Source organism: Microcebus murinus, chromosome 15 (assembly GCF_040939455.1).
Source record: "Microcebus murinus isolate Inina chromosome 15, M.murinus_Inina_mat1.0, whole genome shotgun sequence".
Lineage (NCBI taxonomy): Eukaryota > Metazoa > Chordata > Mammalia > Primates > Cheirogaleidae > Microcebus > Microcebus murinus.
In genome coordinates this window covers 26,141,786-26,202,733 of record NC_134118.1, presented here as the reverse complement: position 1 = coordinate 26,202,733, position 60,948 = coordinate 26,141,786, and the positions used below count along the sequence as shown (strand labels likewise).

Genomic DNA, 60,948 nt, shown 5'->3' with positions numbered 1-60,948 from the left:
CATTTATTAATAGAATTTTAAAACTACTAAAGTGCCTTCTAATTGGCTGTGCTAATTTACATTCCCACCAGCACAGTATGGTTATTATCTTATTTCCTTGCCCATTATCAAACTTAAAAATATTTGCCAAGCCATTGGGTTTATAATGGTATCTTTGGGCTTTTAACTTCTCCTTATCAGTGGGTAGAAATTTTTTGTATTTTGGATACTAATCCCTTCTGTGTGTGTTTATATATACATATATATATTTATTATATATTTCATTTTTTAATAAATGAGGACTACCCCTGAAGACTAGATGCTGAATAGGAGTCTTTCTGAATCCCAGACTTTAGGCAGAATAGACCTGCTACTAAATTTTCTAGGCTCGGACTATCTGGAGAACCAAGAGAAGTCCTAGTTGTAGCCATGTCAGTTCCTTGAGGTATAGACAAGGGCTTGAAAAATCAAGGTGGATAAAGACAGCTTGGCTACAGCATGGAATCAGGAATCCAGACTTCGAGGAAAGAGTCCTTCATACTAGGAAATCTATAGAGAGCACTTCGGGTACCTCTGCTACCATGATTGCCCTGGGCCTTGAGTAACTCTGAGCAATCTCTGCAAGATCTGCCATCAGAGGTTGTAGCCTGACGACACCTGGAGCTGCTGGCGCTGGAGCAGTTGCTGACCATCCTGCCTGAGGAACTCCAGACCTCAGTGAGAGAAAGTCACCCAGAAAGTGAAGAGGATGTGACCTTGTTGGGCAAGTAGAAGAGAAAGATTGATGGATCAAGACGGCAGATAGATAGGTAGAAGGCTTGGAGGTATAGAGCCAGAACAAGAGGCATGGAGCAAACAAGTTGGTGGGGAGTGGGAAGGGCAGAATATGTCTGAGAAACTTCAGTCTCTACTGAGCCAAGGTAAAGTTACCAGTTATTGGTGCTTTTCTTTTCAACTTTTGAATATCACCCCTGTAGCCCTCAAATGGTCTAATGAAACATTGATTCCTCTCCTCCTGCCCTATGTCCCACAAGTCTCTTCTCTGAGGATTTAGTCCTAATTCTCATAATAATTTCTAAGGAAACCTACTGATTCAGGGTCCAGCCCATTTCCATAAAAAGGACATAATCATGAAGGAATAATTACTTCTGAGGGCAATGCAGGTATTGTTAGTCAATCAGCTGCAGCCTGGAAAAAGACCCAGTTCAAATAAGAACCTCCAAAACCATGCCCCATTCCAAAGACTAGTCAGAAGCAAAATTTCCTCTAAGATGAAAGTACTGCCAGCTGGAGACATGTAAGTAATCTTTGGGCCCGTTTTTATTCATTTCCCCTCTCATCAAAATTCTCTCTATCCATCTTCTCACTCAGTTGATACATATGAAATATGTATTCATGGAATGAATGAAGATATGTAGTCAGAATTAACATCTATGATTCCTTCAGGAGACAAAGAATTTATTCTCATGTTTGGCTTCTTGTTTGTTCGATCATTCCATCATAGCCTGTGTTTATTTTTGTGTTTGTTTTGTATAGATTGAGTCACCTATGTTTAGTTTAACCAGCATAGACATGAGAGAATTAACTATGGCCCTCACCATGAACAAGTGTGGAAGTGACCTTTTGAGAATGACTGGGCAGTGCTTAAGACACCTTCACTTTAGAACATATGCGGCCGGGCGCGGTGGCTTACACCTGTAATCATAGCACTCTGGAAGGCTGAGGCGGGAGGATTGCCTGAGCTCAGGAGTTTGAGACCAGACTGAGCAAGAGCGAGACCCCATCTCTACTAAATATAGAATAATTAGCTGGGTGTTGTGGCACTTTCCTGTAGTCCCAGTTACTCGGGAGGCTGAGGCAGGAGGATCACCTGAACCCAGGAGTGCGAGGTTCCACTGAGCTATCATGATGCCACTGCACTCTATCCTAGACAACAAAGCAAGACCCTGTCTCAAAAAATAAAAAGCATTCTCCAGAGAATTTTTTTTAAAAGAGGCTGGATACTGGATTTCATTCTTTAAATGCATAAAATAGTCAATGAAACACAGAAATGCTTCCCCACATGTCTGACACAAAATTAGACATAGAGAAAGGGTACCACTGGAGTTCAACATTTTCACAGATAATTTTTAACATTATTTGTTACAGGTCTTTGAAACTCTATATAAATGTCTGATTTTTAAAATATTACTGAATTACTTAATTTCACTACATACATCAGATTTGCTTTGGAAGGGTACAATCTAATGTGTAGTTATCATTTTGCTATCTCTTGTTAATGTCTACATTGTGCCCATTTATCTGCCTTCATCTGACAGATTAGCATTGTGTTCCAAGTAGAAATGCGCAACACATCTCCGAAAATCCAAGACATCTAGAGAGGCACCTGGGTTACAGGCTCTGTGTAGTTGCCATGCATTGTTCATGGCTACATCAATCATGTAGCTCACCAAAATTGAGTACCATTTCTTGCTTCTTATTTTCACCCTATATTTGGAAATAATTTGATCCATTTTAGCTACACCTTCCTTGCCTTCACTGTACACTTTCACTATGGATGGTTGACTTATCTGAGGGATCTCTTCATCATCAGCAAAACAACTTATCTCACTAACTGGTTCTATGCCTATAGCATTGGAGCACAGACTGATAATGCCATCACCATACCAACGACACAAAATTATCTCATCATTTTCTTCCACTCGGAAATCAAAATACCCCCTCTTCATTTTTTTCATATGTTCTGCATTCATAAGGGGGCATTTTTCAGTCCTGTTCTCACGAATCATTCCTGTTGCCCTCACTCCCTTCTTCTTCAAGGCTGACACTAGTTTGACACTTGTAAAGAAGCTATCAAAACACAGGTGGTAGGGATATTGACCTCTTTCTAAAAGAACATCAGCAAAGTTCATCACTAGATTTCCACCTAACCCAAGGCCAAGATCTTCATACGCCTTCATACTTGATTCTTCTTGATAGGGTTCAAACCACACCAGATAACCCTGTGTGGTTGTACCACACCAAATTTTATAGCCAATTCTAATAGGCTTTCCATTCAGGAATTGGTCACTATCAAAGCATTCACACATTGACTTATCAAGGCAATAGTATTCTTCTAGGGGAGCATACAAGAGGAAATTTTTATTCATTTGCTTTATGAGAGGCCTCAGTTTTGTAAACTTATCTTTTTGATCTAGATGGCCATTATCTGCAAAGTGCAGGTATGAGAAAATCAACTCAAATCTGTCCCTTCTGATAGCATCTCTAACCAAGTTCTGATCAGCATCAGGGATTTCCCAGTACATTCCCCTTCTGGGACGCCTCACAAATCCACTCAAAAGCAGAACACCAAACACACACCTCATTTCCTGAACTGTGACTTCCAAGCTGACATTTTTCTGAGAAGCATAATTATTGGTTTCTCTGACAATTAAGTTGAATGTTTCATCATCAAAAAATAATTCAAAGAGCTCTACTGGGTTCAACTTTTCATTCTTGAGATTCAAAAGTCCAGAATCCAGCGCTGACCAGCTTGGAAAGTTGGGTTTAATGTCTCTTTTGGTCCAATTCTTTTCTGGGACACTTGACACCTTTAGCTTCTTTTGAGCAGGCTGAGTCTCAGGCTCATGATCTTCCTCCACATCTGAGTCACCAGAAAATGCAAGGCCTTGTAGTAGTTCACTCACTCGAGCTTTGTCTTTTTTTCTCCCTTTTCGGGTAATATCTCCTGCAGCATATTCTACGGATGAAATGTGCGTCCGGGCCCATAAGTCACCTGGGTGACGGTCCTTCAGAGTGTTCAAATGTGTAACTGTCCTTTCAGTAGGGACAGGAATATAAGGGATCTGGGGTACATGATCTCTGGGAAAGAAAAAAAGAACATATGTTATAAAAATCCTCAGTCTTTCCCAACTACTTGGGGGGCTCAGGCCAGAGGATTTTTGAGCCCAGGAGCTTGAATACAGCCTGGACAACATAGAAGGAAAAAAAAACATCCTCAGTGTTATTCTTTAATACATGAGAAATCCACTAAAGCCTAAATCTTTTGGCAGGAGAGGATTATTTACTTCTCACTCCTCATGTTTCCATGGGGAGGACTTTGGCTAGACTTAACATTTCTGGCCTCTACCTCTCACTAATTTCTCATGGTGTAAGAAATTGTTGAATCTGAGGAAAGGAACTGGGCATCCATGGTGCAGCCCCTCCCTCTGTCCTCTTTAGGAGAAGGTTCCCATGCTCCCTTTTGCCCCAAGTTGCATCGGCACAACTGTGCAGGGGGATATCTGCCACACTTGTCCTCTGCTAGTACGAGCCTATTTAGCTCTGCCTCTGAGCTGCTTTATCCACTCTAGTGTCTGTCAGTAATAGAGTTGAGGCTTCCAGAACCATCTGTTTTACTCCTGTGTCCCCGTCAATTGGTTTGGAACTTAGACAAGGAAGAAGGTTGTTATTTACTGGGGATCCTCACACCTCTCACAGAATTTCTGAACGTGGCAGGACTTAGCTTTTCCTAGTTCTACATTTATCTGGTGGACATACTGCTCTGGAAAGAAACAAAAAAGAAACTCAGCTCATTGCACTTGAACTGATTTTTATGAGATTTACAAGGAAGTAAAGCTAAAGTTACTAAGATGAAAAGCATTATTTTACACAAACTTCTTTCTTATTTCTAGATATTTGCATTTTGTTTACTAGTGTTCTATCAGTAAACTAGTCTAGTTTTAGAAGACAGAGGCAAAAAAGCAGTGAAAAGAGTATATTTTAGTATAATTTACACTACATATGTTTGCTTAAAGCATTTATTATCCTGGGTGTCTTCGATGTCTATGTATTTTCAACACAACCATCATAAACAGTTCCCTGAGCCCTCTCTCTTCCAACTTGGGTTTGACCTACAGCCACCCAAGAGAAGATGGCCGTCCCATCAGTGTCCGGGCTCTCCCGTCAGGTGCAATGCTTCAGTACCTCTGTGGTCAGGTCATTTGCCAAGCTTGTGAGGCCACCTATTCAGATATATGGTGTTGAAGGTTGCTACGCCACTGCTCTTTATTCTGCTGCATCAAAACAGAATAAGCTGGAACAAGTAGAAAAGGAGCTGTTGAGAGTACCACAACTCCTGAAGGAACCCCAAATGGTTGCTTCTATTTTTGGGGGGGGGGGAGGGATGGGTGCACAGAGTCTTACTCTGTTGCCTGGGCTAAAGTGCTGTGGAGTCAGCCTAGGTCACAGCAACCTCAAACTCCTGGGCTCAAGCGATCCTCCTGTGTTAGCCTCTTAAGTAGCTGGGTCTATGGGCCTGTGCCATCATGCCTGGCTAATTTTTTTTCTTCCTATTTTTAGTTTCCTTCTTTCCTTCCTTCCTTCCTTCCTTCCTTCCTTCCTTCCTTCCTTCCTTCCTTCCTTCCTTCCTTCCTTCCTTCCTTCCCTCCCTCCCTCCCTCCCTCCCTCCCTCCCTCCTTTCCTTCCTTCCTTCCTTCCTTCCTTCCTTCCTTCCTTCCTTCCTTCCTTCCTCCCTCCCTCCCTCCCTCCCTCCCTCCCTCCCTCCCTCTCCTCCCTCCCTCCCTCCCTCCCTCCCTTCCTTCCTCTCCTCCCTCCCTCCCTCCCTCCCTCCCTCCCTCCCTCCCTCCCTTCCTTCCTTCCTTCCTTCCTTCCTTCCTTCCTTCCTTCCTTCCTTCCTTCCTTCCCTTTTTTGAGACAGAGTCTCACTGTGTTGCCCAGGCTAGAGTGCCGTGGTGTCAGCCTACTTCACAGCAATCTCAAAGCCTCGAACTCCCAGAACTGCTATTTTGAATCCCTATGTGAAACATTCTGTTAAAGTGAAAAGCCTCAATGACATGACAGCAAAAGAAGTTTTCTCCCCTCATGTCCAACCTGATTAATTTGCTTGCTGAAAAAGGCCGCTTAAACAACACCCAAGGAGTCATTTTTGCCTTTTCTACTATGATGAGTGTCCACCGTGGAGAGGTACTCTGCACAGTGACCACTGCATCTCCTTTAGAAGAAGCCTCTCTGAATTAAAAACAGTCCTGAAAAGTTTCCTAAGTCAAGGCCAACTATTGAAATTGGAGGTTAAGACTGATTCGTCAATCATGGGTGGAATGATTGTTCGTATTCGGGAGAAATTTGTTGACATGTCTGCACAATTCAGAAGCTGAGCAGGGCTATGCAAGAGATTATCTGAAAGTGTTGATTTTCTGTCATTAGTGAAAATTCTTAAACTTGAAGCAACAATAAAATGCTTCCAGAACAGGAAAAAAAAGAGTTCCCTGACATCCATCCACCTCTTCAGTGAATCCTGTCATGACACTGAACCTTTCCACTGCTGAAATCAAAATCTCAAGAGATATAGTGTATTAATATTTCCTCAATATTGTGAGGAAGCAAATGGGAAAAAGAGTGAGTGAGGTAAGAAAGTAGGGTGGCAGTAGGGGACTAGAGGAGGGATGCAAGGGTGTAGGTGGGGCTCGATCTTTGACATAATGGTTGAGCTGCTGCACCAAACCTAGAACAGCCTACCTTCAGGCTTTTGTTAAGTGAAACAATAAGATATCTTTATTCTTATAGGCACTATGAGTCATGAGTCACGGTTTCAGTTAGCTGGTGCTGAATGCCCCCAACAGGCACGGTAACAGATTCCTATTCTCCAGTTATACCTCTGCACTATGTTACTGAACATTATTTCTCTTCCTTAGTGGAGCTTGGCTTAGTCCTCACTAGGTTAATGAAAGAGATGAAAAATTTCACTTCTCTTCTTGAGCTTCAAGATAGTTCTATTTAGCTGAGATTTAGTTCCCTGTTTTCCCAAGATGAGCAAATGTCAGTAAGGTCCTGTTCCCTGCTCTGCTCTTTAGCCTAATTATCCTGCCTTATTTCCTTTCTCCTCTTTTCTTAAGTCTCTGAAGAGTTAATGGCCTCACCAGAAGCCAACCCTCTGCTTGTGATTTGGTCCCTGCTTTAGCAGTATCTATGTTAATATTAACTCATTTCCACAACCAACATTTATGAAGTGCCCACTACTATCATTAAGTTTTCCTTTATCAGCTACATTCCTTTTGATCTATTCCTTATTTGAGTCCTCCTATGATGGCTGAAAATACCCTACTTGTCCTCACTAAGTCCTCTTCTGGTTCTGATGATGTTTCTTTCTTAACTGTCATAGCAGCTTCACCTGCAGTCTTCGTTCTCATCTACATCCTCTGCCTTCTCGCTTCTTCATCTGCAGTTCCATAAGTATGTAAGGGAGCCCAGGAAGAGTGATTAAGCAGGATACCCTGGGTCAGGATAGTATTCTTAGAGGAAACTGCCAAATGAAGGTTTTGTATAATTATTGTATGTTGACAATATTCAATAAGTCCTGTTCTTGGCATCAGGCCTCCTATGATCACAGAAGTGACAGTGGCACTCATTCTCTATTATTTCAGGGAAGCAGGCTCTTGACCAACTGGTTTCTCTAGTTTCATTCTGATTTCTTTTTATGTCTCCAGGATTTGGCCGACTCAGGACCATGGTCACTCACCTGTTGGGTATTCCCGAGGCCTCCCAACCTTGTTTCATTTCTTCAGAAGTTTCTTGCTTTGCATTAAACAATCCATCTTTAGTTATAATTTCTTCAGCTAAAATAATACATTAATGATTTGAATGTCATATCTATAAATTTTGAAAAAACAACCTCCAAGATAAGGAATAGATGTTCCAAATTAAACCAAACAACAAATCAACAGGTGTCTCAGGGGTATACAGTTTCATAAATCCTACAAAATATTGCACAGTATGGGAAGGTGATAAGAAAGGTCAATTATGGCACAAGAGCCCAGCTGGGAGAGGGTCCAACAGGGCAGAGCACATTTAAAGAAAATTAAACATGAACAGTAGTGTTTTCAGAGAGTAAAGAGAACTTCCTCTGAAGTAAAGAAGAAAGGAACAGGCAGAGGTGTTCATGGGGCTTCCAAGTATGAAGGGATATCTGAAATGACAAGTCAAATGGAAGGCTTGCTAGGGAAGAAAAAGGGATACAAAGGAGGAGTCACTGAGGGAATGAGAGAATAGGGAGGGATGAGCAGAGATGATAACAAGAATCATTAAGCTGGGTGAGTAGGAACAGAAGAAGAAAATGTGATTGGAAAGGATACAAAATGGTAAGAGCTGAGAAAAGTCAGCAGGCAGAGGCCAGAAGAATGGAAGAAAAGGGTGAGGGAAATGTGGTCTTCCAATGGCCAATTCAGGGTCAGGGGTGGAGAGCACAGGCAGGGGACCAGCCAGAGGCCTATCCTTACTCATCAGACCAAGGCTTGCAGCCTTCTCCTGAGTTGAGTTTCCACAGAGGTTCCTCTGAGCCAGACTTAGATGTGGCCACTCCTGTGGGGCAGGGACCTGGGCTGTTTCTTCCTCAGTCTTCACTGATGTCTAAAGAAATAAAAAAAAAAAAATAGCCTCTTACTTTTCACTGTGGTAAGGCTAGGGGATCCAGGTGTGAAGGGTGTTGAATACCACACTGTAGACCAGTGGTACCAACCCCTCAGGGCATTCTATAAATTTGTGGGAACATTTTTGGTTATAACAATGATGCCCACCACCTTGTGCCAATGCCATTCATAAGGTGAGGCAAGAGATGTTACACATCCTGCAACGTGTGGGATGGTCCCACACTACAAAGAACTGTCCCACATCCTGTAGGACTTTCAAGTGGCCTGCTGAACCAAACCTACAATCAATATACACTTAAGTATAACAGAGTTTTCACAGGGTGAAACTAAAAACGCTGGTAATTCAAGAACATTACAAAGAAGGAAGTTTACATAGAATAAAGACACTGTCACAATAGTTTATTTACACCATGTTTTATAGCATTTTCTACTAGGTATTTGGTTGAAAAACAATATTACAGCTACTACAAATACAATTAAACCAATTACAAATAACTAATGGAGGAATCTTGAGACTCCTTTTAAACAGATTTGGAACCTAATATAAATGCAGACATCTCACTAAATTTCATTAATGATCTCACTGAATTTCATTAGTAAAGATTATTTTAAAATATTTCAAACCTAGCAATGATACGATTTCTAGGTTGAAAAATCACACCCTGAAATTATTTATTTTGGGAGTTGTCTGTGGTATTCTATCTTTGTATGACACTATCTCCAAAGGCCTACCAAATGGCTTTTTATTAACCTCTTGATAGTTTGTTTCATTTCCCAATCTACGCTCTCTTTCTCATTGCCTGAAAAAGGATACAGTGCTCAGTCTTTTAACAGAGCAAATGTCTGTTTTGACAAGGAGGGGAGTTTTAAAACAGAAGATATGTTTTCTCTTTACCGTATCACTACCCCATCCCAAACTTCAAACAGAGAATTATTTTGACATTAATACTAAAAAGCCCACCTCATTTAAATATAGGCATACCTTGGAGATAGTGCGGGTTCAGTTCCAGACCTCTGCAATAGAGTATCACAATTAAGTGAGTCACACAATTTTTTTGGTTTCCCAGTGCACATAAAAGTTATGTTTACACTATATTGTAGTCTGATAAGTGTGCAAGAGTATTATGTCTAAAAAAACCCAATGTAGGCCGGGTGCGGTGGCTCATGCCAGTAATCCTAGCTCTCTGGGAGGCCCAGGTGGGCGGATTGCTCGAGGTCAGGAGTTCGAAACCAGCCTGAGCAAGAGCGAGACAGACCCTGTCTCTACTATAAATAGAAAGAAATAAATTGGTCAACTAATATATATAGAAAAAATTAGCCAGGCATGGTGGCGCATGCCTGTAGTCCCAGCTACTCAGGAGGCTGAGGTAGGAGGATTGCTTGGGCCCAGAAGTTTGAGGTTGCTGTGAGCTAGGCTGATGACACGGCACTCACTCTAGCCTGGGCAACAAAGTAAGACTCTGTCTCAGGAAAAAAAAAAACCAATGTACATACCTTAATTAAAATATATTTTATTGCTAAAAATTGCTAACAACCATCAGAGCCTTCAGTGAGTTGTAATCTTTATGCAAGTGGAGAGCCCTGCCTTGATGTTGGACAGTTGCTGACTGATCAGGGTGGTGCTTGCTAAAGGCTGGGGTGGCTGTGCCAATTTCTTAAAATAAGACAACAGTGAAGTTTTCTGCATTGATAGATTCTTCCTGTCATGAAAGATTACTCTGTAACATATGATGATGTTTGATAGCATTTTACTCACAGTAGAACTTTCAAAACTGGAATCAAACCTCTCAAACCCTGTTGCCACTTTATCAACTAAGTTTATGTAATATTCTAAACCCTTGGTTGTCATTTCAACAATGTTCACAGCATCTTCACCAAAAGTAAATTCCATCTCAAGAAACCACTTTCTTTTCAGTCGAGTCTGGTCTGCTGAAAAGTGGGGGGCGGGGGGCAGAAAAAGAAGAGGAAGGAGAAGAAACCACTTTCTTTGCTCATCCATGAAAAGCAACTCTTCATCCATTAAAGTTTTATCATGAGATTGAAGAAATTCAGTTACATCTTCAGGCTCCACTTCTAGTTCCAGTTCTCTTGCTATTTCTACCACTTCTGCAGTCACTTCCTCCACTGAGTCTTGAACCCTTTGAAGTCATCCATGAGGGTTGGAATCAACTTCCTCTAAACTCCTATTAATGTTGATATTTTGGCCTTCTCTCAAGAATCGTGAATATTCTTAATGGCATCTAGAATGGTGAATCCTTTCCAGGTTTTCAGTTGACTTTGCCCAGATCCATCAGAGGAATCACTATGGCAACGATAGCCTTATAAAATGTATTTTTAAGTAATAAGACTTGAAAGTCAAAATTACTTCTTGATCCACAGGCTGCAAAATGGACGTTGTGTTAGCAGGCAAGAAAACAACATTAATTTCTTTATATAACTTTATCAGAGCTCTTGTGTGACCAGGTAACTAGGTGCATTGTCTGTGCACAGTAATATTTGGAAAGGAATCTTCTCAGCAATAGGTCTCAACAGTGGGCTGGAAATATTCAGTAAGTCATACTGTTAAACAAATATGCTGTCATCCAGGCTTTGTTGCTCCATTTATAGAGCACAGGCAGAGTGGATTTAGCATAATTCTTAGAGCCCTAGGATTTTCAAAATGATAAATGAGCACTGGCTTTAACTTAGAGTTGTCAGCTGTATAAACCCCTAACAAGAGAGTCAACTTGTCCTTTGAAGCTCTAAAGTCAGGCGTTAACTTCTCTCTAGTTATAAAAGTCCTAAGTGGTATCTTCTTCCAATATAATGCTGTTTCATCTGCATGGAAAATCTGTTGTTTAGTATTGCTCAAGGATGTTAGCTAGATCTTCTGGATAACTTGCTGTAGCTTCTACATCAGCAACTACTGCTTCACCTTGCACTTTTATGTTATGAAGACAGCTTCTTTCCTTAAATATAATGAACCAACCTCTGCTAGCTCTTCTTCTGCAGCTTCCTCACCTCTTTCAGCCTGCACAGAATTTAAGAAATTTAGGACCTTGCTCTGGATTAGGCTTTTTTTTTCCTTTTGAGAGAGTCTCACTCTGTTGCCCTGGCTAGAGTGCCATGGCATCAGCCTAGCTCACAGCAACCTCAAATTCCTGGGCTCAAGCGATCCTTTCTGTCTCAGCCTCCCAAGTAGCTGGGACTACAGGCATGCGCCACCATGCCTGGCTAATTTTTTCTATTTTTGGTAAAGACAGGGTCTCGCTCTTTCTCAGGCTGGTCTCAAATTCCTGAGCTCAAATGATCTGCCCACCTCGGCCTCCCAGAGTGCTAGGATTACAGGCATGAGTCACTGCACCCGGCCATGGATTAGGTTTTGGTTTAGGGAAATGTTGATGGTTTGATCTATGCAAACCACTCAAACTTTCTCCATATCAGCTATAATGCTGTTTTGCTTTCTTATCATTAGTGTGTTCACTGGAGTAGCACCTTTAATATCCTTCAAGAACTTTTCCTTTCCATTCACAACTTGGATATTTGGTGCAAGAGGCCTATCTTTTGGCTTATCTCAGCTTTGTACATGCCTTCCTCACTGAGCTTAATCATTTCTATAATAGCTTTTGATTTAAAGTGAGAGATGTGAGAGTCTTCCTTTTACTTGAACACTTAGAGCAGGCGTCCTCAAACTATGGCCCACTGGCCATATGCAAAAACATGTGGGTGTTTTTGCCCATTTGTTTTTTTACTTCAAAATAAAATATGTGCAGTGTACATAGGAATTTGTTCATAGTTTTTTTTAAACTATAGTCCGGCCCTCCAATGGTCTGAGGGACAGTGAACTGGCTCCCTGTTTAAAAAGTTTGAGGACCCCTGACTTAGAGGGTTATTAACCCTCTAACACTTCGAAGGTTATTAACTAGCCTCATTTCAATATTGTTGAGTTTTAGGGAATAAGAAGGTCCAAGGAGAGGGAGAGAGATGGGGGAACAGATTCTGGTCAATGGATCAGTTAGAACACACACACCCCATTTGTTAATTAATTCTGTTGTCTTATATGGTGTGGTTCATGATGCCCAAAACAATTATAATAGTAACATCAAAGATCACCACTGTTCACAGATCACCATAACAGAGATAATGATAATAATAATAAAATTTAAAATACTGCAAGAGTTACCAAAATGTGACACAGACATGAAGTGAGCACATACTGTTGGAAGAATGATGCCCATAGACTTGCTTGACGCAGGGTTGCCACAAACCTTCAATTTGTAAAAACTGTAGTATCTGCTAATGCAATAAAGCAGAGTGCAGTGAAAGGATACATGTCTGTAATGTCACACCTCCTTATTTTCTCCCCCTTTTTAATCTGTAATTTGTCTTGAAATCTATATTGGTTTCCTAGGGCTCTCATAACAAAGTACCACAAATGGTTTAAAACAACAGAATTTTATTCTCACTTGTCTGGAGGTTAGAAGTTCAAAAATTAAGGTATGAACAGGGTCATGCTCTGTTTGAAAGCTGTAGGGGAGAGCTTCCTTGCCTCTCTCCAAGCTTCTGGTGGTTGTCAGCAAATCTTAGTGTTCCTTGGCTTGTAGATGCATCAGACGAATCTCTGCCTCAGTTGTCATGTGGCATTCTCCTGTGTGTCTCTCTGTCTTCACATGGGCTTCTTATAAGGATACCAGTCATTGAATTTAGGGCTCACCTTAATCCATTATGACCTCATTTTAGTACATCTACAAAGAGCCATACTCTTTGGATGTGTTTTGTCCCCACCAAAACTCATGCTGAAATTCAATTGTCCGTGAGTGAGTTCACAAGAAGTTTTATCTTGGATATACAGAATTTTTCCATTATCATAACCAAAGACTGATTGGATATGTGGCAAACACTGAGAACATAAAGGAGTGTGAGAAAAGGTCTCAGGCTGGGGAGAAAAACCAGAGACACCAAAAGACAAAACATCAGTCACTCAGCATCAAATGAGTGCAGGTACTTTCTGAAACCAGGGACCTAACTCCACCTCTCACTCCCATGCCTTGAGATTTGGATGTGACTCTTAAACATAGTATGAAATGAAGCAATGGCATGTAATCAGTATCAGCTCCTTGGCTGATATACACATGGTGTGATATTCTGTGACAACATGAAGGCAAAGAGATTGAAAGCCTCTCAGGGTGACAAGTGTCAGCCAAGAAAAGGGCAAACAACAGGTGGCCAGAAAGAGGAAAGGGCCACCACTGAAGTTCCTACAAGCCTGGGCACCCTCCTCACCTGGGACCTGGCTGGGTTAAACTCAAGTACTGCTGCCTTGTCTCTGGGGCTTTCTTCCTGGAGATGGGCTAGTCCCTGGGGAACAGGCCCTGTAGAGAGAGGAGACGAGAGTCCTAAGTGAGACGTGATGACCTTTAACCACTTCGGTATAAGCGTCGACTATAGTCGATAGCCACAGATGAACGTGCACAGCGACTTTAGCCGACAGCCGTGATATGACTTTTCTAATTTTTCATTTATCAAAATAAAATTGTGAACATTTAAAAATAACATAATAAAAACATATATGTTACTTATTCTTTTTTTTTTTCTACGTTTCTGTAAAACCCTGTATATATGTTACTTATTCTGATTTACATTACAAGTAAAGCTGCCTGTAAAGTAAAACAAGCTTTCAATGCTTTAAAGCTTTCCTCATCACACAAGAGCAAAACGGATTGGTTGTCAATGCACAGCACAAACTATCCTGGGGACTATGAGTGCCGGCTGTGGGCAAGGTTTCACGGCTGGTGAGCGTCGTACCGAAGTGGTTAAGAGTTCACTTTGTTGGGAATCCAGCCTCCCTGGCCAAATTTCTTATGTTTGTTAAACATCCATAAGTTAAGATGGACATCTTGCCCTTTGAGATAGAGCATCACAACCGCTTTTATTCTGTCAGGAATTCTAACCTGACAGACCACGGGGGTCTCCCACCCACAAAATTGAGTGGGGTTTATGAACTCAGAAGGCGCTTTACAGTGATGCACTTTTACACATATAAAGAAAAATTAAAAATCACAGATGAAAATAAAGAGAGGGGAAGAGGAAACATTTAATAAAGGAAAGATCAAGCAGAGAATGGAGCAATGAAAGAAAAAACAGGAGAGAGATAAGGCAAAGGGGAAACAGGAAAGCAGAAAAGAGGAAGATGAAGAGAGAGGAAAGGAAATAAAGATGCAAAAATAAAGAGAAGAGATGGCCGGGCGCGGTGGCTCACGCCTGTAATCCTAGCACTCTGGGAGGCCGAGGCGGGCGGATTGCTCCAGGTCAGGAGTTCGAAACCAGCCTGAGCAAGAGCGAGACCCCGTCTCTACTATAAATAGAAAGAAATTAATTGGCCAACTAATACATATATCTAAAAAAAAAAAAAATTAGCCGGGCATGGTGGCACATGCCTGTAGTCCCAGCTACTCGGGAGGCTGAGGCAGAAGGATTGCTTGAGCCCAGGAGTTTGAGGTTGCTGTGAGCTAGGCTAACGCCACGGCACTCACTCTAGCCTGGTCAACAAGCGAGACTCTGTCTCAAAAAAAAAAAAAAAAAAAAAGAGAAGAGATGTTAGCCATGAGCTAGAAGAGCCTTTGAGAAACTGCCATGTTAGGAGATGCTGACCCCAAAGGAACCTACAATAATCAAAACAGTGATGATGGCCAGGCGCGGTGGCTCACGCCTGTAATCCTAGCACTCTGGGAGGCTGAGGTGGGTGGATTGCTCGAGGTCAGGAGTTCGAAACCAGCCTGAGCAAGAGCGAGACCCTGTCTCTACTATAAATAGAAAGAAATTAATTGGCCAACTAATATATATAGAAAAAGTTAGCCGGGCATGGTGGTGCATGCCTGTAGTCCCAGCTACTGGGGAGGCTGAGGCAGCAAGATTGCTTGAGCCCAGGAGTTAGAGGTTGCTGTGAACTAGGCCGATGCCATGGCACTCACACTAGCCTGGGCAACAAAGTGAAACTCTGTCTCAAAAAAAAAAAAAAAAAAACCAGTGATGATGACTGCACAGTGCCAGCCACTGTGTGGTTACTTAAAAAGATGATTTCCAATCCTCACAATAATCATAAAAGTCCAAGTTATTGTCTTCATTTATCTTAGGTAGATTCAGAGAGATCAAAGCTGAGTCCAAAGTGGACAGAAATCAAACAGATAATTGTTGACTGACTAATTGAATGATCTATTAAATAACTTGCCCAGGTCACACAGTTGGCAGGTGGCAGAGCATGGATTCATACCTCTGGAAGTCCTTCTTTGCTGTGACTTTTCTTTCTGGACTCGCTTCCTCCTGTCCTGCAACTTGGGGAGGTAATGCTTCTCTCAGTTGCAGAGTACCAGGAACAGGGGGATGATGGGTGCTGCAAAGTGGCTCTTCCAGGCCCCCAGTTCATACCACCCTTAGAATATCATGCTTTCTGTTTTCTACCATGAAGGACAATACTGAGATCTGGACTGCTGTAGCTACCACACAACAACGACAGGAGCATTCCTACAGCCCTGAGAGGGGTACACAAGGCTCAGCTCCAGCCTGCTAAGTTTAGAAAGTGAAGAATTCTAGTTCTAACAGAAACTAAGGGCAGAGGCCCAAGGCTACTGGCCTCTAGCAAAGCATTGGCCTGCTCCTGAGATATGCAGAATGAAGGCAGAGATTACATCATTCAGATGCCAAAATACCATATCACAATGTGAAATTCTTTTCCTCCTAAAATTGCTCTAATGCCTAAGCATCAAAAATTCAAGACAAAAACAGTGTTCCTTGGATAATGAGAGGAGGCAATTTTGTAAACTATCTTAACCCAAGAAGTATCTGAAATACTACAAAATCAGAGCTAGATTGATAAGACTGTAAGACACTGTGGTCAGACATGTTTCATTTGTTAATTTTTGTATTTAAGGTTCACCTTGAAATACTGACTATAAGGAGAACATCTGTATCTTTAGGAATTCAAAAATTGTTAGAGTAGCCAGAGTTCCCTCTTTAAACTGTCCAATCATGGTTAGGGATGAGGATGGGATTTCCTGAAAGAGATAGCTTTGAAATATCTGAATATGAGAAAGGAGTTGCCTGACAATGAGGTCACAGACAGAGTAGACAGGTAGAGGGCAGGGGCAGGAGAATTAAAGGCCAGAAAACAGCCAACCAAGATACCTGAAGGAAGAGAGAAGGCCTAAATTCTGCAGAAACCAAAACAATCATCAGCATCAAACCTTAACTGAACATTGACAATATGCACAATAATGTACTTGATGCAAAGAATAGAGGTACAAGCTATGTGTTTTGCTCTCGATATATTTATAGATTAACTAGAGAAATAGAATGCAGATATAGACTGGATTTTATATCAAAAGAACTGGGCCACAGTTACAGCTGTGTGACCTTGGGCCTGTTACAACCTCTCTAAATCTCTAATTCCTTATCTGTACAATAAGGACACAGTCTACATTACAGAGTTAATGAAGATTAAATGAGATAATGAACACAAAAGCCCTCTATAAAGTGGAAGACCCCATTTAATGCAAGGTATTATTATTTTTCAAGATAAGCAATAATACAAGGAGCACAAAATTACCAAATGAAGAGCTCATGTGGTAATTCTAACCCAAAATATAACAAAGAACATAGATAGCATCACTTTTCTTTGTTCTGGACTCAATGGATCACTGTGGAATCTTTTTATTGCAGTTGTTTCATTTCTAAAGATAATATAGCTTGCTGGAAAAAAAAAGCCTTTCTTCAATTCACTTTTACTATGCCAAACCAAACAGCTTAAAGAGCACAGTGATAAAATAAAGCAGATCTGCTGATAGAAAAAGGGCTAAGTTGAGAAGGGAGAAGGTGGCAACAGAAAATGGAAGGAGGCAAAGATATAATGCAGTGAGGAAAGGGATCAAAGGCAAGAGAAAATTTGAGAGCAAAGATCAGATCAGACCTTGTATTTGCTTCTGAGGTAAAAGGCATTAGAAGGCCCTTATAATTAAGCCTGGGAAAGGGGCAAAAAAATGTTTTCAAGCATTTGAAAGTTCATTACAAACAACACTACATTGCTATACATTGCCAGAAAATGGGGTTCAGTTGCAATGAATCAGATGATATCTCAAGGTCCCTTCTATTTCTCCACCAACATATCTAAACACTTAACAATGTGTCTGACATTAAGAATCAATTACAATTGAGACTGGCAAAAATATTCAAGAGTTTTCATTTTATTAATAAATCTAGTATCTCATGACAGGTGAGAATGAAATATCATGCACATACAAATAGCAGAACTGCTAAAAATCATATTTTTTATTTAGAAAAGGAAATCATATTTTTGATTTAGAAAAGGGCTTCAAAGACACCCAATTTTATCAAAGCCAAGTTGGATGAAGTCTAAACTTCTTGGTTCCAATTTAAAGACCTCTAATATGGCCCCAACTAACTTCCCATTCCCCCTATTCAATGTTTCCCTAAAGAAACCCTGCCCTTTAGCCATGTTGGTTGACTTATTATCTTTTGAAAATACCAGCATAGGAGGAAGGGATGCAGCTATGCCTGGAAATCTGATCTTCAGTTCATCTGGTCTTAAGTAACCTGGAGAAATGTGCTGGGTTTATAACTACTAGGCAGGCCAGTCCTTAGCCTGAGTCTCCAGAAAATTTGGGAGGGATAAGAGGTTATAAAAAGGCCTTGAGAATGACTAGATGTACTTTCTGAAGGACCAGAGAGTATCTTTAGAGTATCTTTATTCTCATATCGTACATACCACTGCAGTGGTACATCTTCATGGGGGGATTAGAGGATCAAGGGAAAACACTCCTCTGCCCAGAATGCTGGAGTCCAGCTCTAGGAGCCATCTCATGCAGTTTTTTAAGTCTTCACTTACATTAAACAGTCTTATAGTCTATGACCACTGTTATCTGTCAGTTACCATCACTATTCCGACAACCACTCACCTCCATTCTTCATTACCCCTCTCTCTTCTCTAATCAAAAGGAAATAAAATCAATTTCAGCAGATATATGTTCATAATCTCAAAGGTAAATGAGAATGCTTTATCTCCTTTTTGCTCCACTCCAAATCCTGCCATCCTTCAAGGCTCAATACTAGGCTCGCCACTCTGGGAAAACTTTCCCAACTCCCAAGACTGTAGAGCTCTTTACCACCTATAAACTTATTCACATAAGTAAAACATTGGGGCTTCATGCAGGGGTGGATTTTTGCAACTGAAGAAATATAATAGGACAATCAACCATGTACATAGGAAAATATCAAATTCTATTTATGCTGCAAAGGTAAATATCACAAATAATCTGAGCCCTATACATTTTATTTTCCTCTAATGTTCTCATATCATTGATTATATGAACCATTTATTCTGTCCTTACTATCAAAATATCAGTATTCACAGATCAATAATATGGTGATTGGTAAACCAATCCCCTGAAATCATGTGCAGAACTTTTTATGTACATGTATTTTCCAGGGAAGAGAGGCAATAGCTTTCAACAAATACTGGAGGGAAAATGGTAGCATCCTCTCCCCTTAAGAGTTAAAAATATTCTTCTATAAAGTTCTAAGATCTCCTCTTTGAAAAGGAGTGTCTGTGTGCTTTCGTATGCTCTCTCAATGAATCTGCACACACAGACTTTGCATTCTTTGCATGGCTTACCCTACTGCCAGAGGCCTCCACAGAGCTGAAATATAACCAACAGTTGGAATGCTTTATCTAGAGGAGAAGCCCAAATATGGAAAGTAAGAAAGCCCTACACAAGGGTGAGAGAGCTCCAAATGGAGAGGAGAGACTGTTTATACCTAAAGCTGCATTTAAAATGATTGAAAGATTAGAAGCAGAGAGGATACTGAGGAAAATGTTACCATGGGGGAAAGGATAAATTTGTAGAAAGTTATCAAATAAATATTTAAAACATCCATAGGTACAGAATTAAAAATGTAGAATAGAAACATAGTAGAGGCTGGGAGTGGTGGCTCATGCCTGTAATCCTAGCACTCTCGAAGGCTGAGGTGGGCGGATCATTTGAGCTCAAGAGTTTGAGACCAGCCTGAACAAGAGCAAGACCCCATCTCTACTAAAAAAAATAAATAAATAGGAAGAAATTAGCTGAACAACAACAAAAATATATATATATTAAATTAGCTGGGCATGGTAGCACATGTCTGAAGTCCCAGCTACTCGGGAAGCTAAGGCAGTAGGATTGCTTGAGCCCAGGAGTTTGAGGTTGCCCGGGCAACAGAGTGAGACTCTATCTTTTAAACAAAACAAAACAAAGAAGATCTTAGAATTCTAACATTTTACAATTTCATAAGTTTTTTTTTTGTTTGTTTTTGTTTTTTCTTTTTTTGGAGACAGAGTCTCACTTTGTTGCCCAGGCTAGAGTGAGTGCCATGGCATCAGCCTAGCTCACAGCAACCTCAAACTCCTGGGCTCAAGCAATCCTGCTGCCTCAGCCTCCCGAGTAGCTGGGACTACAGGCATGCGCCACTATGCCCGGCTAATTTTTTTTTTCTTTATATATTAGTTGGCCAATTAATTTCTTTCTATTTATAGTAGAGACGGGGTCTCGCTCTTGCTCAGGCTGGTTTTGAACTCCTGACCTTGAGCAATCCGCCTGTCTCAGCCTCCCAGAGAGCTAGGATTACAGGCGTGAGCCACCGCACCTGGCTCAATTTCATAAGTTTTAAAAAGTTTGCTTAGATATAGGATTAGACAAAAAAAACAAAACTTGATGTTGGTCAAAAGGTACAAACTTGCAGTTATAAGATGAATAAGTTCTGGAGACCTAGGGTACAGCATGGTGACTATAGTAATAATGTATACTTGAAATTTGCTAAGAAAGTAGATCTTAGGTATTCTTACTGTACATACACAAAAAGGTAACTGTGAGGAGATAGATATGTTATTTAGCTTGCAGTAATCATTTTACAAGGTATACAAAAACTTGAGGACACAGATAAACAAGTTCCTATCAATGGCCAGCTCCCAGTGTTCTCACTAAACTCACCCTCTGGCACTTACCACTCACTTCTTGGGGGTTTTCTTGGTGAAGATGTGGAGGTTCACACTTCAGGGTACTTTCACCAGGCAGAAGCTGGAGGTTCTGACATTCCAAAGAGACTCCATGATAATCTGTCACCTCTAGGTGCATGTTCTGTTCCTGAATGTAGACAGAGGCCTGTGGACAAAAGATCTACATCAAAAAGGCATCCTGGTGAGAACTAGCAGTTAGGGATTTCCCCAAGGGAATACAGGGCAAGCTCCATTTAATCCTTTAAAGAAGCAGCAAGTAACGAAGAAACATTCATTCATTCAGCAAATATGGACCGCATGCCTACTAAGAGCCAGGCCCTGTTCTACATGCTGGGGATACAGCAGCAAACAAGGCAGACAAGACAGGCAAAGGATTCCTGCCCAGAACAACAAAAACAAAAAACAGATTGATGTTTAAACTAGTTGGTGAAAGTTTAATAAGGAATAAGGTATATACACTGTCTCAAAATGTCTCCCATAGACTACTTAGTAATTACAAAGGAGAAAATGGTCACCTTCTACTGAAGAAATCTGACAGATACCACAGTAACCTCCTCAGTGGTAGGACAAACCATCACCATGAGCCTCCTGAAGCAATGCACTGAGGAGAACATACCATCACCTTTGTGGTTCTCTAGCTAAAATGTGCAACCTGGATCTAATCGTGTGAAAATACAAGACAAACCCAAATTGAGGGACATTCTCCAAAAGACTGGCCTATATTCTTCAAAAATGTCAATGTCAGCCGGGCGCGGTGGCTCACGCCTGTAATCCTAGCACTCTGGGAAGCTGAGGCGGGCGGATTGCTCGAGCTCAGGAGTTCGAAACCAGCCTGAGCAAGAGCAAGACCCTGTCTCTACTATAAATAGAAAGAAATTAATTGGCCAACTAATATATAGAGAAAATTAGCCGGGCATGGTGGCGCATGCCTGTAGTCCCAGCTACTTGGGAGGCTGAGGCAGAAGGATTGCTTGAGGCCAGGAGTTTGAGGTTGCTGTGAGCTAGGCTGATGCCACGGCACTCACTCTAGCCTGGTCAAAAAGCGAGACTCTGTCTCAAAAAAAAAAATGTCAATGTCACGATAAAGAAAGACTGAGCAGAAGGCCGGGCGCTGTGGCTCACGCCTGTAATCCTAGCTCTTGGGAGGCCGAGGCGGGCGGATTGCTCGAGGTCAGGAGTTCAAAACCAGCCTGAGCAAGAGCGAGACCCCGTCTCTACTATAAATAGAAAGAAATTAATTGGCCAACTGATATATATATAAAAAATTAGCCGGGCATGGTGGCGCATGCCTGTAGTCCCAGCTACCCGGGAGGCTGAGGCAGAAGGATCACTCGAGCCCAGGAGTTTGAGGTTGCTGTGAGCTAGGCTGACGCCACGGCACTCACTCTAGCCTGGGCAACAAAGCGAGACTCTGTCTCAAAAAAAAAAAAAAAAAGAAAGACTGAGCAGGTATTCCAAATTAATGGAGAATAAAGAGTCACAGCAACTAAATGCAATATGTGATACTGGCTTGTATTCCGGATTGGGGAGAAATTGCCATAAAAACCACTATTGGGATAACATGGCAAAATCTAAATAAAAACTAGTGCTATATGATAGTATCATAACAATAACAATTTTAATTTCCCTAAACTTGATTGCCGTATTCAGGTTATATAAGAGAATATTCTTGATCTTTTAGAAATATAGGTAAAGAGACATAATGTCTGCAATTAATTCTCTAATGGTTTGAGAAAAAACAAAACCTGTGTGTGTGTGTGTGTGTTTATACATACAAATGCACACAGAGCAACAGAGAATATGCACTCATTTGCACAAGAGTGTGCACGGGGTGGGGGAGTGGGCACATCATGAAACAAATGTTAACAACTGGTGAATCTGGCTGAAAAGTACACAGGATTTCTCTAAACTACTATCCCAATACTTCTTTATTTTATTTTATTATTTTTTTAGATCTCAGAAAAAGGTCTCGCTCTGCTACCCAGGCTTGATCGCAGTGGCACAATCAGCTCACTGCAGCCTTGAACTCCTGGACTCAAGTGATCCTCCCACCTCAGCCTCCCGAGAAACTAGGACTACTTCTCCCAATACTTCTATAACTTATAAAGTATTTCAAAATAAAAAGTTAAAAATTAACAGATACATGTCCCCCGTTTCTTCTCCCATACCACCACATACATTCTCTTCCTACCTGCTGTCCTGTGTCTCCACGTCCTGTCTCTAGATTCTCCAGCACCGTCACTACTTCCTGCCCGCTCTCCAGAGGATACATCTGCACACACGCCTGGAGCTCCTTGGGCAGGATGCTCAGGAACTGCTCGAGCACCAGTAATTCCAGGATCTGCTCCTTGGTGTGCATCTCTGGCCTTAGCCATTGGTGGCAAAATTCTCGGAGTTGGGCCAGAGCTTCCCGGGGCCCAGAAGCCTCCTGGTAGCAGAACTGTCGAAAGCGTAAGCGGCAAAGCTCCTGAGTGTGGGAACTGCCCTCCTGTGCATTGCACAACCGCTCCCAGGTGGGATCTTCCTCCTTCACTTTTACAGAGCCATCTTCATTTTCAAGAGCAGGGCCTGGCAAAGCTTCATACATGATGAGCTTAGAGGCTAGAAAAAGATTCACTTAGCTGGGGTCTATGTTCACAAATGTACATCTGAGGTGTAAGAATTGATCAGTAATATGCAAATTATAAGAGATTCAAAACTCTATGCAATATACTTGTTTCCCCGCTCTAGGTAAAGCTCAAAAGCTGAACCTGCTTACCTCTATATCAGTGAATTTAATCAGAAACATATCTTTTTTTTTTTTTTTTTTTTTTGAGACAGAGTTTCGCTTTGTTGCCCAGGCTAGAGTGAGTGCCATGGCGTCAGCCTAGCTCATAGCAACCTCAAACTCCTGGCTCAAGCAATCCTCCTGCCTCAGCCTCCCAAGTAGCTGGGACTACAGGTATTCGCCACCATGCCCGGCTAATTTTTTGTATATATATTAGTTGGCCAATTAATTTATTTCTATTTTATAGTAGAGACGGGGTCTCGCTCTTGCTCAGGCTGGTTTCGAACTCCTGACCTCGAGCAATCCGCCCACCTCGGCCTCCCAGAGAGCTAGGATTACAGGCGTGAGCCACCGCGCCTGGCCTCAGAAACATATCTTGAACACTAAAGGAGTTGAGCCCAGAGGTTAGGGATGTGTAAGATATGAAGGAAGAAGGGTTAACAATAAGAATGCTTGAGCAGCTTACACGTTAGCTGGGGAGAAGGGATAATTTTACCCATTGAGCTAAATGGCTGACTTCATGAACAAATAATACAGTCTCAAAGGTCATCTGTCTGTGTATCTCTCATTGAATATTCCACTTTAAATGTAGGTGTGGTAGACCACTTCCAAAGTCTCCCATCCTCAAATACCTTTTATAATGAGATTTTGCTGCTATTCTTGTCAAGAGATGGAGTTTATTTTTCCTTCCCTGGAATCGTGCTGGCCTATGACTTGCTTTGACCAATATAATACGGCAGAATGACACTGTAAGAGGAAGTGCCCCTGTGGCTCTTTGGCACACTGTCACAAAACTGCCATGCTGTGAGGAAGCCCAAGCTAGCCATGCAGAGAGGTCCTGTGGGTGAGAACCAAGACACCCAAGCTTAAGCCCAGCTGGGACTAGTGCTCAGATGATTCCTCAGCTGAATACAGCTATATGAGCTATATGAGTAACTCTGGGTGAGATCAGCAATAGAACTGCCTAGTCACTCACAGAATCCTGAGAAATAAGCAGCTGAGGTTATTTTCAGCCACTAAATTTAGAGTTTTAATTTATTTTTGATGTGACAATAGATAACTGAAAGTATATACGCATCACGTTCTTTTTTCCTCTCCCTTCACTTACTTTCTCCTTTTGTGATCTCATTAGTCACAATTTCAATATATCTCTGTTCCAAGAAGACTCAAATCGCTATCTGGCTCCAACCTGCCTTTCACAGTCCAAACCCACATCTTGAAGTGCCAGCACCTGTGGACCTCTCCTGCACTATAATTTCAACACAGCCCAAACTAAAATCAGAGACTCTCAAAACTGCACTCACTCTGTATTTCTCCATTTCTACTGGCATCATCATCATTCCATGCATTCAGTCTTTTTTTTTTTTTTTTTTTTTTGAGACAGAGTCTCGCTTTGTTGTCCAGGCTAGAGTGAGTGCCGTGGCGTCAGCCTAGCTCACAGCAACCTCAAACTCCTGGGCTCGAGCGATCCTTCTGCCTCAGCCTCCCGAGTAGCTGGGACTACAGGCATGCGCCACCATGCCCGGCTAATTTTTTATATATATATCAGTTGGCCAATTAATTTCTTTCTATTTATAGTAGAGACGGGGTCTCGCTCTTGCTCAGGCTGGTTTTGAACTCCTGACCTTGAGCAATCCGCCCGCCTCGGCCTCCCAAGAGCTAGGATTACAGGCGTGAGCCACCGCGCCCGGCCCATGCATTCAGTCTTAAAATCAGCCTTTATATACAATCAACTCTGAGTGCAGTCAATTCTTCAAAATGTCTCTTGCAGCTATGCCTTTCTTTTTATTCCTTTATTACCATTTTCATTCACTATTACAATAATTTTCTGCGGGGTATTCCTGTCCAACTTCCCCCCACCACCACCCATTGTCATTGGATTAATATTTCCTAAAGCACAATTCTTACTATATTCAACAAACCTCCAAAAAATGAGTTTTAATTAATCCTCATTGAACTAAATTCAAACTCCTCAGGAACTGATCTTTACTGGATTTTACTGGTTTGTTTGTTACTCAATAAAGATTTACGGAGCACCTCATTATTTTCCAGGCATAAAACTAACTCTAGAATAAAAGACACACTTCCTACCTTCCAGAAAGCCATAGTCTTCCTAAATTCCTCATGTCACTGCCATGCTGAGTACTCAAATATTTCTATTCACTTTATACTTTACAGCCAGGACTGCCCTTCTAACTGTAACTTCCCAAGACCCAGAGCAAATTACCTATGTAAAACCTTCCCTCGCCAACCCCAAAATTAATGCAGAGCCAGGGAAGAATGTTCTGTCCTGTAAGCCACATAGGTGGAAATGGGGTGTTACCACGGACAACTGCACCACCACCCAATCTTGTATTACAGACCCCCCCACCCCTGCTTATTGAGGACGAGGGTTTATCTCTGCATAGACTCTGTAAGCGCGGTACGTACCTGGTATTCAACAAATACTGATGGGCTTCTTGATGAATGCGCGCAGACGTACCTGAGACGCCAGCAGCAGGACAGTCCGGCGGGGCCAGAACGTATCTGACTGAGATCACATCCCAGGAACTAGCACAGCGCTTGTCTCACAGTGGGCACTCAATGTCTAAGTGTTGTTTAACAGACCAAAAGTTCAGGGACAGTGCACAATAAAGACGTGGCCGACCTCGTGAAAGGCTCCCATGGGAGCGAAGTGGCCCAGGGCTCCACAGTCGGGTGTGCCGGCCGCCTCCTCAGAGCCCCGACCGTGGGCGCGCCCGGGTCTCGCCAGCTCTTCCCGTAGGCGGGCGGGGGCCGAGGGCTTCGCCTGTCGCCGCGGGGCAGCTCAGCGCGGTGTCCGGCCAGTTCCGTGCCTCTCTAGGAGCGCAGCTGCTCGTCTCTCTGGTGCCCCGGGAGGACCCCCTCTGCCACCTCCCGCCCGAACCAGGCGCTTCTCCCCCGCCTGCCAGACCCCAGGCCCATCCGGTTGGCGCACACGCTCCACATTTATGTAAATCATTTCAATTACAAGGCACAGAATGGTGAAGACAAAGCCGCATCTCTGTCTGGGGTTATCACAGGCTGGTGGGAGAGACAGATCAATAAATAATTACAATACAGCAAGCAGTACCACTTATTTTCTTTAACTATACAGGTTATATATGCACAATAAAAACTCAAGCTGCATAAAGACTATAAAATGAAAAGTGTCCTTACACACTTAGAGTTAACCATTGTTAATATTTTGTGTATATCTTCCAGCGACATTACCTGCTATATAGTAGCACTCAATAAACATTTTGTTTAGTGAATAAGTTTGTGTATTTTAAAACAATTATGAGGTCACAATATAATTTTGCACCTTAGCTCTTTTCAGTTAAGACAGCTTGGAGATATCTCCATATTAACTTATTCTTTAACAACTATATAGTATTCTATTGTATGAGTGTACCATAATTTAGTTAACTATCCCTTAGGCCATATTTTTTCTTTAAAAGCAATGCTGTAAGAAACACTATTCAATACCTTTACATTCTTTTATGAGTATATTTCTAGGACAAATGCCATACATTATTAGAACTGATCAGTCAAAGGATATGGGCATTCAAAATTTTGATGTGCAGTTCCTTATTAATTTTTAAGGCACTTCTGTCTAAAATAAAAGGAGATTGTACTAGAAAAAAATCAATAATGGAAGTGAACATGGTTATTCACAAAAACAAGATCTTAAATGACCAATTAACATGGGAAAATATGTTCAATTCAATAGTAAAAATATAAAATGCCGTTTTAAAAACAGACCCAGTATTTATCCATTCACCTGCTGAAGGACATCTTGTTTTATTCTGAGTCTTGGCAATTATGAATAAAATTCTATAAACATTCATGTTCACGTTTTTGTGTGGACATAAGTTTTCAGCTCTTTTGGGTAAACACCAAAGAGGGAGATTGCTGGATTATATGGTAAGACTATGTTTATTTTGTAAGAAACCGCCAAACTATCATACGAAGTGACTGTACTATAATTGCATTCCCACCAGCAATGAATGAGAGTTCCTGTTGCTCCACATCCTCACCAGCATCTGGCCATTGTAGTAGATGTGTAGAGGTATCATTGTTGTTTTAATTTGCATTTCCCTGATGACATAGGAGGTATGAATTTTTTTCATATGCTTATTTGCCATGTATATACCTTCTTTAATGAAGTCTGTTAAGGTCTTTGGCTTACTTTTTAGATGTTTTCTTGTTGAGTTTTGAGTTCTTTCTATATTTTGGATATTTCTTTAACAGACATATCTTTCGCTGTGGTATATTGAGACAATGGAATATTACTCAGTGCTAAAAAGAAATGAGCTATCAAGCCATGAAAAGACATGGAGGAAACTTAAATGCATATTACTAAGTGGAAAGAAGCCATTATGTAAAGGCTACATACTGCATGATTTCAACTATAGGTTCAGGATCCCTTATCCAAAATGCTTGGGACCAGAAGTGTATTGGATTTCACATTTTTTTGGATTTTGGATTATTTTCATACATATAATGAAATAGTTTGGGCATGGGACCCAAATCTAAACATGAAATTCATTATGTTTTGTATATACCATCATCTATACACATAGCCTGAAGACAATTTTATACAATATTTTAAATAATTTTATGCATGAAACAAAGTTTTGGGCCGGGTGCAGTGGCTCACACCTGTAATCCTAGCACTCTGGGAGGCCAAGCTGGGTGGATTGGTGAAGGTTGGGAGTTCAAAACCAGCCTGAGCAAAAGTGAAACCTGTCTCTATTAAAAATAGAAAGAAATTAATTAGCCAACTAAAAATACATAGATAAAAAATTAGCCAGGCATAGTGGTGCATGCCTGTAGTCCCAGCTACTTGGGAGGCTGAGGCAGGATGATCACTTAAACCTAGGAGTTTGAGGTTGCTGTGAGCTAGGCTGATGCCACTGCACTCTAGCCCAGGCAACAGAGTGAGATTCTGTCTCAAAAACAGAAAGCAAAAAAACCCCAAAGTTTTGACTGCCTTTTAACTGTAACATGAAGTAAGGTATGAAATTTCCCACTTGTGGCGCCATGTCAGTGCTCAAAAAGTTTCAGATTTTGGAGCATTTCAGAACTGTAAATGACTTAAATGACTAAAAATAGGGACATGTACTATAGAATATTGTGCAGCTTATCTAGAAAATTATCTTCCATGCAGACTGTTAACGATCTCAGTATCTTAAACAGGGATGTTTGTTTGTTCTGAAACCCAGTCAAACTAACTTAAAAAGAAACCTTTATTGGAAGAAAACAGGAGTGAGTATTCCAGGGACTCCCAAGACCAGGATGTAGATGGATCTCAGAAGCTGAGGCCTGAGGTTGCTACTCCCAAATCTCTCTGGGCCCTTGTGGGATCTCTGCTTCAGGAGTTGGCTTCATTCTTTTGCTTCTCCATTTGTTTCTATTTGGTTATGTGGCCACAAAAATTCCAGCTCTATATTACATTTTGGTTAAAATGACTAATAAAGACCAACACAACCTGTGATCCAGTGTCAAATTCCCATGGGTATCTAAATGGCTAAGCCTTGCTTAGGGGGTTCCCTCTTTATTCAAGCATCAGTAGTCAGGGAATGGTCACACACAGGCTGCCCACTCAGGATCATGGCAGGACTGGAGTAGAAAGGGGTGTGCAGATAGGCAAATTGACTGTCCTGTCTGCTACAAATGAAAACTGTTCATGATAGAATTGAAGTTTAGTGAGAAAAGCAAAGTGTTTCTATGTGCAAAAAAAGAATAGGATCTCAAAACATACAAGAAGTTATATCTAGACCATGAAATGAGGTGATTTATTTTTTATATTTTTCAAGTTTTCTTTACAATGAGTTTCTATCATAGAAAAAATTTAATAAGAATGTATGAAGATAGTATAACATGGACAATTAGTATGTTTTTTTCCCTTATTTTTTCATACTATAATACTTTTATAATTGCAGGCTATGTAATAACTTTATCAGTTTTTTAAACAGGAGAGAGAGAAATGGAGATACAGAGGCTTTCCATTCCACTCTACATTTGGATATAAGGATGCCACCCAAACAGAAATGCCTGATCAGAAGATATTACTGCAATACATTCCTTCTGGTTCCTGTCTTCTGAATAGATTCTTAATTTACCTTTTAGGGTGACTAAGGTGTCTTACACTGCAAGCGAAACCTTAATTGAGATTTGTTATGATACTTGCCCTTTGCTCAATTTTTCTATGACTTTTGAGAAGGAAAGCATATTATTTAAATATACCTCTGACATTTATGCCCAGGTAAATATGGGTCTCCCCTAAGTAGAACGACAAGAACACCATTTCTTTTGGAGCTGTAAGAATTAGGTTATTCCTGGTGTCAATGAATATATCATGTTTATACCTGTTCTATATAATCATCATAGAGAGAGCCAAGATAAATTTTCCAGATAACTAAGGGTATATAGTTCTTCATATGAGGAATCTTTTCATTTTCATAAGAATAATAAAGATATTCTATGTACTTTCCTTTTTAAACTGCACAAGGTCAAACAGTTTTAAACTATGACACAGAGCTAAATGTTTAGGTACTGACCTCACAGCATAGCCCTCAAAATACTTGGGGGAAAAATTCCTGCTATCAATTTAACTTTAGTCAAAAGGCAGAGTAAAACATACATAGTTTTATGACTTTCTAACAACAGACTATATGATTGACTTTACATGAAATCTTTTAATTGCTAACTGCCTAATCCAACATTCATTCTCCCCTCTACCCTTAGTGACAGAAGCCTAATTTTCAGCTGGGTACTCTACAACCCAGAATAAGGCTCACTTTCTAGCCTTCCTTTCCTAAGTTTTGGCCTATGACATATGTGCTAAGACATTCTTGGAGAGGCTGCTCAAAGGGAGCTGACTGAATTGGGAGGAACTTCTTTTTATCCTGCCTTTTGTCCACATTTTACATGTGATGGCTGAAGCTTTCGCAGTCATCAAGGACAGACTTATTATCTCTGCATTTTCTATTGGAAAGAAAAATAAACTTTTATGAAGTCATTTCTATTTTGCTGTTGTTGTTTTTAAACTACATGTGCCAAACCTAGTCCTAATCACTACATGAGAGTTCACCAATCTTCCCACACTGGCAGACTAAGAAGTCTTCTCCAGACAGCAGTACCCTATGCAGTGATGGTTACCAATCAGTAAATGATGGTTATCATCCTGGTGATATGTTTTGGAGTGGACTCTCTTAAGTTTTTGTCCTTTTTTTTTAGAGACAGAGTCTCACTCTGTTGCCCCAACTAGAGTGCCATGGCATCAGCCTAGCTCACAAGCCTCAAACTCCTAGGCTCAAGTGCCTCAGCCTCCTGAGTAGCTGGGACTACAGGCATACGCCACCATACCCAGCTAATTATTTCTATTTTTGGTAGAGACAGGGTCTCACTCTTGCTAAGGCTGGTCTCAAATTCCTGAGCTCAAATGATCTGCCCACCCCGGCCTCCCAGAGTGCCAGGATTACAGGTGTGAGCCACCGCGCCTGGCCTCTTAAGTTTAATATTCCTCATCATTACCATGATATTCTGGTATTCATAATATAAAGATCATGATCTCCTCTCCAAGCTGACTTAATTGTTTTAGCTTTCAAAGAATTCCAGAACAAGCAATATTTTTAAATTGTATCAATATTAAAAGAAAAAAAGTCCAATTTCTTTCACTGGACATTTATTGAATAGTGTCCATGCAGCAGCCATTATACTGGCATTGGAGTTGTCAAGTAAGACAGTTGCTACTTGGATTAATTTAGCACAGTTCATTCGAATGACTCATGAAATCTCTTCCATAGTCTAAGTAAACTTTGATTTATAACTTGAATCATAAGATAATGTGGTGGGGATGAGGATAGGAAATGGTAAAGCTACCTAAAGCTAACCAAGAAGGCAAGTTCTTAGTTAACCAGCAAAAGATCATCTTTGCTTTCTAAAATGTTTCCACTGATTTTAGGTGAGGCAGCATGAGAGTAAGGTCAGTGGGAGGAATGGTGTGAAGCCAATGGGGGAAAATGCTCTCATTAACCTGTACTTTTAGACACACTTTTGAGAGTAGTATATTTCCAAACATCATTATTCTATAGGAGTCTGTTACTATAGCATATGCAAAAATATCAACCTGCCCTTGTTTTTCTTAAGTCTATAATCTGTGAACTCTTGATTCATTACTGACTTAAAGCCTTCACTCAGTCATGAGGCTCTCTACTGCTTAGAGATGCATAATTATGCATTTATTATGTTAAAAGCTCTGAAGTCTTGCACTGAAGAATGGTGGTTAACTTTGATCTCACAGTCCCATCTAGGGTAAAATTACTATTGTCCAAAATTGATTTCAAGGAACATAAAGGGTAGAGAATGGAGGCAGACGGCTTCCAATTTTGCCTCCAAGAATGCTCTGATGACAACATTGGCTAGAGTGACTTTTCTTAAAGTGCTGTTTGCTTGTCAATGTGCCCTGGCTGAAGTTCTACAAGGAGAAAACACCTCATCAAGCCAGTTTGTCTTTATGGTGATATCTCTGATGTTGAAAAAGACCTGATCTCTGCCTGAAGGCTTCTCCACATTTATTACACTCATAGGGTTTTTCTTCATTGTGGATTCTTACATGCTGAGTGAGGTGCGAGTTCAGTCGGAAGGCTTTATGGCATATGTTACACTTGAAAGGTTTTTCTCCAGTGTGAATCCTGTGGTGTCGAATAAGGTCTGAGGTCAAACTGAAGGCTTTCCCACATTCATTACATTGATGATTTTTAGAATGACTATGGATTCTCTGATGATGGGTAAGGAGTAGAGCCTGACTAAAGGTTTTTCCACACTCCTTGCACTCACAGGGTTCCTCCTGACTGTGAATTCTCTGGTGTCGATTAAGATGAGAGCTACGCCTAAAGTTCTTTCCACAATGGATACATAGATAAGGTTTCTCCCCAGTATGGATTCTGAGATGCTCCAAAAGGCCTGCATTCTGGCTAAAGACTTTTCCACACTCCTTGCACTGATAAGGCTTCTCACCAAGATGAATTTTCTGATGTCTGACAAGGTGTGAACTCCTCTGAAAGGCTTTCCCACACTCATGACACTGATGACCTTTCTCTCTGGAGAGGATTTTCTGATGTCCAGTAAGGCCAGAATTCTGACAAGCTTCAGATTCACAGAGCTTCTCTCTTGTGTGTACACTCTCATGTTCAATCAGGTCCAAGTGCTGGATGAATCCCTCTCCACATTCTGAGCATTTGTAGTCTGTCTCCTTAGGCTTGGCCGGCTGCCTTTCTAAGTTAGACTCCTCATAATAAGCTTCCATGGGTTCAGAGATTTTGCCAGATGATTCACCTCTTCCACAAGAGTCTGTCACTACAACAAGCTTCCCATTCTCAATCCTTGTCTCCTCACCTAAAACATTAAATATATAACACCAATTACTTGTTTTTCAATGCTTAGGGAAAGGAATCTACTAAGAGGAAAAATTTAAATCAAGACATGTATGCAGGCTGGGCACGGTGGCTCACTCCTGTAATCTTAGCACTCTGGGAGGCCGAGGTGGGCAGATTGCTCGAGGCCAGGAGTTCGAAACCAGCCTGAGCAAGAGTGAGACCCCGTCTCTACTATAAATAGAAAGAAATTAATAGGCCAACTAACATATATATAGAAAAAATTAGCCGGGCATGGTGGTGCATGCCTATAGTCCCAGCTACTTGGGAGGCTGAGGCAGGAGGATCGCTTGAGCCCAGGAGTTTGAGGTTGCTGTGAGCTAGGCTGACGCCATGATACTCACTCTAGCCTGGGCAACAAAGCGAGACTCTGTCTCAAAAAAATTTAAAAAATAAAAAATAAAAAAAAAGACATGTATGCAAACTAAAAATGTTCTGGATGCTTGTGTTTGCATAAAATATATATGAAGTGATACACAAGAAGTTGTTAACTGTGATTGCTTTTGGGAAAGGATGGGGGATTGTGGAGGGAGGTAACTTATTTTAAATGGCTTAAATTTTATCAAGTGATACACACCACACACAGAAAAGCTAGAAAGCAAGCAAACCAATTGTCTTAAAGGGCATGACTGTATACTTGTGAAAATGATTTGTCACATGGAAAATAAAAAATATAGGTTAATTGAGGACCCTGAGCTAATAAAAAAGGGATAGCATTTTAACTAAGAAATGTAGATGTGGTACCAATTTTATCACTAACTGTATAATCTTAGAAAGGTAATTTAAATCTTCTGGGCTCAGTGTTCTCATCAATAAATTAAAAACATTGGATCATAAGACCTTGAGAGTAACATGAAGTTGACAAAAATGCCTTGGCCTTTCCCAATCTCTTTAGACAGCAGTAACTGCTTTCCTCAGGGGTTCAACATATCTTTTCTATCTCAATGCTGTAATAATTTGTTCGTTAGTCTGTTTCTCCCCCCTCAAACTCCAATGTTCCTCCAAGAGACTATAAGCACATGCAGAGTAGACTTTGTTTTCTCTAGCTCAGTGACTAGTACAAAACAGAAACTAAACAAATGTATGCTAAATAAGTGGCCTGTGTCTTCAGGGTGAAAGTAAAAGAAGATGAAGAAAAACTTAAGCTCAGACACACAAGCAGAAGGGTGAGAAGGATGGGCAGATTGGATAAGTCTTTAAAGGCTAGGAGCATGAATGGAGATGCAAAGTCAGAATGAGAGAGTAAAAGGAAGCTGGGGAAAGAAAATAGATGACAGAGACTTTATGAAGCAACATTAACATACAAATGAGGGTTAATCAGTATGAGAAAGATAAAGTCAGCAGATAATTAAAAAGGAGAGAGTGGATGACAGCCAAAAGTAAAAGTGAAAGTGAAGGGATTAGTAAAGAGATATCAGAAAAGTAAAGTCACACGTGGGGAGTAGCGAGATTACATAATGCAAATAATAAACTGTGTAAAGGCCCTCTGCAACAGAATGAAGTAGCCTACAATTAGGGCAGGAAGTAAGAGATTAAGAGAACAGAATAAGAGATTCTTTTCCAATAATAATGTAATGGCATATATAACTAAAAGGAGGGAGAAGGGTTGAAATTAAAAAACAACCTTAACTTTAAATATAAAATAACACTTTAAACAAATCCAGGGGGTAAAGAACATTTTCAAGAATCTATGGCCGGGTACTGTGGCTCACATCTGTAATCCTAGCACTCTGGGAGGCTGAGGCAGGTAGGTGGATCCTTTGAGCTCAGGAGTTTGAGACCAGCCTGAGCAAGAGTGAGACCTTATTTCTACCAAAAATAGAAACAATTAGCTGGGCATGGTGGCGCATGCCTGTAGTCCCAGCTACTTGGGAGGCTGAGGCAGAAGGAGCACTTGAGCCCAGGAGTTTGAGGTTGCTATGAGCTAGGCTGATGCCATGGCACTCTATCCAGGGCAACAGAATGAGACTCTGTCTCAAAAAAAACCCACAAAAAAACAAAAAAAAAACCTAGTCATTATATTCATTAAAATACATACCTGTCCTTGATTACATGGCTTAAGTTCATTTCTACAAGGCTACTGAGAAAAGATAGGCCCCTTTCTTTCAGCTTCTTTACTCAGAAGGCTCACAGAAGAAGGGGACTTTTGAAGCAGACTTGGAAATTGAACAAGGAAGTAGGCAGAATATAAAGCATGGCTTTAGACATAAAATCAGCAATTCATCAAGTAAACATTTATTGAGTATCTACTCTAGGCCAGGGACTAAAGCAGACTCAGGAAACAAGACAAAGCTCCTGTCCTTTTAATCTGGCAGGAGAAAAAGAGAAGTAAACTAGTTAATAACTACACTATAATGTGATTAGTTCTGCAACAGAAGAAATCTTGGAGCTCTAGGAGCATAAATGGGGAAACTAACTCAGACTTGGGAGACTTAGGTAAGGGTAGAGAAAGTGATATCTAAAATAAGTCCTGAAGGATGAGTAGGAATTAGTCAGGGAGAGTAAGAAAAACATATTCCAGATAGAAGAAACAGGTCAGGAGAGATTCAAAAGAGAGAAATAGAAATAGCAAGGAGAAAATGGAATGTATCTTGGCATCGTGGGAATACACAGTGTGAGCAGGTGGGACATAGTGTGACTACCTGTCCCAATTTGTCTGGGAGGACTGAGGAAGTTCCCAGGACATGGAACTGTCAGTGCTAAAATTCTCAAGAAAACTAAGACTTGAGAAGACATGTTTTCTCAAGAAAACATGAGGCTGAGATGTAAACACACAACAGAACATGCCCTGTGAGCCTGTGTGTTAAAGGCTACTGAGAGTCAATGAAGGTGGTGCTTTTTTTCTTACTTTTTACTTTTTATTATGGAATTTTTCAAACATCAAAAAAAAGTAGAAAGAATAACAATACCCAACTCCCTGAAGGGTTTTAAGGAATGGAGAAACACTGAAAAATTTGCATTTAAATGATGGAGATAGAACAGGAGGTAACTTAACTTTAATGGAAGCACCAAGGTGACACCAAAGCAAAAAAAAAAAAAAAAAAGAGGGGGGAGAGACAAAGAGAAAAGTAGGGATTATATCAGGCTAGAAAGAAGAAAAAAAATGTAAGGAACAGAAATTAGAAAGAGGAATTTCAGTGACAAACAAAATATAGTAGAACAAAAAAAGAAATCCAAGTGACATTTAGAAATAAAAGACAGTAGCCATTTACAATAATTTGAAGGAGGTAAGAAAAAATGGGTAATGAAGCATGTGGCTGGGATTCTTTGCCTTGGGTGAGAAACTAGCACTACTTTTTTTATTTGTCCCTACACTGAGGAGAAAAGAGCAGGTGAAGGTTCAGATTCCCTTTGTACCCTTTCCTTGGTGTTTTGTCCAGCTAAAACGTTTGGGGTGATAGAAATCTTTTACATCTTGAAGACCAACCATAATTAATTCACATTTGTGAATATGCATTGATATGTACAATTAAAAAGAGTGAATTTTACTGTATGTAAATTATACTTCAATAAACCTGACCCAAAACAAAAACAAAACACAAGGATGCTCAGCAGGGCCTCAGGAGGAACCACACAGCCCACACCGCATCTCACACAAAAGAAGATGCAATTCAGTTCTTACCCTTCTCTTTCTCAGGCTTTGAAACTTCACCCTCATGCTAAACCTGCTGCTCTTGCACAGTTTTTAAAGGGGCTGACTCCTCCATAAGCAGTTTTTGTTTCTTTTCCTGGTCTAAGTCCTAGGGACAATTAAGTACATGTAGGGACAATTAGGCACATGAAGGTTTAGTAAACTGCTGCTCAGAAAAACAAATGTCAGAAAAAAGAACAAAGAGAAACCCCAGAGGGGCAGAGAAAAGTGGTTGCAGAATCTGGAGCACAGTTTCCATCCGGGAGAGGATAGGCAAGGTTGAGGTAAGACCTACAGGAATGAACAGCCAGGATGGAAAGAAACTGAACCAAAGCTTAGCAATTTCCCTCCTACTGGTGAGTTCACATTCACCTGTCCGGCAAGAGATCTCAATTCTTGCTTTCCTGCAAAAGAGCACATCTGACCCTTACCACCTATTGTCCTGTTTCTCCAAGCTCCAGGTGCAAATCCTCCAGAACAACAACCATGTCCTCTCCGCTCTCTGGGTGATGCTCCAATAACCGGGCCTGAAGCTCCTTAGGCACAATGGTCAGAAACTGCTCCAGCACCAGTAGTTCTAGGATCTGCTCCTTGGTGTGGGTCTCAGGTTGCAGCCACTGTCGGCAGAGCTCCTGCAGCCGGCTCAGTGCTTCTTGAGGTCCTGTAGTCTCTTCATAGCGCAACTTCCTGAATTGTTTGCACAAGGGCTCCTGTCCAAGGCCTTTGCTGTTTCCTTGCAGCTTGAATCCCTGTTCCCTCACTACCCGAAGCCCCTCCTTCTTCAGATTCAGGGGAGCCACGGAATGAGCACTCACCAATGCTGTTGCCATCCCCAGCTTCAGAATGCTCTCTCTGTTTCGGAGAACTTTCTTTTGACTGTATCCTCAGGGATACTCCTAAAAATATAATAACAAGAATCACAGAAACAGTAATACTAGTAGTAACAATAGCAATAACCCCTTCTTGGGTTTATACATGATTGGCAACTAATGTAATTGGAATAATAGAATTGAAAAACCACCACTTTGCAGCCCTCAAAATGACTGACTCAGTCAAGAATCATAAATGGTTGCTAAAACCAGAGAGGAGTGGGTGAAGAGGGCATTCTCCTAGTCTCAAAGAATCACCATACTAATTGCTTATTAATTACAAAGGGAAAAAATGGAGATTTCTGGCAGTCGAAAACTTAACCAAATGACCAAACTTAGCAACATTACAACTGATATCATGTGCTCTATCATCCACGTAGCATTTTTACTAAAAATGTTTAACATGAATCTAATAATGAGGAAACTTTCAGATAAACCCAGAATGTAGCTCTTCTACCACAGGCATAGACTCTTTCAAATAATCGAGTTTATAAGAATAAAAAGAGGATATGGGGCAGGGTGTGGTGACTCACGCCTGTAATCCTAGAACTCTGGGAGGCCAAGGAGGGCAGATTACTAGAGGTCAGGAGTTCGAAACCAGCCTGAGCAAGAGTGAGACCCCGTGTCTACTATAAATAGAAAGAAATTAATTGGCCAACTAATATATATATATAGAACAAATTAGTCGGACATGGTGGTGCATGCCTGTAATCCCAGCTACTTGGGAGGCTAAAGCAGTAGGATCGCTTGAGCCCAGGAGTGTGAGGTTGCTGTGAGCTAGGCTGACGCCATGGCACTCACTCTAGCCTGGGAAATAAAGAAAGACTCTGTCTCAAAAAAAAAAAAAGAAAAGAGGGTATGGAAAGGTTATTATTTAGATTAAGGAGACACAACTAAATGCAACGTGTGAAATTTGGCTCTTGCATTTTTTAAAAAAAAAGCAGCTACCAATATTTTTTGAAGAATTCAGAAATCTGAATATGAAACATATATCAGAATGGAATAAGCAAACTATATCCTAGCAGACTAAATAGAGCCTAAAGCCTGTTTTTCTATTCCTTTATTGGAATACTGCTGCACTCATTTGTTTAGATATTGTTTACATCTGCTTTTGCATTACAATGGCAGAGTTCAGTAGTTGCCACAGAGATCATATCACCTGCAAATCCGAAAGCATCTACTATCTGGCCTTTTACAGCAAAAGGTTGCTAGCCCTTGATATAGAATTTTCTCAGATGGGATAATAGTTTTGTGGTCATGAAGGAGAATATCTTTATTCTCAAGAGATGCAAACTAAACTACTTTCAAATGTTTCAGGGAAAAAATGTGTGCATGTGAAGAGAGAGAGAACACAAATGTAGCAGGAAGTTGACAACTGCTGCTATATGATGGGTATATACATATTACTTATACTATTCTTTTAACTTTTCCCTAAGATTTAAAAATTCTCAAATTGTTCAAGGGAAAAAAGATAAAAAATAAATATAACCAATTATATGTTCTTTATACTTAATATCAGAATTAACTAAAAGAATGTAAGAATATTCATAACTCATCTCATTTACTAATTGTCTATTACGTGCCAGACTCTCTTAGTTACTGGAAATACAGAGATAAAAGACAACTCCCTGGTCTCTACAGCTCTCGCTTCTCAAGAAATCTTGAGTAAATAAGCAATTGCACTTCAGTGCCATAATGAAGGTGTGCACAGGATGCTAGCAGAGCACCTGTAAGAGGTAAAGCAGCTCAGTCCCAGAAGCAGGTCAAAAAAGGATTCCCAGAGATGAGTTCTCCTGAGTCTTAAAAGACAAGTGAGTTAGTTAGACAAGGAAATAGGAAGAGGGTTTTTCATACAGAGAGAAAAGTATAAGAGCTATTTGACGTTTAGTGTAGTAGGTTCAGTGTGGTAGTTAGTTATAGTTGGGAAAAGATTACGTGGGGCTGGAATCCTGGGAAACACCTACACATAAGGAAGAAAAGTGAGAAGCAACAACCAGAGAGGTAGGAGGAGAACAAAAACAACAGTACAAAGAAGGCCCAGGAGGTCTATCTCTGTAAGTGTGTAGGGCTAGAAAGTGCCTGGGCCTCAGACAGGCCTGAGTTCCAATCCAGCCTCATCACTTATAAACTGTCTGACCTGGGGCAAGTTACTTATCCTCTTGAAGGCTTAGTTAACCCAATTGTAAAATGAAGATAATATCTAATTCACAGAGATTTTGAAATAAATGAGATAATAATTGGAAAGAATAGGAGGAATTCATTGATTTATAAGTGAAATTATAAGGAAGCAGTGCTTAAGAGTGTGAAATGCTATAAGAAGTTGGATTAATCTAAGACCTGACATACTCACTTGATTCACAACACAGATGCAATTGGTCAGCTCTGTGAAGACAATTTTTGTAGTGAAATGGGGAGAATAGCCAGGGTGCAATAGGAAAATGGAGACAGTGAGCAAAAATTCTTCTTTCAAAAAGTAAGACATTGAATGGAAGAGAGAAATAGGGCAGAAACTAGGAAGGGATAATTTACAGTGTGTTTGTGACTTAAGTTACTATCTTTATGCTGATGATTTCCTTATTTTTCAGGCCAGGTATCTTGAGTATCAGACTTGAATTTCCCTCTGCATATCTGGTACCTACATACCTTACAGAAGTCTCTCAAACTCAAAATGTCAAAAATGAATTTGGAGAATTCCACCAACATCCCTTGGAGCAGGCCCTTAGCATTCTTGATTTTGACTACTCTTGACTCTATAGATTAGTGAAATAGCATCTGCCAACTGTTGATACATGCCTTTGAATGGATGTGCATTCAGGGAATGGAGGTGGGAGGGTTGGCTCACTCAATTAGTGGTTGTGTTTGGCTAGGCTGCAAATACTTCTCACTGTTATATATTCCTGAATGTGTACATAGTGATATTCACCAGCTGATAGTTATTTTTTCTTTGTCAAAATGGACTGAAAATTTTAAAAGCCAAATCCTAGTATTCTTAATGGAAGTGAAAAAGCCCAAGAAAGTGATAAATATTAGCCAGAAAATAAAAGTTTGGTATTGTGAGGCTTAGTTTTATGTGTCACCTTAACTGGGCCACAGGGTGCCCAGATATTTGGTCAAACATTATTCTGAATGTTTCTGTGAGGGTGCTTTTGGATGACATTAACCTTTAAATCTGTAGACTATAGAATGAGTAAAATAGATTACGCTCCATAATGTGGTTCTCATCCAATCAGGTTAATGGTCTGACTAGAACAAAAAGGCATGGCCGGGCGTGGTGGCTCATGCCTGTAATTCTAGACACTGGGAGGCCCAGGCGAGAAGACTGCTTGAGCTCAGGAGTTCTAGACCAGCCTGAGCAAGAGTAAGACCCCATATCTTAAATAAATAAACAAATAAAATAATTTTTTTAAAAAAACCAAAAAGGCTATCCTTCCCTGAGTAAAAGAATTCTTCTTGTCTAACAGCCTCCAAACTGAAACATCAGCTTTTTTCTTACCTTCAGACTTGAACTGAACCAGCTCTTTCTGGGTCTGCTGGCCTTCAGACTGGAACTACACCATCAACTCTCCTGGTTCTCAGGCCTTTGGGCTTGGACTAGAACTAAACCATTTGCTCTCCTGGGTCTGCAGCTAACAAAGTCACTCTGAAGATGTTAAGACTTGCCAGCCTCCATAATCATGTGATCCATTTCCTTATTGTAAATCTCTTTCTAGATATCTATTGATCTTTATTGATATAGATATCCTGTTTATAGGATAATTTCTCTAGAAAAATTTTGTTTCTTTAGAGAACCCTAATACAGGTATACAAGATATGATGTTTAATTAGTGGTGGCTCATTTCTATGATGTGATTAAATATATATTAAAAGCAATATAGAATAAAAAATTTGATAAACTGTTTTTAGGGGAGCTCCATACCCAGCTATTTGAATCAGAAAACTGATCCTTCCTTCCTCCTTTCATAACTCATTATAAATAAAATCAATCAAGTTCTATTGATTCCATGACTTAAATATCTCTCAAATTCATCCACTTCTCCTCATCCCCTTCACCACCATCTTCTACCCAGACTACTGTGACTGGTCTGACATACCAATCTATTTCCCACACTGCAAATAGTCATCATTCTAAGGAGGAAATGAAATATTATTATGTTTCTGCTGTGCCTCTTACATACAATAGTCATCATTACCCTTAGGATCAAGTTCAAAACATTTAATATGATGTAAAATTTTCCTGTTATCTAATGAACTATTTAAATTTGCAATACTCTTTCTTGCTCCTATGTCCTTCCACAGTTTACTCCCGCCTGGAACAACCTTCAACCCTCCAATTTTCTTCTTGTTAATGTCTACTCACATTTCATATCTCAGCATAACAATGAGCCAGCACAACTGTTCTACGTGCTTTATATGTATTAATTTATTTAATCCTCACACAATCCTATAAAGAAGATACTATCACTAACTTCGTTGTACTAAAAAGGAAACTGAGACATGGAGAGATGAAGAATTTACACAAGGTCCCAAAACTGAACCTCAGATCTTTCCTCCAATTTCTCTCATATCCACAGGTCAAAAACCTTGGATTTATCTTTGTCTTTTCTCTTACTTTCACATCCTACATCTGATCCAGGAGCAAATACTGTTGACCCTACTTTCAAAGCAGATCAATAATCTGACCACTGGCCCATGATATCCGTATCTCCCATCTGAATTATGTACAACTTTTTGGAATTACTCTTGAGTTTTCCTTATCCCATTCTTGACCCCCTTACAATCTATTCTTATCATGAGTTCCCAGGTAAAGATGCTTTAAAACATAAGTCAGATCATGATTTTTCTCTGCTCAAAATCCCTTAAAGACTCACACCAAGAAATGACGAAATGCCTTATACAATACAGTGCTCATTTATTCTACACGCCTTCCCCAACATTCCAATCTCTTACAAGTTTGCCCTTGTTCACTGCCCTCCAACCACTCTGGTCTCCCTTGTTATCCCTCAAACATGCCAAACAAGCTCCCACTTCAGGGCTTTGGCACTGTGGTTCCCTCTACTTAGAAAGTCCCTGCCTCCAAAATCCACAGTTCTTTTCACCTCCTTTAGATATCTGCTCAAATATTATCTTCTCAGTCAGGCCTATCTTTAATACCTATTTAAAATTGTGTTCAATGGATGTAAAATACGCAGCAGAAAGTTGTGCCTGGTTAACTTGATCCACAACTTCATCCTTCTCGTAGGCCCCAGAACTGACACCTCCCACCCCAAACCCCATCCCTATTACGCGCGGCCTCTCCGTCCAGGGAGGCTTCTCTGCACCTGCCGGGAACCAGCCGCTTCCTCGACTCCTAGGACGCAGTTCCGCCCCAGCTCAGAGCCCAGTCCAAGGGCCAGCTCAGCGGTCCAAGGCCCCACAGGAGGAGCCAACGCTCTCAAGCACCACCTGAGCTCCTTGCGGAGGGTCAGCTCCCACTCTCTGGAGCACGTTTGTCTACGCTCTAGGAATGCTGGAGGACCACGGCTCGATGGTGTCCTGCTACGCCTGACGGAAGTGGGGATAAGATCTGCCCTTCTTGAGACTAGGTTGTTTTTTTTTGTTTTTTTTTCTCATTTTTAGGCAAAATTTATTTTATTAATGTAGAAACAGGCCAGGTCAGTTGAGTGTTATCACAAACAGCCAACGTTTCCACTTTCCTCACTGACATAAATAAAACACACATACTTCACCATTTCTTCCCTATTAAAAAAATATGAAACATAATGGCAGGCCGGGCGCGGTGGCTCACGCCTGTAATCCTAGCTCTCTGGGAGGCCGAGGTGGGCGGATTGCTCGAGGTCAGGAGTTCGAAACCAGCCTGAGCAACAGCGAGACCCCGTCTCTACTATAAATAGAAAGAAATTAATTGGCCAACTAATATATACAAAAAATTAGCCGGGCATGGTGGTGAATGCCTGTAGTCCCAGCTACTTGGGAGGCTGAGGCAGGAGGATTGCTTGAGCCAGGAGTTTGAGGTTGCTGTGAGCTAGGCTGACGCCATGGCACTCACTCTAGCCTGGGCAACAGAGTGAGACTCTGTCTCAAAAAAAAAAAAAACAAACATAATGGCAAAAATAAGTGTCAAAGTATTTTGAAGATAAATTGAACAATGGATATATATTTGGTTTATGGTAATAAGAAATTAAGTTTATTGCTGTGGGAGAAATTAATCAACAACCCTTTTCAATGAATGTATGTTTTAGGGGGAGGGGGACAACTATCAAAGCACTTTACAGCAGAGAACGGAAGTAGTATCTCAGCGGTGGCGAAAAGAAAAGACAGGCCGGGCGCTGTGGCTCACGCCTGTAATCCTAGCTCTTGGGAGGCCGAGGCGGGCGGATTGCTCAAGGTCAGGAGTTCAAAACCAGCCTGAGCAAGAGCGAGACCCCGTCTCTACTATAAATAGAAAGAAATTAATTGGCCAACTGATATATATATATAAAAAATTAGCCGGGCATAGTGGCACATGCCTGTAGTCCCAGCTACTCGGGAGGCTGAGGCAGAAGGATCACTGCAGCCCAGGAGTTTGAGGTTGCTGTGAGCTAGGCTGACGCCACGGTACTCACTCTAGCCTGGACAACAAAGCGAGACTCTGTCTCAAAACAAAAAAAAAAAAAAAAAAAAAAAAAAAGAAAAGACAGAGAGAAAGGGTGGGGGCCAAACCACATGGCTTTATTATACACTTGGGGAGGAGGTTCTGGGGCCCCAAGAGAGGGGACCCCAGAAGTCCCCGCTGTTTGAAGGGGCTGAGGCCTTTTATACCCTTTGGGCCTGGCTAGGGACTTTTGGCGGGAAGAGCTGGGGATTTTAGGAGGGACTGGAGGTATTTGTGGAATCCAAGAGCAGAAACGTTCTTATCCAGGTGGACATCTGGGTGTGCTTCCTCTCAGCGAGGCCCCCCCCACCTGCCTTATACTTATCACTGACTGTTTTTACAGTCTTTGAATAAAATAAACCCTTCTAAAAATCTGAACAAATTTTCTGTTTAATTGAGCAGTTGATAATAGTTTTGAAATATTAAATATCATACAAACCATTATACTATGACAAATGTAATTTACTTAGTGTTCCAAGCATTGAAACTATCATAACAGAAAAGAAGAAAACAACCAGTGTCATTATCACAAGTTATCTTTTCTCCTTGGATGTCAGAAAATATCTTTTAAAAGTAAAAGTTAAATATATCTAAAACTTTTCATTAGGCTAAGAAATGCAGTATATATAAATATTTCACTAATTAGAAATTAATATTCTTTCCTGAAGGCAAAACTTGTACATCTGATTTAACTTTTTTATCTCTAAGGAAGGGCTTATTTTTCAAAATTATAGAAGGGATAAACATAAATAGAATTTAATTTAAAAAGGAAGTAAATATTATACCCTAATTGACATACTTCCCTCTAAAACTTCCTACCATGACTAGCTTCTTAAATCCATCACTTCTGTTATCAAGGCTGAGATTGTTGGCATTGCATTGGATAGCCCATGAAAATCAAAACTCTTAAAGTAGCTAAAACAAAGGATTTTTTAAAACTTCAAGGTGTGTGTTTTTAATTTAAATAGTCTGTATCTTTTGAGAAGAGCAGGGGTAGATAAAGTGAGAATAACTGAAAATAATCATTTTTACCAGGACAGACTACATATTGCTAATACAAATCAATTTTCAAACTTGAAGTTTTAATTTCCCAGGATTATACTTACCTTTGTAAACTACAGTGAATATGTTTTCATCAGGTCAAGTCATAGGATATTCAAGAAAAAAACTGTCTTTTCCATACATATCATCAGTAGAGGCACTATGCATTGTAAGTCATGCCACTATGCACTATGTTGTAGCATAGATTTACAGTTCTTATCTTTTTGTTATCATGCTTCCTGCTCTTCTTTCTGCTTTCACTCACACAGCATGATCTCATTCTTTTTTTTTTTTTCTTTTTTTTTTTTTTTTTTTTCACTTTCCATTTTGCAGATGAAGATCTCATTCTTTACTCTGAATTTTTAAGTAGAATATTATGTGGCCTGTGATTGTTCTAAACAACCAAAACCTACAAATGAATCAAATAAACTTAACCTATAGCTTAATATTCAGAAACCTATAACTTTAAGTCATGGTATTAATAGGCTAGTAAAGAGAAACCATATGATCTTCACAAATGCTACAAAGTCCTTTAATAAAACTCAAGATGCATTTCTGATTAAAAGGGGAAACTCCTAACAAAAAAAGAAATAGATGGATACTTTCTTTATAAGGCAAAAATAAATGTATTTCAAATACACTGAATGCTTCCGTTATATTTGATGGTGAAATCTCAGAAGTGCCTCCCACAAAAATCTAGCTGAATTTGTTACACTAAGAATAAAAAGACAGCAATTTTGCTAAATCTACTGATTTCTTATTCCCCAAATACTGATATAGTTAAGAATAAGAAACACCTTCCTTTGTGCTACAGAACTTAAACACACACACACACACACACACACACACACACATACATATAATGAAATACCCATTCGGACCCCTTATGCCAGTGGGGAATTTTTAAATTTTGTGAGGCACTACTTTCAATTTTATTTATTTTATTTAATTATTGTATATTTTATTTTATTTTTATTTTTATTTTGACATAAAGTCTCACTCTGTCACCCAGGCTGGAGTGTAGTGGCATGATCATAGCTCACTACAACCTCCAACTCCTGGGTACAAGTGATCCTCCTGCCTCAGCCTCCCGAGTAGCTGGGACTACAGGCATATGCCAACACACTTGGCTAATTTTTATTTTTTAAAGACAGGGTCTCATCTCACTATGTTGTCCAGGCTTGAACACCTGGCCTCAAGTGATCCTCTTGGCTCATGAAGCACTATTTTAGATAATTCTGTAAAGTCATAAAATAATAGCCCATGAGAAAATTTATGGTGTTCCAAAAAATTTATCAACTGTAAACTAATAACTATAACTGTAAACTACCTTCACTAGTTTGCTTTCTTGGGCTTTTTGTCAGCACTGAATAAAACTCAGTGTAACTCTGATGGTTTGATTTGCTCAACTTCCTGTTTGAGCAGAGTTAATAAAGTGATTCTAATGATTTGTCTTTTTTTTTTTTTTTGCCAAGGAGGAAAGGAATTTTTAATACGAAAATCATCTTCTTGGTAGAACAGAAGGATGAAAGGAATTTTTAATACAAAAATCATCTTCTTGGTAGAACAGAAGAAGGTGCCTCGAATCCATCTCCTTAATGGTTTCTCGAAACCTAAATATAACACAAAATTTTTGTCGTGATGTTTTTCTTCTATTCCACAAGCCATAACCACATACTCTGTGTAAAACTACTTCAAAGGAAAAGTTGCTCTTTTTTTATTATCTCTCCTGAGACAAAAGTAATCTGCAATCAAATTCCAACCCTCCAAATCTCTTTTAAGGTAGATTTACTGGCCAGGTGTCTCTCTAGAAGCAACATTAAATGGCAAGTAAAGCATAACCACAGCAAAAGAGCTGTCACAAGTATTCTGCTATAGGCATTAGATGGATATTTGTTGTATTGTACTTGATCTTTTTGGAAAAGAAGTTCACCAGTCTTGCCTTGGCTTACTTAGAAGTCATAGTTTCTCAGCTGTTTTGTTTTTGTTTGTTTGTTTGTTTGGTTTTGAGACAGAGTTTCGCTTTGTTGCCTAGGCTAGAGTGAGTGCTGTGGTGTCAGCCTAGCTCACAGCAACCTCAAACTCCTGGGCTCAAGCGATCCTCCGGCCTCAGCCTCCCGAGTAGCTGGGACTACAGGCACGTGCCACCATACCCGGCTAATATTTTTAGTTGGCTAATTAATTTCTTTCTATTTTTAGCAGAGACAGGGTCTCACTCTTGCTCAGGCTGGTTTCAAACTCCTGACCATGAGCGATCCTCCCGCCTCAGCCTGCCAGGTGCTAGGATTACAGGCACAAGCCACCGCACCAGCCTTCTCAGCTGCTTTTTTTTCCCCCAGATAAAGATACTTGTTTGGCTAGAGTCAGGGAATCTTTTTAGGCCTTAAAGGGTGATATGATCAATTGTTTCCCCACCCTCCCCCGAAAAAAAAAAACAGTCAAAAGGCAAATAACAGGGAGAAATATTTGCAAACTATGTGATGGAAACCTAATTTATTTATTATTTAAAGAGTTTTTATGATCAATAAGAAAAAGACCAACAACCCTATAGGGGAATGGACAAAGGTTATAATGTGGACAGTTCACAGCCACACAAAACAATTACAAAAAACTCATAAATACATACATTAAAAGATGCTTTTAAAAACATTTTTAAAATTTACTTTTAAGAGACAAGATCTCTCTGTGTCATCCAGGCTGGGTGCAGTGGCACCATCACATCTCAATGTAACCCTGAACTCTTGCTCAAGTAATTCTCTCACCTCGGCCTCCTGAGTTGCTAGGACTACAGGTGTGATCCACTGAGCCTGGCCAAGATGCTCTGTTTTACTCTTTTTGTTTTGTTTTGAGACAGAGTCTCACTTTCTTGTCTGGGCTAGAGAGCCATGGCATCAGCCTAGCTCACAGCAACCTCAAACTCCTGGGCTCCAGCGGTCCTCCTGCCTCAGCCTCCTGGGTAGCTAGGGCACATGCCACTGTGCCCAGCTAATTTTTTCTATTTTTGTAGTTGTTTGGCTAATTTCTATCTACTTATAGTAGAAACGGGGGTCTCTCTCTTGCTCAGGCTGGTCTCAGAATTCTTGAGCTCAAGCAACAAGCAATCCTCCCGCCTTGGCCACCCAGAGTGCTAGGATTACAGGCGTGAGCCACCGCACCTGGCCTGTCTTACTCTTAAAGAAATGAAAATGAAATAAAAAATGAAATGCCATGTTTGGCCTATCAGATTGGCAAAGATCAAAAGTTTGAAAGTACAATATTGATGATGATGTCGGTGAGTATGTAAACATAGAAGGCAGTGTTGCAATATCTATTAAAACTTAAAAGTACATAGAGCTTAAATGTGACATTCTTAGACTTTCCTTGACCACCCTATCAAAAAAGTCCCCCAATTACTGTCTCTTAGCTGTTCATTTTCTTCATATCATACTGCAGTTTGTAACTATTTGTTAACTTTTGTAAGTCTGTCTCTTTCAATAGGATGTAAAATTCTGCAATGGCAGGGATCAAGCCTAACTTGTTTCTTGTTTATCTACATTAACTGCCATAGTACCTAGCACATAGAAATCACCTAATAAATATTTTCCCTTTGATCCAATAATTCTACTTTGAGGTTAGCATTTCTAGATGACTCAAAGGATTCTTTTTGATCCAATAATGCTAATTTTAGATAAATATGCTACAGATATACTGTTACAAATCCACAAAGATTTTCACTACAGTACTGTGTGATAGAAAAATATAGGTAAACATCTTAAACATCCAACAAAATATGGTCCTTCCATATAATGGAATACTATAGAGATCACAACAAAGAATGAGGTAGATTTATATGTACTGATATAAAACAGTTCCAAGATGTTAAGTGAAAAAAGCAAGGTGTTGATTCATGTGTACAGGATGCCATGGTTTCAAAAAATGGAAATATGTATATGTAACAGCACGGCTATAACCAATGTCCCCAACCCCTTTGGAGAAAATATCAAGGTGGTGTGGTCCAGTGTCAACCATGTCACATACTGGGGTAAAGGTGCCCTTCCACATCACACTGCCCTGCCAGATTCTAGAACCCCACCCTCTCACCTTCAGCTCTAGGACTTACCAGTGTTTTGAATTTTGAAAAGAGGGTTAATCAAATGAGACAGTGCCATTATTATTGAACTAGTCTCAGGGTTCATGTAGTTATTAGTGAATGACAACAAAGGCCTTATAACAGACCATGAACAGAGCTCATTCCCCAAGACTGGTTCTAGCCAGTTTCTCAATGCTAGCTCTTCTGTCCATGTGGTCCCTTCTGATTTGTTCTTTTCACGAACTCTGCCATCCACCTCCTCCTTTTTAGTTTATCATTTTTTCTTTCTCTTACTAGTCTAGGTGGCCCTAATCTACTCATGCATCCTAGATCTTCATCTTTTCTTTTTTATCTTTTATGATTAAACCCTATGTCCTCTTCAATCAGGATTTGGCTTCTAGTAAGTCAAAGCCAAACTTTTCTTCAAAAAAATTTTTACTTTCAGCACATGTACTCTGTTTTAAAAAAATCATTCAAATTCTCATTCTCGCAGCTGTAGCTTAAAAAATACAAAAATCATTGAAAACTGTAGTGTGCATATGTTGGCTGTCTTAAACTCCTGGACTCAAGCTTCCCAAGTAGCTGGGATTACAAGCGAGAGCCACCTTGCACATTGGCATTTGTTGGTTGTCTATGCCCCCTGCTCAATATAACCCTGATTCTTTTTTTTTTTTTTTGACTATCAAGAGAGAATTACCCTGATTCTTATTCACATATCTGTTCCTTCCCCATGTAGCCCATAAACTGACCATACCTACAGCTCTAGGAGTAGGCCAGGAATTTCCCATTCTATTTCCCAGGCAACAGCACTTGTTTTGAATGGGTATGTGACCTAAGCTTATGCAATCAAGGTGAATTTAGATTCTCACTGGAATGCCAAATTAGAAGTTCTTTCTTCATAAGTGGACCAGGAAAAACGTAACCAAACTTAGGAGCTTTAGCAGTCCTTTTGTTATATAAGGGAAAATAGCCTGAGGAAAATGATCCATGCACAAGGAAAGTGAAGAAAGATGCCAAAGTCCAATTAAAGCTATGCAGAAAACTCATCCTCCTAGACTTTTCAGTTATAAGAAGCAATATATTTCCTCTATTTTCTTTCTCTTTTTCTGGGGCGGGAGGTGCAGAGTCTCACTCTGTTGCTCCAGTAGAGTGCAATGGTGTCACCATAGCTCACTGCAACCTCAAACTCCTGGGCTCAAGCAATCCTCCTGCCTCAGCCTCCCAAGTAGCTGGGACTACAGGTGTGCACCAGGAGGCCCAGCTAATTTTTCTATTTTTAGTAGAGAGAGGGTCTTGTTCTTGCTTGGGCTCTCCCAGAGTGCTAGGATTAAAGTCATGAGCCACCATGTCCAGCCTATCTCCTCTATTTTCTAACCCATTCAGCTAACTACAACCAGAAGTATATACTCAATTGAATCATTTGTTCTTTCCGGGGTTCTTTTCGTCCTCCCTGGGGCAAATGAATGGCTCCATGAGGCAATGAAGCCCTCCAAGAGACAATAAAATAAACATCAGAGCAAGAGAAAAAAACTTTAATAGCTCTAACCCTATCCTGCAACATATACCCTTGTATACACACATAACTTACGGACAGACATAGAAGGCACCAAAAAGAGATTTCTTTGGGGAGAAGAGTCAGGGACTGAGGTGAAGGATTCACTTGTTACTAAATCTCCTTCTGTAATGTTTGAATATTTTTTAAACCATGTGTACATATTCCTTTTTAAAGTTAAAAGAAAAAAATAAATTGCTAAAGATATCTCAAAATGCAGCTTTTTTCTGAGGGGCTTATTAACATTGTAGGTAGAGTAGTACTGGAAAGCCTTTTGATCCTTTTGGGCATACAAGACTTGTTGTTAAAAGTCCTGCTGTCTAACAAACAAATCCTTACTTGTCATCTTTCCCTTTTGTTTTTCTGTACACCATTTCTCGGAAACTGGCTAAAATCTTATTTTCTCTCTTTCGTCTCTCTTCTTGGTTAAAGGATGCAAGGGCTCTCTTCTCATCGGCACTATAGATCTGGTTCTCCTTACGCAGTCGTACAGCCTCCATTCTCCGATGCCTGCTGCCACTCATGACATAACCTGAGCATTCAAATGAAGCAATCTCTTCACTTGTCAACCCAATTTCACCTCTTCGTGGGATTCGCTTTCCAGCCTTTACATACTCAGCCATTGCTGCTCCTTCACCTGGGAGCAGAGCATGACCATAGTTCAAAGGTTTCTCATCTTGAGAGGTATATATTATAGGTGCTTCTGGACCTATTAAATCCATGGTATCTGCAATCTTTGACTGCTCAATCCAGGTATCTTCTGGCAACTCCTCTTCTGAGTATTTACAGCTTGAGTCACTGGATTCTTTTTTAGTCTTCTTATTCTTCTTTTTCTTGAGTTTTTTTGCTCTGCGTTTCTTTTTCTTCTCTTTCTTCTTGGCTTTTTTAACTCTCTTTTTATCATCATCAGAGCTAGAATTCATGTCAGAATCTGAATCACTGTCACTATTTTCAGAATACTTCCGATGTTTTCTCTTAGATGACTTATTCTTTCTTTTTTTCTTGTTTTTTGAACGACTGGTCTTCTTTTTCCTTTTTTCTTCAAAGCTAAAATCTGAACTGCTCTTCTCATTCTTAACCTCTTCATCCTCAACTGGGGTATGTTCATCAGAATCTGGCTCAGGAAACTTTGGAGACAACCCCCACACCTCAGGCGCTCCCAACTCCCCAATCCTCTCTCTCTCCTTCAGCCTCCTTTGGCGGTAGCTCTCCTCCTTCTCCTTTTCATAGTCTTCTACCCACTGCCGGTTACCCGGACAGTGGTGGTGATGGTAGCGGTACTCGCCATAGGAGATGGAAGAGGACGAGAAGGCGTAGTTGCGGAGCTCTGGGGGCGGCTCTCGAGACCCAGAGCGGCCAAGAGGGCAGGAAGCGCCCACGCCCGACTCACTCCACGGAGGCCTCAGGCCCTCATGGCTGCGGGAGTGAGAGCGGGAACGGCCGCTCCAGGGAGAGCGTCGGGACTGAGCAGATGGCGGACTCCCGGACGAGCTCCGTCGTCGTCTCCGAAAGCCCGGAGTGTCCTCGACATAGCGGGACCGAGATACTGGAGCCATGAGCGGCGCTTCAAACGGTCAACGCAGGGCGGTTACCACAGACACCTAAGCAGGCCGGCGGTTCCCGTTAGCGCACTAGAAACGGCACCCCGCCCGCGCACAGCTTCCGCTTCCTGCAGGTTGCCCGCGCGAGAACGAATTCGCGCGTGGGTTGTGAGGCGCCCACCTCAGCGGAGGTTGCGTGGAGGCGTCTTGGCGGAAGTGGGTGAGGGATGTGGATGCGCTTGAGTTTAGGACTTAACATTCCCCAATCTGAGCCGCGTCGGAACGTAGAAGGAGGAATTCGCAGCAACGATTCCCTTTACTGTTGAAACATTCTCTTTCTCCTGCTTGGATTTTCACCTTTTACAGTCTTGCTCCTCACCCTTCGTTTCTCCCATTCTCAGTTACGCCCCCTTCATCTTTACCCCTTGGTGCAGGATCCTTACTACCAACGCTCTGCCTTTTTACCACCTTTAAAAGGAACTTGTCCGCCATCTTTACGGCAGAAATACGATTAATTAATGATATCCCAACCCTGTTTGTTCCTGTTGGAAGCGAGAACCGGAACTTATTTTGGAATCAGTTTGAGTTCAGCCGGTGAGCTAAGTGAGGATAGAGTCATGATTTTAATTCTTAAATGTATAGGCTTTTCTACTCCAGAAACACATGGAAGTATCCAACTCAGTCTTGATGCCTCCCTATTTAGGGACATTTCTTAAGAAACTTTGTAGTTTGCGAACTTTCTGAACACACTAGATCTCACTCTCTGAAATGGCAAACGTTTGGGCAATATCACTTCACCCTGATTGTAATATGTACGTAGGCATTACCATCATCTTGGTTCTCTACTTAAGTTGACTTGTTCAGTTAGTGGACAGCCAAGTCAAAACTTAAGAACGATGCCTTCCTGATGCTAGGACTCTGACCAATAAAATGGGGAAATTAAATTAAGTAAGACCAAATTGTATAATTTACTCTAAGTAAAATTTTAGTAATGTGATGAAAGACATAAGGATTGGTGCTCTGAACTAAAATAAAATCTTAACCCTTCCTAGCCAACTGAATGGACCTCCTTGTAACAGGGGGAATAGCCTGAAAAACTGTCTCTCTGAAACTTTCACCACTCCTTCTGGGAATTAAAACCTGCATCCCTACCTCTGGCCAGTGGTTGAGAGGAGCAGGGGAGTGTCCTTTATTTATTTGTACCCAGGAGATGGCCCAAAGGAATTTCCTGGTTGCAGGGTGGAGGTCAGGAGATTATTTTAGCTGAAGATGTGATGAATCAGAACCATCAATAATAGTTGAACAGCTATAGCCTGAAGGTGAAAACCTCCCCTTTAAGAGCTCTGTTTTCTGCAGCACATTGCTATTTTAAGATGGGCATCTGCCAACCTCCTCATTTGCCAGCTAATTAATAAACTTCTCTTTCCTTCTATTCAAACCACTTTTCCTCATTCTTCTGATGTGGCCATGGGGACAAGTGCTGAGCTTTTGGTAACACCCTCTTGGCCAAGAGGATCCCAGAAAAACCCTAAAGCTGAGGCCATGAGAAGGGGGGAAGGTCAGACACTCCTCATCATGCCCACCTCCCCAATTCTTTTTTGGAGATAGTCTCTGTAATAGTAAGCTACTAATTAATAGGCCTAAGGCTATGCAAGACAAAACTTAAACCACTCCTATAGGCCATCGATTTATTTAACAGATTGCTTGAATTTTGACTTATCACTGATTAACAGACATCCTTAAGTTAAAACATTCCAAACAGTTAGACAAAGCTTTATTTCTTTAACCAATTACAAATCAATGACTCTTTAAATCCACCTATGACCTGCAACCACCTCCCCCAACTTGAGATATCCCACCTTTTCAGGCCAAACCAATGTATGCCTTGACCATCAGCCATTGCCAGCACATTTTCTCAAGACCTCTTGAGGCCATGTGCTCCAGGCCATTCACACACATTTGGCTCTAAATAAACTGCTTTAATTTATTTTACAAAATTTGAGGTTTTTTTCCGTTAACAGTGCCATATCATAAACCATACTAATTTAGGAACTGGCAAACATAGAGGAGTATTATACATGAATGGTCACGTGTATAGTGAAAATATCACAATGGATAGGTAAGTACTATAGATTCTCTGCAAGTAAATTTTATTTTGGAGTTATAAACTACTTGATAGGCCAGTGAAATAGATATGTAAATGTTATTGATATAACTTAAAATTAAGCCATTTAGTGCCTGATGGGGATTTCAAATATTAACAGATTGATTGGTGGAATATCTTTTTCAGAGGTAAACAGAAAATGAATTTTAGAATATATTTTTGATCTTTAGGAAAGCTCTTTTTTTTTTTTTTTGAGACAGAGTCTCACTTTTGTTGCCCAGGCTAGAGTGAGTGCCGTGGTGTCAGCCTGGCTCACAGCAACCTCAATCTCCTGGGCTCAGCGATCCTACTGCCTCAGCCTCCCGATTAGCTGGGACTTCAGGCATATACCACCATGCCCGGCTAATTTTTTGTATATATATTTTTAGTTGGTCAATTAATTTCTTTCTATTTTTAGTAGAGACGGGGGTCTCGCTCAGGATGGTTTCAAACTCCCAACTTTGAGCAATCCGCCCACCTCGGCCTCCCAGAGTGCTAGGATTACAGGTGTGAGCCACCTCGCCTGGCCTGGAAAGCTTTGACTTAAAACAGGAGTTGGCAAACTTTTTCTGGAAAAGGCAAATAGTAAATATTTCAAGCTTTGTGGGCAAAGAAGCAAAATTGAGAATACTATGCATGTACTAATAACAAAAGAAAAAACAGATTTCATACTTTTTATTGAACATAATTATCTTACTCAAATTATAATAATTGAGTACAATTTTTTGTAATACAGATTGAATGAGAAGAATGAAATTCTTTTTTGGGTGAATAACACTTTGCTAAACAGGGGAACTGCCCTTGTAGGGCAAAAGCAGCCATAGGCATATGTACATGAATGAATATGGCACTATTCCAATAAAACTTTATTTATAGACACTAAATTGATCTCATATAATTTCCATATCACAAGCCGGGCCCGGTGGCTCACGCCTGTAATCCTAGCACTCTGGGAGGCTGAGGCGGGCGGATTGATCGAGGTCAGGAGTTCGAAACCAGCCTGAGCAAGAGCAAGACCCCATCTCTACTATAAATAGAAAGAAATTAATTGGCCAACTAATATATATATATAAAATTAGCCGGGCATGGTGGCGCATGCCTGTAGTCCCAGCTACTCGGGAGGCTGAGGCAGCAGAATTGCTTGAGCCCAGGAGTTTGAGGTTGCTGTGAGCTAGGCTGACACCACAGCACTCACTCTAGCCTGGTCAACAAGCAAGACTCTGTCTCAAAAAAAAAAAAAAATTTCCATATCTCTAATTTTATTATTTTGATTTTTTTTTTTGCCCAACCATTTAAAAAAATAAAAACCATTCCTCCCTTAGGCCATACAAAAACAGGAAGCCAGCCAATTTTGTTCTATAGGCAGTAGTGTGCTGAACCCTGACTTAGCAGAAAAACAGTGGTGCAAAGCATGTGCTTATAGGAATAAAAATAAATGCCCAACCATACCTTTTTATTGGGGGATGGGCTTTCATTTTCTAAATTTTATTTATAGATGAGCAAATATTCATTAGTATAGAACACAAATATATTTAAATAACTTTAAGAATATAGGTAAGTTTTTGAAATAACAATACATTTTAGTCATTAAGAAAAGCACTAGATATTGAATGCTAAAAAATAAATTGTTTTCACAGGTAATGTTTTACTATCTTTCTTAAAATTTTTCAAAATTGTTTTTCATTTTTCCCCCAATTTTTATTTTACAAACTTTCAAATCTATAGAAAAGTTGAGGCCGGGCGCTGTGGCTCACGCCTGTAATCCTAGCTCTTGGGAGGCCGAGGCGGGCAGATTGCTCAAGGTCAGGAGTTCGAAACCAGCCTGAGCAAGAGCAAGACCCCGTCTCTACTATAAATAGAAAGAAATTAATTGGCCAACTGATATATATATAAAAAATTAGCCGGGCATAGTGGTGCATGCCTGTAGTCCCAGCTACTCGGGAGGCTGAGGCAGAAGGATCACTCGAGCCCAGGAGTTTGAGGTTGCTGTGAGCTAGGCTGACGCCACGGCACTCACTCTAGCCTGGACAACAAAGCGAGACTCTGTCTCAAAAAAAAAAAAAAAAAAAAAAAAAAAAGAAAAGTTGAACAAATATCCATATTGCCTTTACCTAGATTACTAATTTTTTAAGATTTTGTTTTGTACTCAATTGAAATAAAATTGCAGACATTTTGATTCTTCTCACCTCTAAATAATTAAGTAATTAATGCCTAAAAATAGGAACATTTTTCTTCATAACCATGGAACCATTAGTAGTTCAAGACCAGCCTGAGCAAGAGTGAGACCCTGTCTCTACTAAAAATAGAAAGATTGGCTGGGTGTGGTGACATGTGCCTGTAGTCCCAGCTACTTGGGAGGCTAAGGCAGGAGGATAGCTTGAACCCAGGAGTTTGAGGTTGCAGTGAGCTATGATGACACCATTGCTCTCTACTTGGGGTGACAGAGTGAGACTCTGCCTCAAAAAGAAAAAAAAAATAGCAACACAGGAGGGAGGTAGAGGTGGGTGGGGAGCTAGCAAATGACAGATTTGTCTGGGAAATGGCTAGAGAGACCTGGAAGTGGCCTCTGTGTCCCACTGTGCAGGTGGTTTGCTAATTTCAGACATTTTGTCAGTATGTGCTAAATGGGAGATGCCAGTTAGGCACTTGCTTCCAGGTGAGGGATTGTGCCTCCTTCAGTTGTTATTCTCTAGCCAGTTGTATAGTTCTTAGGGTCCCTCCCTGTGAGGGAGGCCTCCTCACCAGCTTTCTAAAGTCTGTCTTCCCAGGAAGCCTTTAAGCCATAGTCTCTGCAAAAGGCCCCTTTGTCTGGGGTGGTGTTGTCAAAAAGGTTCCCTTCTTTTTTTTTTTTTTTTTTTTTTTTTGAGACAGAGTCTCACCCTGTCACTTGGGCTAGAGGTCTGTGTTGTCAGCCTAGTTCACAGCCACCTCAAACTCCTGGGCTCAAGCAATCCTCTTGCCTCAGCCTACTGAGTAGCTGGGATTACAGGCAGGCTCCACCACACCTGGCTAATTTTTCTATTTTTAGTAGAGATAGGATCTTGCTCTTGCTCAGGCTGCTCTTGAACTCCTGACCTCAAGCGATTCTCCTGCCTTGGGCTCCCCAAGTGCTAGGATTACAGGCATGAGTCACCAAGCCTTGTCATCAAGGTTCCCTTCTTGAGGGTGGTGCCATAAATTGTTAGGAAACTGGGGATTCTTGGATCATGTAGGCCTTAAAAAATAGAAACTTTTTAATCTTTGCTCCTCTTGGAGACAAGATTAGTATCAAGCTCTTTAAATTACTGTTGTGTTACTCATTGAGAGCCCAGATTTTGGAGTCAGCCTGTCTGGTTCATGTCCTGCCAGTTACTGTCTGTGTGACTTTTGGCCAATCTCTAACCTCTCTGTACTGCATTTTACTCCTTTATAAATGGGGATAATGATATCACCTAACTCATTAGATGAAGTTGTAAGGATTATGTCCTTGAGGATTAAATGAATTAATATATGTAAAGTGCCTAAAATAGTACCTGCCACATAGTAAACATGATGTAAAGATTTGCTGTTATTAATTATCATTATTATTATTTATTCTTATAATGGGCGCGTTATCTTCAATGTCTTGATGACTGGATTTTGTTACCATTTCTTTAGATGTTAATGTCTTTGGTCAATTCTCTTTGTAATGGCATTTTCCTATATGGGAGTGGGAGGGGTGGGGAGATAAGATATTCTTAAGAAGGAAGAGCATCTCCCATGTAGTTTGTGTCGTTTGTTGTGATGCTCAGACTCACAGTTGCTGCAAGCATTGGAGATGCCCTTTCCTTGGCTTCTCTGATTTAGGAGGAGCAAGAGAGATTTTAAACAGTGGAGAAGGAGTAAAATATATGGACCCTGATCAGTACTGGAAATCTGTCAGCTTTTGAGAGTCTTATCTTTAAGAGTTACCTGGCTCATGGGGGGATCATGTGAGTATGTTGTGTATGTATTTATAAACACACATATACACTTGCATACCTACATCTACACTTATTTCTATAAGTAACTATAGATAGTGGAACCTTGAGTTCACTCTAACACTTTTTGTGTGTGTGTGTGAGACAGGGTGTGGCTCTGTTGACCAGATTGAAGTGCAGTGGTACAATCATATCTCAGTATAGCCTCAACAATTATCTTTGTGACATTTTCTTTGTTTCTTTCTCTCTTACTTTCTGAGTATTTTATTTTATTTTGAGACAGAGTCTCCCTTTGTTGCCCAGGCTAGAATGAGTGCCATGGCATCAGCCTAGCTCATAGCAACTCAAACCGCTGGTCTCAAGCAATCCTGCTGCGTCAGCCTCCCGAGTAGCTGGGACTACAGGCATGTGCCACCATGCTCAGCTAATTTTTTCTATATATATTCGTTGGCCAATTAATTTCTTTCTATTTTTATACTAGAGACGGGGGTCTCACTCTTGCTCAGGCTGGTTTTGAAATCCTGACCTCAAGCAATCTGCCCACCTTGGCCTCCCAGAGTGCTAGGATTACAGGTGTGAGCCACCACGCCCGGCCCTTTCTGAATATTTTAAAGCAAACCTCAGACATTTTATCAGTTCACCCACAAAGACAAATAATTTAGTTACAAATTTTGAACAAAGATCTTTTAAGGCCGGGCGTGCATGGTGGTTCACACCTGTAATCCTAGCACTATGGGAGGCCGAGGCGGGAGGATCTCGCTCAAGGTCAGGAGTTTGAAACCAGCCTGAGCAAGAGCGAGACCCCATCTCTACTAAAAAAAAAAATAGAAAGAAATCAGCCAGACAACTAAAAATATATAGAAAAAATTAGCTGGGCATGGTGGTGCATACTTGTAGTCCCAGCTATGCAGGAGCCTGAGGCAGAAGGATTGCTTGAGCCCAGGAGTTTGAGGTTGCTGTGAGCTAGGCTGATGCCACGGCATTCTAGCATGGGCAACAGAGCGAGACTCTATCTCAAAAAAAGATTTTTTTAAAAAAACATAACATAGCATCATTATGACAGTTAATTTTACAGTAATTCCTTAATATCATTGTGTTTTAGTTTTCCCAGTTGTTTCAAATAGGTCTTTTCACAGTTGCTTTGTTCTAATCAAGGTCCAAACAAGGTTTACCATTGCACTTGGTTGATATGTTTATTCAGTCTCGTATAATCTATGACAGTTTTCCTTTTTCCCCTGCATTTTTTTAAATGCCATTTATGTGTTGAAGAACCTTGGTCTTCTGCCCTATAAAATGTTGCACATAATGAATTTGACTGATTGCTTTTTTAAAAAATCATATAATTCCTTAATTCTCAAACTTACCTGCATATTGGAATCATCTAGGAAATTTTAAAAGTTATTTATGCCTGAATCAAGTCCTGTAACATTGTGATTTAATTGATCTTGGTTGCAGCCCGGGTATCAGGACGTTATAAAAGTTTCCCAGTGATTCTAATGTGACACAGGGTTTAAAAACTGGCGACTTAACTTGTGTATCTCACGTGTACACAAGTATCAGGATCTAGAAACTAAATTAGATTCAAGTTCACTTATTTTGCTAACAATACTTTATGGACAATGTCTTATACCTCCTGTGAAAATACTTTGTAGTAGTTTTCATTTATAATAGCCTTTTGGACCATTCATTTTCTTAAGTTCTCTCCCTTCTTTGTCATCCTTTGAATTGTAGAGGGATACAGTGAAGAATAAAAACTCAGGAAGGTATTGACATGGTATTTTATTTTTTCCCCTAATAACCTACCAAACTTGCATTTTGCAGCTTCTCCATTCCACTGGGTAGAAAGGGGCTTACTGACACTTCAGTCCAGCTACATAACTTGTAGTCACTATGACCTGACATCTAGTACCATCTGGCTCAAAGAAATATCAGAACTTTCTTCTATTATTGGGTAGGCCCAGTTTATTAGATGCTAGGCATTGTTCTAAGCACCTTACACAATAGTGCTCACAATTATCTAATCCCTACTAATACCCACAACATCCCTATCTATTACCCCATTTATAGATTGGGAAAGTTAGGCACAGGGAGGTTAAGTAATTTATCAAGATCACCCAACTAGTTAGTGGTAAAGCCGGATTACTCTGTGTCTAACCACTGTGCTAGACTGGAAATGGGGGCTTCAAACAAACAGGAAGGAAGAATTAGGAAAGAATGGGGTCCCTGAAACCAGGAGCTAGAGAGTTTCTCAAAGTGGAGAGCAGCAGCATAATCCTGGTTGCCTGAGAAGAGGCCATGGAAAGTAGAAAGTGGTAACTTGTGGGATAAGGGGAAGAGGAATCTCTGGTTGCTTTTGCAGGACCAATGGCATTGGCTATGCTGGCAATTTACTGTCTACAAGGTATTAAGGATTGGTGGGAGGAGAGGATTAGAGTGAAGGTGGGGAGGCCTTTCTTTCAAACAGTCTGGCCAGTGAAGGGGAGAAAAGAAAGTAGCAGATGAGGGGAGAGCGACCACTACTCTCTCCAGGCAAGTGCCTAGTTATGTGTTTGGCTTCTTTGATGTTTCTGAGAGACTAGTCCTTCTGAGAGGACTAGAGGTCCTCTTTCTGAGGACACTGGGAGACCCCTGCTTCCCAGCTGAATTTTAGTGTCAATTTTATGCCAGCTGCTTAGGCAAGCTTTACATCAGAAAGAAGTGGGGGCCACAGCAGCATCCTTCCAAAATTTAAAGATTTAGTCCTATTTCTTGTGATCCAGGCAGGGTCTGTGGTCCTTTTTTCCCCCTACCAATAACTGCCTTCCCTTGATTGGAGGTAAGCATAGGGTAGCTAATGGGTTAATTCGGGGACAACCACCGAGAGAGGATTCCTAGAGAGCCCAGG

At 40.6% G+C, this 60,948-nt stretch overlaps 3 protein-coding genes and 1 pseudogene across 3 annotated transcripts; 1 reads left to right on the top strand and 3 right to left on the bottom strand.

The window, feature by feature from the left end:
• Positions 1–406: 406 nt before the first annotated feature.
• PGBD1 (piggyBac transposable element derived 1) lies at positions 407–26,284 on the bottom strand. Its single transcript, XM_012742081.2, has 7 exons — positions 25,640–26,284; positions 22,634–23,043; positions 20,431–20,587; positions 13,665–13,753; positions 8,253–8,382; positions 7,496–7,592; positions 407–3,840 (listed from the first exon to the last, which is right to left on the bottom strand). The coding sequence occupies exons 2-7, from the start codon at positions 23,027–23,029 to the stop codon at positions 2,277–2,279; spliced, it is 2,433 nt and encodes an 810-aa protein (XP_012597535.1). The 5' UTR covers positions 23,030–23,043; positions 25,640–26,284; the 3' UTR covers positions 407–2,276.
• On the top strand, positions 4,892–6,160 carry LOC105858742 (ATP synthase peripheral stalk subunit OSCP, mitochondrial-like; annotated as a pseudogene).
• A 1,814-nt stretch (positions 26,285–28,098) lies between the features above and the next one.
• Positions 28,099–42,620, bottom strand: ZSCAN26 (zinc finger and SCAN domain containing 26). Its single transcript, XM_012742086.2, is given in 4 exon segments — positions 28,099–32,611; positions 36,272–36,389; positions 36,712–37,176; positions 40,643–42,620. Coding segments are annotated over 3 exon segments (1,416 nt in total). The 5' UTR covers positions 37,111–37,176; positions 40,643–42,620; the 3' UTR covers positions 28,099–31,712.
• Positions 42,621–50,383: 7,763 nt separating this feature from the next.
• On the bottom strand, positions 50,384–52,883 carry NKAPL (NFKB activating protein like). Its single transcript, XM_012742104.3, has one exon. It carries the CDS (start codon positions 51,996–51,998, stop codon positions 50,778–50,780), a length of 1,221 nt encoding a protein of 406 aa, XP_012597558.1. The 5' UTR covers positions 51,999–52,883; the 3' UTR covers positions 50,384–50,777.
• Between the last annotated feature and the right edge of the window lie 8,065 nt (positions 52,884–60,948).

Bases quoted from the DNA above. Each gene is read 5' to 3' on its own strand.
- PGBD1 (XM_012742081.2), bottom strand. From the start codon at position 23,029: ATGTATGAAGCTTTGCCAGGCCCTGCTCTTGAAAATGAAGATGGCTCT. The intron at 13,754-20,430 runs GTAAGTGCCAGA...CTCTCTCTACAG, and splicing joins AAACCCCCAAGAAGTGAGTG to GGCCTGTTCCCCAGGGACTA. The intron at 3,841-7,495 runs GTGAGTGACCAT...TTTCTTTCCCAG, and splicing joins GCCTCGGGAATACCCAACAG to AGATCATGTACCCCAGATCC.
- NKAPL (XM_012742104.3), bottom strand. From the start codon at position 51,998: ATGGCTCCAGTATCTCGGTCCCGCTATGTCGAGGACACTCCGGGCTTT.